At 39.7% G+C, this 72,089-nt stretch overlaps 1 long non-coding RNA gene across 1 annotated transcript; it reads right to left on the bottom strand.

Annotated features, from left to right (window-relative positions):
- Positions 1-22,696: 22,696 nt before the first annotated feature.
- Positions 22,697-54,151, bottom strand: LOC132659441 (uncharacterized). Its single transcript, XR_009599918.1, has 2 exons — positions 26,714-54,151; positions 22,697-25,665 (listed from the first exon to the last, which is right to left on the bottom strand). It is a non-coding gene; the product is annotated as an uncharacterized LOC132659441 (long non-coding RNA).
- Positions 54,152-72,089: the final 17,938 nt, after the last annotated feature.

Here is a 72,089-nt window from a genome sequence, read left to right as displayed (position 1 = left end):
ATCTGGTGATGTCCATGTGTAGAGTCTTCTCTTGTGTTGTTGGAATAGGGTGTTTAGCATTATAGAATAAGATTATAGATATATATATTAATATTAAAGTTAACCCACTTAAAACCACTCCCAAACAAAAATTAAGCCATTTTAGAATAAAGGATACTAAAACATATTTATACATCATCTCCTTGAAAACAGTCTTCAAATAAAATGGAAATATAATTAAATAAAAATCAGTTGAAAGAAAAAAATCAGTGTAGGAAAACAAGATAAAATCCTCAATGAGATTAGGACACAAATGTATGCCATTACATTCTATAACCTTTCAGAGGTTGCATATAAATTTTCCCTTAAAGAGAGTTTGGCAATTTCCTACCAACTTGCATGTTCTACATAAGCATAAACACACTTACTAAGCTCTCTGTTTAATAAATGCATCTTAAGACACAGCTTATTCACAGCAATGGAATAGGATGTAAATAAAAGATAAATAAATTATAAATAATCACATATCATCCTAAAATTTTCTTCTTACAAAATGTTAAAGGATTTGTAGTGAGGGGGCCAAATTTAAAGACAAGCTGTACTGTAAGCAGAACTTCTATCTTAGAGGCCCAGTTGTTGTTTTCCAGTCGGTAAGTAATGTCTTACTCTTTGAGACCACATGGACACAGCACTCCAGGTTTCCCCATCCTCCACTGTCTCCCAGAGTTTGCTCAGACTCAGTGATGCTATCTAACCATCTTATCTTCTGCCACTCCCTTCTCCTTTTGCCTTCAGTCTTTCCCAGATCGGGGTCTTTTCCGATGAGGCGGCTCTTCACATCAGATGGCCAAAGTGTGGAAGCTTCAGCTTCAGCATCAGTCCTTCCAATAACTGATTTGATCTTCTTGAAGTCCAGGGGACCCTCAAGAGTCTTCTCCAGCACCACCAATCAAAATCAATTATTCAGTGCTCAGTCTTCCTTATGGACCAGCTCTCACATCCATACACAACTCCTGGATAAACCATAGCTTTACTTATATGGACATTCATCTGCAAAGTGATGTCTTCCTTTTAATATGCTGTGCCTTTTAATTTCATAGCAGCAGGTATTATAATCTAGATATTATAATTATTTAAATAAAAATACCCAGAGAGGATTTCTGAATGATTGATAAATATCTTTCAAAGAGGAGTTCTGATCACAGTTCTGGAGGCTGGCAAGTTCAAGATCAAGTCATCAGATCCAAATGTCAGGTGAGTTCAAACCAACTACCCCAAATCAGCCCTCCCTGTCAGAAGAGAGAGCTTTTTGATAATCAGACCTATACAACAGTAATAAGACCCATAAAATACCAGGCTGTCTACCTACATTAACCAACACAGTCCTTTATCCTTAAACAGACAACCAAACATTTGAGGAAAACTTGATACACAAAAGAAAAAGATCAATAAGCAACAAATAACTGATCAAGAATAAAGAGAGATGATGCAGGGAACGGCAGAGCTTTCATATATTAAAAATTGATCTTGAAAATAAAGTTGCAGAAATGGTAGATATTACTAAAGAAGAAAGCAGAAATAAAACAAGGAAGAAGAAATAATATTAATAAAAGAAAATGGTACTGGGAAAAAAATCTAGAATCAGAATAAAAAATCAGAAAGAAGATTCCATTGTACAAATTGGAGGATTGAAACCTATAAGTTCTTAAAATTTCCTTTTAAGAAAAAAAAGAAAGGCAATTGGAAATTCAATTTGGGACCATATTTTTTGAGTGAAATAAAAGAGAATGCTTAGAATATTCTCATTCCAAAACATATTTAATCACACAAATACTTCTGTAAACGTGACATCAATCACTTCTACTTGTTTTTCCAAAGTATGTTAACATGCTCAGTATTGTAAATATATCTTATTGGTTTTCCATTTTAGAAGTAATTATAGGAAAAGAATGGAAAATGTATTTTATATAAAATAGAAAGTAAATAATAGAAGCTTTACTAATATACAAGTGACAGATTAGTTAAGATAAAAAGAAGAGGCATAGAAGAGGTGTATGCCAGGGAAGTACAGCTGTCTTTATTACCTCACTTCATAGAGCAGAGAGTTAAGCACAAATATAAACCATTACAAACGTATAAAGGTAAATACTAAAATAGGTAAAAAATATACCTAGCCAAAACTTAGAAGTAGAGAGGGAAAGCAGAGCAGAGATGAATGTAAGTGAACTAAATTCAGATAATTCCCTGGTGGTCCAGTGGTCAGGATTCCAGGCTTTCACTACCAGGGTCCCAGTTCAATTTCTGGTTGGGGACCTACCTTGGTCAGGGAAACTAAAATCCCCACAAGCTACAGGGCACAGTAAAAAAAAAAAAAAAAGCACGCTAGATTCTTCACCTTTCATAGCATAATGCCAATATGTACTGCTCAGATTTTAAAAGCAGGAAACACGAATAATTAGAATGCATGTACTGGAATGAAATAAAAAATAGCTTAAAGAAGAAACATTTGAAGAGTTTATTTTCTTACTATTTTTTGTTTGTTTTTACCATATGGTCCATCCTAAAGGAGATCAGTCCTGGGTGTTCATTGGAAGGACTGATGCTGAAGCTGACAGTCCAATACCTTGGACACATGATGCAAAGAGCTGACTCATTGGCAAAGACTCTGATGCTGGGAAAGATTGAGGGCAGGAGGAGAAGGGGATGACAGAGGATGAGATGGTTGGATGACATCACCACTCAATGGATATGCATTTGGGGAGACTCCAGCAATTGGTGATGGACAGGGAGGCCTGGCATGCTGCGGTTCACGGGGTTGCAAAGAGTCAGACATGACTGAGCAACTGAACTGAACTGAACCATATGTATGTATTAGTTTTAAAAACAGAATTGGGTCAATGAGTGGCTGGCTAGCTGGATGGGTGGATGGATGAATGGAAGTAAAAAGATGCACTACTTTCTGGAAGAAGTTATAGTCAAGCAGAAACCTGGAAAAAGAGAAGGAGGTATCAGTTCCTTGGCAGTCTGCTTAGAATTCTGGACTTTCACTGCAATCATTCAGATTCAGCCTGAAAGCCTCACAGCCAAAAAAAAAAAAACCCAAAAAACAAAAAACAAAACCACAATAAAGGAGGAGTTTTCTAAATGAGGAGAAAAAGAAATGCAGAAAAGCAAAAAGGCCTCTGAGGAGGCCTTACAAATAGCTGTGGAAAAAAAAAAAAGAAGCCAAAAGCAAAGGAGAAAAAGAAAGATATACCCATTTGAATGCACAGTTCCAAACAATAGCAAGGAGAGATAAGAAAGCCTTCCTCAGTGATCAGTGCAAAGAAATAGAGGAAAACAATAGGACAGGAAAGACCAGAGATCTCTTCAGGAAATTAGAGATACAAGGGAACATTTCATGGAAAGGTGGGCTCAATAAAGGACAGAAATGGTGTGGACATAACAGAAGCAGAAGATATTAAGAAGAGGTGGCAAGAATACATAGAAGAACTGTACAAAATAGATCTTCACAACCCAGATAAATCACGACGGTGTGATCACTCACACTCACCTAGAGCCAGACATCTTGGAATGTGACATAAGTGGGTTTCAGGAAGCACCACTACGAACAAAGCTAGTGGAGGTGATGGAATTCCAGTTGAGCTGTTTCAAATCCTAAAAGATGATGCTGTGAAAGAGCTGCACTCAATATGCCAGCAAATTTGGAAAACTCAGCAGTGGCCACAGAACTGGAAAAGGTCAATTTTCATCCAATCCCAAAGAAAGGCAATGCCAAAGAATGCTCAAACTACCGCACAATTGCACTCATTCCACACGCTAGTAAAGTAATGCTCAAAATTCTCCAAGCCAGGCTTCAGCAATACGTGAACCATGAACTTCTAGATGTTCAAGCTGGTTTTAGAAAAGGCAGAGGAACCAGACATCAAATTGCCAACATCCGCTGGATCATTGAAAAGCAAGAGAGTTCCAGAAAAACATCTACTTCTGCTTGATTGACTATGCCAAAGCTTTTGAATGTGTGGATCACAATAAACTGTGGAAAATTCTGAAAGAGATGGGAATACCAGACCACCTGACCTGCCTCTTGAGAAACGTATATGCAAGTCAGGAAACAACAGTTAGAACTGGACATGGAACAACAGACTGGTTCCAAATAGGAAAAGGAGTATGTCAAGGCTGTATATTGTCACCCTGCTTATTTAACTTATATGCAGAGTACATCATGAGAAACGCTGGGCTGGAGGAAGCATAAGCTAGAATCAAGATTGCCAGGAGAAATATCAATAAGCTCAGATATGCGAATGACACCACCCTTATGGCAGAAAGGGTAAAAGAACTAAAGAGCCTCTTGATGATAGTAAAAGAGGAGAGTGAAAAAGTTGGCTTAAAGCTCAACATTCAGAAAACGAAGATCATGGTATCTGGTCCCATCACTTCATGGCGAATAGATGGGGAAACAGTGGAAACAGTGTCAGACTTTATTTTTGGGGGCTCCAAAATCACTGCAGCTGGTGATTGCAGCCATGAAATTAAAAGATGCTTACTCCTTGAAAGGAAAGATATGACCAACCTAGATAGCATATTAAAAAGCAAACATTACTTTGTCAACAGAGGTCAGTCTAGTCAAGGCTATGGTTTTCCAGTAGTCATGTATGGATGTGAGAGTTGGACTGTGAAGAAAGCTGAGTGCCGAAGAATTGATGCTTTTGAACTGTGGTGTTGAAGAAGACTCTTGTGAGTTCCTTGGACTGCAAGGAGATCCAACCAGTCCATCCTAAAGGAGATCAGTCCTGGGTGTTCATTGGAAGGACTGATGTTGAAGCTGAAACTCCAATACTTTGGACACATGATGTGAAGAGCTGATGCATTAGAAAAGACCCTGATGCTGTGAAAGATTGAGGGCAGGAGCAGAAGGGGACGACAGAGGATGAGATGGTTGGATGGCATCACCAACTCAATGGACATGGGTTTTGGTAGTCTCCTGGAGTTGGTGATGAACAGGGAGGCCTGCCATGCTGCTGTTCATGGGGTCACAAAGAGTCGGACACGACTGAGCGACTGAACTGAACTAAACTGAGACAGCATATTAAAAAGTAGAGACATTACTTTGCCAACATAGGTCCATCTAGGTAAGGCTATGGTTTTTCCAGTAGTCATGTATGGATGTGGAGAGTTGGAGTATAAAGAAAGCTGAGCACCAAAGAATTGATGCTTTTGAACTGTGGTTTTGGAGAAGACTCTTGAGAGTCCCTTGGACTGCAAGGAAATCCAACCAGCCCATCCTAAAGGAGATCAGTCCTGGGTATTCATTGGAAGGACAGATGCTAAAGGTGAAACTCCAATACTCTGGCCACCTGATGCGAAGAGGCCTGGCGTGCTGCAGTCTATGGGGTGACAAAGAGTTGAACACAACTGAATGACTCAACTGAACTGACTGAAATGAGGAGAAAGAGGAATGACTATTTCATGCAGAGAGTCCAGGCTTGAAAGAAGTCCATTGACTGACAAATAGAGTAGAAAGGAGAAATGGAAATGAGGTTGGAGAGATAGATACGCGGTAGGGCCTGTATGCCATGTTATGGAGTTCAGGGGAGAAGCTACTCAAGTGTTTCCTAAAAAGAGAGCATGGTAATCATAAGCAGGGCTTTACACGTGTGCAACCATGGCATTAAGTAGTCATAATCTCTAACCATTATCCATACCTGCTGATCTGCAGTCTCCTGTCTCAACTTGATAGAAGCCAGGCTTTAAGAAACCATTCCCCCAGAGTCCTATAAATTTACATGATTCCATGAAGTGATGAATGGAAGATAGCCTTCAGAACATGCTTAATCCATGTGAGTATATCATAATGGTGCTTGGTCTATAAAATGACACACACTACCTTCCTCTTAGTTTAAGAGATAATATCTGGACTTAACATTTTATCAACTTATTATGTGAGACCTGGTTGAATCCATCTCATTTTTTGTAGACTCTTCTCCAGCCATCTAAGACAACACATTGGACAAAGGTGAGAACTGGGAATATTTCTGATAAAAGGACGTGGTAAGCTTCAAAATCTAGTATTCAATCCACTGAAGGGGCTTCCCTGATAGCTCAGTTGGTAAAAAACATCTTCCTGCAGTGCAGGAGACCTGGGTTTTATCCCTGGGTTGGGAAGATCCCCTGGAGAAGGAAATGGCAAACTATTCCAGTGTTCTTTCCTGGAAAATCCCATGGACAGAGGAGCCTTGCGGGCTACAGTAAGGGGGATTACTAGAGGGATTGCTAGAGTCAGACACGACTTAGCAACTAAACCACCACCACAGTCCCCTGAAAGATGCTCCCAGAAAAGTAAGCATGGAAGCTTGTATCTCCTTCAGAATATCTCCAAGTAAGTCAAATTATTTTCAAGTAAGGAGTTCAGAATGCTTAGTAGCCCTCTCACTGCCCCAAGACCTTGTATCTTGGAATCCATTCATCAGGAAACTTTTTAAGATTATTAATAAGATGGCAATCCACTCCAGTACTCTTGTCTAGAAAATCCCATGGACGGAGGAGCCTGGTGCAGGCTAGTGTCCATGGGGTCGCGAAGAGTCAGACACGACTGAGCGATTTCACTTCACATCAATGATGTAGTCCAAATCATTGGATATAAATCTAAACATTTTTTAAAAAGTTAATATACAGACCTCCATAACAACACTACTATTAAAGTATACACACACATAATATACTCCCCTGCAATAACAGATAGTATATGTACATCTATATTATCTTAACAGTCTCATCTCAGGAATGCAGAATTATAGACATTTTTACTTTCTTCTTTGTACTTTGTATGTGTTGCAAATTTTATTAATGGGCAAATTTTCACTCAAAAAGTTTAATTTTTAACCCTAAGAAACTAAATACAAAATAAAATCAGTATTAAAAACTATAAAAACTCTGAAAGTCAAGAAATTTAAAGTGGTTACCAAAGGTAAGCAGTGATGAGAGGGTGAATTGGATGAAGGCAGTCAAAAGATACAAATTTACAGTTAGATTAACAAGTACTTAGGAATATAATGTACAATATAATACATATAATTAACATTGCTGTGTGTTACATGTCAAAGTTAGAGTAAATCCTGAGAGTTCTCATCACAAGAAAAAAAACATTATTTTTACTTTTTTAATGTTGTGTCTATAAGAGATGATGGATGTTCAGTAAAACTATTGTGATGATCATTCAGGATGTAAGTCAAATCATTTTGTGTTATACACATTAAACTTAAACTTTCAATTATGTGTCCTCAGTTACTTAGCTGTGTCTACTCCTTGTGGCCCCATGGACTGTAGCCCACCAGGCTCCTTTTTCCATGGAATTTTCTAGTTAAGAATACACCAGGGAAGCCATATATCAATTAGATATCAATAATAAAAAATCAAATAGCAAGCATTATGGCAGCATGAAATTGTTATATAAAGCCAGGATGCTGAGCCAGTCAACAGAGTACATCTTTCATAAGATGCATAAAGAAAAAAGAGTGAGAAGAGAGCAATAAAGAAATCCAACTGTAGAGCAGCAAGTGGCCTCAATCCATAGTAAAGTTGTCTGGTTGAAGAAACTTCCCTGGGAAAATCTCCTCTGGTTCTACCATGCTCTTTAGTGACTCAAACCTCAGGCAAGGGAACCACAAGACACCCTCCTTCTCTCTTCTTTTGGCCATAGCTGAATTTTCACCAGTTCCATGGAGGATGGTCACAGGGCTGACAGTAAGCAGTCCCCACCTATTAAAAGCTTCAAAATCTGTGACCATTCAGTCCTGGAATCTGCTGGGCTCTTGCATGCCAAAGCAAAGGACTATGTACCCCAGAGCAAATATTTACAACTTGATTTCATTCATGTATTTACTAAACACTTATAGCCGACTGTTTACTAACTTACCACTTCTTCAGAAGTGTCTTCCCTCACAACTCAACCTAAAGAAGTTTCCCTATATCACTTTCTCTTTCATAAATTTCTGTTTTTGTCCTTCATAGACTTTTCCTAGTTTGCCATAATTTATTCATGTACTTACTCTCTTAGTAGATGATAAGCTTCACAAAAACAGAGATCAACACTGGTTTTTTTAACCATTAGAGAACTCAGTATTGGCACTTAGTAGGAGAATCCCAGGGACAGGGGAGCCTCGTGAGCTGCCATCTACGGGATCGCACAGAGTTGGACATGACTGAAGCGACTTAGCAGCAGGCCATCAATAAATATTTATTGGATGACGGGATGGATGGAATGAAGGAAGGATCATTGTGAAGATATACAGACAGACGTGAGAATATAATAGAGCCCCATGCTAAAGAAAGGCAAACAAGCAAAATGGCCATCTGGGGAGGCCTTACGAATAGCTGTGAAAAGCAGAGGAGCGAAAAGCAAAGGAGAAAAGGAAAGATACAAGCATCTGAAAGCAGAGTTCCAAACAATAGCAAGGAGAGATAAGAAAGCCTTCCTCAGTGGTCAGTGCAAAGAAACAGAGGAAAACAACAGAATGGGAAAGACTAGATCTCTTCAAGAAAATTAGAGATACCAAAGGAACATTTCATGCAAAGATGGGTTCGATAAAGGACAGAAATGGTATGGACCTAACAGAAGCAGAAGATATTAAGAAGAAGTGGCAAGAATACACAGAAGAACTGTACAAAAAAGATCTTCACGACCCAGATAATCACGACGATGTGATCACTCAGCTAGAGCCAGACATCCTGGAATGTGAAGTCAAGTGGGCCTTAGAAAGCATCACTATGAACAAAGCTAGTGGAGGTGATGGAATTCCAGTTGAGTTATTTCAAATCTTGAAGGATGATGCTCTGAAAGTGCTGCACTCAATATGCCAGCAAATCTGAAAACCCCAGCAGTGGTCACAGGACTGGAAAAGGTCCGTTTTCATTCCAATCTCAAAGAAAGACAATGCCAAAGAATGCTTAAACTACCGCACAATTGCACTCATCTCACAGGCTAGTAAAGTAATGCTCAAAATTCTCCAAGCCAGGCTTCAACAACAGGTGAACCATGAACTTCTAGATGTTCAAGCTGGTTTTAGAAAAGGCAGAGGAACCAGACATCAAATTGCCAACATCCGCTGGATCATCGAAAAAAGCAAGAGAGTTCCAGAAAAACATCTACTTCTTCTTTATTGACTATGCCAAAGCCTTTGACTATGTGGATCACAACAAACTGTGGAAAATTCTGAAAGAGATGGGAATATCAGACCACCTGACCTGCCTCTTGAGAAACCTATATGCAGGTCAGGTAGCAAGAGTTAGAACTGGACATGGAACAACAGACTGGTTCCAAATAGGAAAAGGAGTACGTCAAGGCTGTATATTGTCACCTTGCTTATTTAACTTCTATGCAGAGTACATCATGAGAAACGCTGGGCTGGAAGAAGCACAAGCTGGAATCAAGATTACCGGGAGAAATATCAATAACCTCAGATGTGCAAATGACACCACCGTTATTGCAGACAGGGAAGAAGAACTAAAGAGCCTCTTGATGACAGTGAAAGAGGAGAGTGAAAAAGTTGGCTTAAAGCTCAACATTCAGAAAATGAAGATCATGGCATCCGGTCCCATCACTTCATGGCAAATAGATGGGGAAACAGTGGAAACAGTGCCAGACTTTATTTTGGGGGGCTCCAAAATCACTGCAGATGTTAATTGCAGCCATGAAATTAAAAGACGCTTACTCCTTGGAAGGAAAGTCATGACCAAACTAGACAGCATATTAAAAAGCAGAGACATCACTTTGTCAACAAAGGTCTATCTAGTCAAGGCTTGGTTTTTCCAGTGGCCATGTATGGATGTGAGAGTTGGAGTATAAAGAAAGCTGAGCACCAAAAAATTGATGCTTTTGAACTGTGGTGCTGGAGAAGACTCTTGAGAGTTCCTTGGACTGCAAGGAGATCCAACAAGTCCATCCTAAAGGAGATCAGTCCTGGGTGTTCATTGGAAGGACTGATGGATGTTGAAGCTGAAACTTCAATACTTTGGCCACCTGATGTGAAGAGCTGACTCATTGGGAAAGACCCTGATGCTGGGAGGGATCAGGGGCAGGAAGAGAAGAGGACAACAGAAGATGAGTTGGCTGAATGGCATCACCGACTCAATGGTCATGTGTTTGTGTAGACTCCGGGAGTTGGTGATGGACAGGGAGGCCTGACGTGCTGCGGTCCATGGGGTGACAAAGAGTTGGACACAACTGAGAGACTGAACTGAACTGAACTATACTATTTGTATTATCTTTGTAGCCCTACATCTCCAATAGTGCTTGATTATAGTATATGCTTATAACTATAGGTGACAACTAGATTTATCATGGTGATGAATTTGAAATGTACAGAAATATGGACTCACTATGTTCTGTGGAAGGAATTAGCATAGTGCTATAGGTCAATTACATTTCAAATGCAGACAAGCAAACTCATAGAAAAAATGATTCAACTTGTAGTTACCAGAGGCAGGTGACTATGAGCTGGTGAACTGGATGAAGGTAGTCAAAAGATACAACTTCCCAGTTTTAATATAAACAAGTACTAAGGTTGTAATATACAACATGATAAATATAATTAACATGATAAAATTAAATAATATGATAACACACTACTCTGTGTTATATATGAATGGTGTTAAGAGAGTAAATCCTGAGAGTTCTCATCACAAGGAGAACAGATTTTTTTTCCTATATCTTCAGTTCAGTTCAGTTCAGCCACTCAGTCGAGTCCAACTCTTTGCGACCCCATGAATCGCAGCATGCCAGGCCTCCCTGTCCATCACCAACTCCCGGAGTTCACTCAGGCTCACGTCCATCGAGTCAGTGATGCCATCCAGCCATCTCATCCTCTGTCGTCCCCTTCTCCTCCTGCCCCCAATCCCTCCCAGCATTAGAGTCTTTTCCAATGAGTCAACTCTTCACAGGAGGTGGCCAAAGTACTGGAGCTTCAGCTTTAGCATCATTCCTTCCAAAGAAATCCCAGGGCTGATCTCTTTCAGAATGGATTGGTTGGATCTCCTTGCGGTCCAAGGGACTCTCAAGAGTCTTCTCCAACACTACAGTTCAAAAGCATCAATTCTTCGGCACTCAGCCTTCTTCACAGTCCAACTCTCACATCCATACGTGACCACAGGAAAAACCATAGCCTTGACTAGACAGACCTTAGTCGGCAAAGTAATGTCTCTGCTTTTGAATATGCTATCTAGGTTGCTCATAACTTTTCTTCCAAGGAGTAAGCGTCTTTTAATTTCATGGCTGCAATCACCATCTGCAGTGATTTTGGAGCCCCAAAAAATAAAGTCTGACACTGTTTCCACTGTTTCCCCATCTATTTCCCGTGGAGTGATGGGACCAGATGCCATGATCTTCATTTTCTGAATGTTGAGCTTTAAGCCTACTTTTTCACCCTCCTCTTTCACTTTCATCAAGAGGCTTTTAGTTCCTCTTCACTTTCTGCCATAAGGGTGGTATCATCTACATATCTGAGGTTATTGATATTTCTCCTGGCAATCTTGATTCCAGCTTGTGCTTCCTCCAGCCCAGCGTTTCTCATGATATATTCTGCATAGAAGTTAAATAAGCAGGGTGACAATATACAGTCTTGATGGACTCCTTTTCCTATTTGGAACAAGTCTATTGTTCCATGTCCAGTTCTAACTGTTGCTTCCTGACCTGCATACAGATTTCTCAAGAGGCAGGTCAGGTGGTCTGGTATTCCCATCTCTCTCAGAATTTTCCAGTTTGTTGTGATCCACACAGTCAAAGACTTTGGCATAGTCAATAAAGCAGAAATAGATGTTTTTCTGGAACTCTCTTGCTTTTCCATGATCCAGTGGATGGTGGCAATTTGATGTCTGGTTACTCTGCCTTTTCTAAAACCAGCTTGAACATCAGGAAGTTCACAGTTCACGTATTGCTGAAGCCTGGCTTGGAGAATTTTGAGCATTACTTTACTAGCATGTGAGATGAGTACGATTGTGTGCAAGTTTGAGCATTCTTTGGCATTGCCTTTCTTTGGGATTGGAATGAGAATTGACCTTTTCCAGTCCTGTGGCCACTGCTGAGTTTTCCTATATCTTTAGTTGTATCTATATGAGATGATGGATGTTCACAAAACCTATAGGTAGCTATACACCTTAGTCACTGGGGATGAAAAAATCAGTAGAACACTGTTCTACTTTCAGAAGTCAAATTTTAGAGAGCAAAACATATAAATGAATAATTGCAGCAATGTGAGATATATGGTAGGTTAGAAATACAAACTGGAGAAGGCAATGGCACCCGACTCCAGTACTCTTGCCTGGAAAATCCCATGGATGGAGGAGCCTGGTAAGCTGCAGTCCATGGGGTTGCTAAGAGTCGGACACGACTGAGCGACTTCAGTTTCACGTTTCACTTTTCACTTTCATGCATTGGAGAAGGAAATGGCAACCCAATCCAGTGTTCTTGCCTGGAAAATCCCAGGGACGGGGGAGCCTAGTGGGCTGCCGTCTACGGGGTCGCACAGAGTCGGACACGACTGAAGCGACTTAGCAGCAGCAGCAGTAGCAGCAGAAATACAAACAGGGCAGTGTGGCAGCACAAAGAGGAATGTACTTAACTGCCTGCTTAGTTGAAAGAAACCTCCTGAGGGAGGCTGTTCTTGAGCTAGCCTTAAAGTATGCCAAGAAACTTGCTGAATAAAGAACAGAGGAAAAGCACGGCAGAAGATGGAATGTAAAGATAGTGAGGATCATTGGAGGAATTCAACATGGCTGCCGAACACTAGGGGCAACAGAGTCTCCACAGATGAGCCTGAAACACGGACAAAGGCCAGATGGTGCGGAAAAGCTTCAGCTCTGTCTTGCAAATGATGACAAGACATGGGATGACAAGTGTGAGAATGACATGATCACACTTGCATCTAAGAATGGTCACTCTGGCCAGGCCATAGTGTAGCTCACATATTAGAAGGGCATGGCGATGTGGGCACTAGTGAGAATTCACGTAAGAAATTATGTGGGCTTGAATATGGCAGTGACACTGAAAAGAGACAAGAGATGAATTCAGGCAATACTTGAAAGGTAGAAGAGGCAGAACCAGATAGTTAGCAGAGGAATATACTGATAGAGAGGGGGCTCTTTCAGATGATTGCTAGGTTTCTAGCTCGAGCTCCAGGAGGAACTGTGGTGCCATTAGCCAAAAGTTGGAAAGGGAAAGAAGAGAACATTTGCAAATATGTTGCTTTTGAGGCTCTCCAATCTAAAACAGGGTCTTCCCAGATGGCTCTGGAGGTAAGAACCCACCTGCCAGTGCAGGAGATATAAGAGACGTGGGTTCAATCCCTGTGTCAGAAAGGAGAGAGGAGTTTCCTCCTGGAGGAGGAATCGGCAACCCACTCCACTATTCCTGCCTGGAAAATTAAATGGATGGAGGAGCCTGGTGGGCGACTGTCCATGGGGTTGCAAAGAGTTGGAAGCAACTGAACACAATCTAGAATGAGACAGTAATTGAAAAGTTAAGTTTGTAACACATGACAGCAGTCAGCGGTGAGGATGAGATTTGGCAGAGAGCAGTTCCTGGATGAGAGTTACAGAAATGGGTGGAGAATTGCCCAGGGGAACCAAGAAGGGAGAAGGGACCTGCATGTGGAATCCTGTGAAATATGTGCAATTCATTTGATATCACTTTATGGTTTATTTGGTACAATTTTCTTCCCGAAGGTTTAATAACTTATTCACTATGGTTAGAGATTCCCACAACTTAATCTTATTAATAGTTATGTAGTGTTACCACTGTTGCTGCTGACAACTCAAGGCTAATATTTTAATCTTTTTTTAATGTTTTAATTATTTGTTTGTATAACTAAAGCTTTTACTGCATAAATCATGGTCTTTTTATGTCTTTGGTTTAATTACAAAATAAACATACAGATACAGATGAACTTTGAAACGGCCTCTTCCTTGCCTCTTCTTTCCTCTGCTTGTCTATTGTTGTTTGTATTATTCAAATATTATCACAACTGTGCCCTGCTTTTGAGAGGGAGAAAGTTATCTGGCAAATTGCCATTTAAAGGTTCTTAAAGAGTTGGTGAGGAGGGAGGGGGGAAAAAGAGCTGCTGAAACAAAAATCCACAAAACAGAGCGAGGGAATGGTTATTAGTGTATCCATAAACTTAGATATAAGGTCAAACTCAGTATTTTCTTTCCAAAGACACCTACTTATGTCATTGATGATGCCTTTTGCTCTACAGTCAGTAGATTAATGCCTATGTAACTTGAGTAAATTCCCAGAGGCATTTATGTTTTAAAAATATGAACATACAGAAGAAAGTTTTTTTCAGTAGTTAAAGGTACTCGTTAAAATACTGCAATGATTTAGGCAGCTCTGTAGATTTCAGAACAATCTGTTGTCTTTTAAGAGCCTCGTAATCTCATGATGAACAGTTCCTTCCATTCACTTATATATAAGGGTAATAAAAAATGTGACAAAACATTAAAATATTCATATTATCATTGTCTTTTCTCAACTGTTTATTTTTTTAACTTTTTATTTTCAAATTATTGTTGTTTTTTATACTGAGACTTTTCAAAGAAGTATAGGGACAGCAAGAATTTCTTTAGCAGGATTTTCATCAGGAAACACAAAGTATCTCTATGTTAGTTTGGAGAAAAATTGTGAGAAAATTCATGAAGCATTTAAAAATTCTCTTGGACACTAAAATCAGTATGATGTACACAAAAATCAAACAGCAGGGATATTTTGTATATAACACGTGGCGCCTTCAGTTGCCCAAAATTTAGGCAAAGAGGTAGCCACTTAAAGATTTGAGAGTCACAATTGTATCTACCTGATAGGGAAAAGGGCTGATGAGAATGAGACAGTGCTTTTTCTCCTGTTTCATTTCTTGAGTCCTGGATTACCCTGAGATAAGTCACCAGGCGTGGGTGGAAGTCTTTTTCCTCTCCCCTACTCTGATAATGCCGAAACCCTAAAAAGATCTTTTGTGCCTTCATAAACTCTTGCTCCTCTGTTTTTTTATGCTATAATTTTTAGTAAAACAGGATTTTCCCCTTAGAAAAATGTCAAGGCATAATCATTTTTTAAAATGGCTTTGACTCCCAGACATATTTCCCAAATATCCCAAGTATATTTCTGTTTCTACACTTTGCATGTGTTCCCTTAGACATCTCTCTGTTACCACCTTCCAGCATTCAGTAGCTCCCCGCTGCCAACACTCATCCGCATCACTTAGGGCCAACTTGAACGTTGTCACCTCTGTGCAGCCCTCTCTGCTTTCCCTTGCCAACCAGCCTCAAGTCAACTGCTTTCTCGGAGGTGACTGCTTTACTAAAATGGGATTATTGTTACTATTAAATGAATTAACCTACTAATAAAGTGCTTGGAATACTTCCTGGGATGTAGTATGTGTTCAATTGGTGTTGGTTGCATCTCCAGCATCATGTCTGTTTCTGAAGTAACTTCTACAGACCTCCACTATAACGTGACTTTTGTCCTATGGCTTAACCTTTCTTCTTACTTCTTACTCAAGAATTGCCTTCTCAGTGATGCTCTCCCAGCCCACCAATCTAAAATTCTCAAACAAACTCCTTTTTTTGTGTGTGATTGTTATAATTTTTGGAATGGTTCATAAATTTTCCAAATTCTTTTAAATTTGTACCTTTTATATTTTTTCTTTTCCAATTGTGAACCATTCCATGTTGCATCTTTATTGCAAAAGTCAACATGCTTCTTAGAAATTCAGATTGTAATTGATAAAGCAAACATAACATATATAAATTCAAATGTATAAACAGCTAGAAATGCAACAATATATCCTATTATACAAGTTCACAATTTTGTAAAAACTGCAGGCATACTATACATCAAGAGGACCACTGTTCCTTTTCACATGATTTTTCTCTTTTTTTTAAAATAATGATCCATATCATGGAGCTTTTTTCTTCCACCATAACCAGACATTTCCCAATTTATCACCTTAGCTAGTGACAATGTTTTCTCAATGTTACAACATGAAGAAATTGAGGGAAATTCTGCATTCCCTGGGGTTAACTTTTTAAGCCTAGGCAGCAAACCAAACTAACCAAGCCAGGTTGATGGCTGTTATTGCTCAACAGGTAGTTAGAAAGATGTCATACATGTTAAAAGGAACAGAATTTGCCTCATATGGTATTTGTTATTTCTGTAAGTGAAGATGCCAAGAAAACAAATGATATTTACTTGCATTTAAGAGAAATTCTAATGTTTGGGGATCTCAGTCCTAAAGGAAAAAACTGTATGTTCAATTAGTTTATGTTAACCTTAACTTGAATTTTCAAATATTTAACACATATTTTGAACTCACTTTTGAGAGTCAAACATGGTTTAGAATTCTTAGAAAGGCTATTTTAAAAGTATTTTAGTCCTTTAAGATGTATCAAAAACTAAGTTTTAAAGGGCCTAAAAACTTCCTGGAAAAAGTGTCTATTTATTCTTCACTTTAACATCCTTCTCTTTTACCCCCACTCCCCTAAGAACTAAAAAGTCAAATATATCCTTGATTTGCTCTGTACTGAGAGTGTAATAAGAGGTCAATTTTAAAAATCGTATGAAAAGGAATCCCATTCTGCTGAACTGTGAGTCTCCTGAAAATTTTCTTACAGCTCCAATAATTTACTGTAATTTTCAGTTTCCAAATACAAGAATTCTTATTTAAATCTATACAAAAATACAATAATTCTTATTGAAACCTATTCAGTACTTTTAATATACAAAAAAAAACTGTTTACAAAATTATACACTTTAAGAAAAAAAATTGTACAAAAATATGTAAATCCTTTATTCCCTCTCTCATGTTTAAACTGTCAGGACTCAAAATATTCATCATAAAGAATCTTTTAAAATATATACTGACTGAGCCACAGACACCAAGAAAATTTCATTAAAGATGATAAAGGAAGATGGAGCAAGATTACTTATTCTAGGTATCCCACTGTGATGCTTTCCTTCTCTTATAAGCTTTGTGTTATCAAAAATATAGTAACAACCTAGAAGAGGAAATCCTTATTACTATGAAGGAAAAATTACATGAAAACTTAAAAATGATCCTGGTTTGACAGATCATTCCAGGAAAACATGCAGAAGAGGAAAGGTATTCACAATGTGAAATTTAAGTGTTTAAAGAGATGGGAATACCAGACCACCTGACCTGCCTCCTGAGAAACCTGTATGAAGGTCAGGAAGCAACAGTTAGAATTGGACATGGAACAACAGACTGGTTCCAAATCGGGAAATGAATACGTCAAGGGTATTTATTGTCACCCTGCTTATTTAACTTATATGCAGAGTATATCATGAGAAATGCTGGGCTGGAGGAAGCACAAGCTGGAATCAAGATTGCTGGGAGAAATATCTATAACCTCAGATATGCAGATGCACCACCCTTATGGCTAAAGAACTAAAGAGCCTCTTGATAAAAGTGAAAGAGGAGAGTGAAAAAGTTGGCTGAAAGCTCAACATTCAGAAAACGAAGATCATGGCATCTGGTCCCATCACTTCATGGCAAATAGATGGGGAAACAGTGGAAACAGTGGCAGACTTTATATTTTGGGGGCTCCAAAATCGCTGCAGATGGTGACTGCAGCCATGAAATTAAAAGATGCTTGCTCCTTGGAAGAAAAGTTATGACCAATCTAGACAGCATATTAAAAGCAGAGACATTACTTTGCCAACAAAGGTCAGTCTAGTCAAAACTATGGTTTTTCCAGTAGTTATGTATGGATATGAGAGTTGGACTATAAAGAAAGTTGAGCAACAAAGAAGAATTGATGCTTTTGAACTGTGGTGTTGCAGAAGACTCTTGAGAGTCCCTTGGACTGCAAGGAGATCCAATAACCAGTCCATCCTAAAGGAGATCAGTCCTGAATGTTCATTGGAAGGACTGATGTTGAAGCTAAAACTCCAATACTTTGGCCACCTGATGCCAAGAACTGACTTATTGGAAAAGACCCTGATACTGGGTAAGATTGAAGGCAGGAGGAGAAGGGGAAAACAGGATGAGATGGTTGGATGACATCAATGGCTCAGTCAACATGAGTTTGGGTAATCCTCAGGAGTTGGTGCTGGACAGGGAGGCCTGGCGTGCTGCAGTACATGGGGTCGCAAAAAGTCAGACACGACTGAGCAACTGAACTGAACTGAACTGAATTATAAATACTGCCAGGTCCTTTTCCCAGGAGAAGCAAACCAGCACTTGCAGCTCCACTACCAAAAATTGAAAAAAAAAAAAAAAGGCAACGAAAGCTAACTGGACATTCAACACTAAAGAAAGACAAATAGTGCCAAGATGTTTCAGGACAGTTGACGACCACTGGGCTGCTTGTCCTGCCCGGATAGGGTGCAGTGATTCAAAGAAGAAACTGCGCTTTCCTTGTACACATCACCAGGCTTGGGTACCTCAAGTCACTCCTGAAGATTCTGGCTGCTTACCTCATGTGAAGAACTGACTCATTGGAAAAGACACTGATGCTGTGAATGATTGAAGGTGGGAGGAGAAGGGGACAACAGAGGATGAGACAGTTGGATGGCATCACCAACTCAATGGACATAAGCTTGAGTAAGCTCCGGGAGTTGGTGATGGACAGGGAGGCCTGGCGTGCTGCAATCCATGGGGTCGCAAAGAGTCAGACACGACTGAGTAACTGAACTGAACTGAACTGAACTTCTTGCTGCCAAGTAAATCTAGAGTCTTGGTGGTTTGAAGTTTCTTAAAACTTAATAGTTTTACGTTTTGAGTGAATAGTTAATATAGTGAGAAACAGTCTTAAACTCAGAAAACAAAATCCTTGACATGGTGATCACCAAGAAACTTCTGAAGTCAACAGGAGGTTTCAAATTTTCACACCACATGTATTTATAAAAACATAAATGATTGTATCCTTGAAAAAGTGACATCCTATGTACATTAATCATTTTATTTCCCCAGATGCCAATACAGTGTAGTACTGCTCTTCTGCTTTTCCATCTAATATTCAGAACACAAGGACACAAATTTACAGATATATTTTACCTAACAGATAAAATGTATAGTGTACAGTAAAGATATATTCTATACAGTGTGCAGTAAAAATGCACACAGTGAAGGAACTGTCTACGGAAGGATGCATATGTTCATGAATAGCAACAAGCTACAAAATGATGAAAATGTAAGGTCATCTGATCAAAGTCAAGCCATTATTGCCCTATCCCACCCCCAACCTAACCCTGTCACCTCACCATCATGGTTTAAATTTAGAAAAAGAATTTCAGACACTTTTAAACACTTCTGCATAACTATTAACTGAAGTGAAGCTTAAAAAAAAAAAGCTGGCGACTCTCTCTCCCCACTAATCCTTGCATCATTCTCATCCAAATATGACTTATTTATCAAGGTGCTGGTTTAAACTTTTTGTTGGGGACTGACTTTTGGTGGCCCCAAAGAATCACTTGTCTCAATAATGGCTAAGTCAGGCTATTAATAAAAAGGTAGGAGAAAGAAAATGGGAATGAAAAGGGGCAACAAGTGAAAGCCTTTTACAGCCTGAGGAAGTTAAAAAAAGAAAAAAGAACCAACTGAACTAAAGCTCAATAATTTCAAAGCAAACTAAAACCCAATAGCAGAAGTCCAGGAGAATTAATATGATGACAGAATGGAAATATCACAGAGCCTAACTTATAGCATTGAAGAACAGTTATGATTTACACTAAAATAGTACTTACTGCCAGAGAAGGCACTGGCGACCCACTCCAGTACTCTTGCCTGGAAAATCCCATGGATGGAGGAGCCTGGTGGGCTGCAGTTCATGCGGTCGCTAAGAGTCAGACAGGACTGAGCGACTTCACTTTCACTTTCATGCATTGGAGAAGGAAATGGCAACCCACTCCAGTGTTCTTGCCTGGAGAATCCCAGGGACGGGGGAACCTGGTGGGCTGCTGTCTATGGGGTCGCACGGAGTCGGACATGACTGATGCGAGTTAGCAGCAGCAGCAGTACTTACTGCTGCATATTAAATCCCTCCAAAATTTAGACTGGATACAAGTCGGGCTACTCCTCAATAAAAAAAATTAAATTTACTTTTCTTCAAGACAACTATTGAAAGCAAAAGTGTATTTTAATTACAAGTAACTCTACTGTCTAATGACCCATCCATGATAGCTGTGAGTTAAGAGATTCCAGTCAGTTTTCACATTTAATGAAATTTTATAATCCAAAATAAAATTTCTGAACACCCTGTCATTAACCTCATAATCCAACACCAATAGCAACAAAAATAGGTGGTGTGGAAAATAAGGTTCTAGAGATTATCCATGTCATTCCTGTGGATCTTCACAACTGTGTAAAAGTCTCTAGGCATTTGTGCTTTAATATCATGAACAGTTATGAGATGTATTTAAATAGTAAACTTGCTGTGCTTAAACCTACTGTGTTCAAAAGAAAATTAAAAAAAAAATTTTGGCTCATGGACTTCTTTAAATAACTTTTAAAAGTTGCTCTTCTAAACAATATTCTTAAAAATTATACAGCTCATATCAGATTTCATCTTCACCATGAACAAGACTCATCTTCATCTTTATCATCATGTAAAAACAAATTGAGATTTCTGTTTCCTCCCCCTTGACTTCTTCCCCAGACTCAGTAGATACAGAAGGCACCTTGGCTTTGTGCCGTGATACTTGTAGCCAAAGATCTTTGAACTTTGACCGTAGGTTGGCAGGTGGAAAATGCTAAAATAAGTCATCTTTCTCCTCCTCAATGAAGCAATCAGCTGTGAGTGCTTTGGGGCAGTGGTCCACACCATGTGACTTAGTGAACCCCTTCCTCTTCCTCCGTGGCCTTGGCCTCTTGCTTGACCTTGAGAGGACATGGTCTTTCCTTGACCCACAGGTAAAATACCTCCCTTTAAAAATCCTTTTCCTGATTTTTAAAAATCTTTAGCACTTCCCACTATATACATTTTACCTCAATAGCTTGTTATCTTTTTTGTTGACTGTCTCTCTCTTCAGAATATAAGCTCCAAGAGGACAGTAAATAGCTGTTCAGTAAATGAAAAAAAAAAAAAAAGTTTGTATCTGGTTTCACCATATCTACAGAGGACCTAATAGCAACAGGCACTCAGGGCATCAGGTGAGTAACGGAAAGATCTAGGATTCTGAAGCCATTCCTGAGGATGGCGGGTCTGAACGGAAGGTCCCAGTGTGAAACAGTCAATTATATCAGGAAGGCACGGAATGTGAAGGGGAAAGGAAGCTTTCTCAATGTGGACACAGCAACATCATACCTTTTTCTCAATAATGGTTACTAGGGAAGGCTCTGGGTCCCAAGTACATTGTTTATATTTGATTCAAATGGATCATTTATGAAGATTACTGATTCACATTTGGCAAAGGCAGATAAAACTGACATTTCTACAAATTGTTTCAAAACAAATTTAAAGTTAGAGTAAGATCTTTGTATTAAACACTGTATGATGGGCACAGTTTTTTAAAAGCATAATCCAGGGCCACTTTTTTCATTATACCATATAGCGTTTCTGTATTGAAATTATCTCCATGATCATACTGTAAAATATTATGAAAATATCACATGTGGGTAGTGCAGGGTCATTTTTAAATAGGGAATCATTTTGAATGCCCATGTAACTTAACATTTTCTTAATAATTGTAATCAAAAGATTTTAGGGAATTTGGGAGAGTGTCACAAATAGTTGCTGAGCAGGAATAGTATGGAATAAAAATCAGGGTTTCTTAACTAAATTAAAATAAACTGACTTGGAATTTGGAGGTCAAAATCCCAGCTCAGTTGCATGGTATCTGCCATGCCCTGTTCAGGTAGAATATATTCCTAGCCAGGAACGTCAAGACCTAAATAAGTCTATCCAGAATGACATGGAAACTGATCAAAATAACCTAACAGCTATGGCAGATCGAATGTCCTATCACAAAGATCAGAAAGTTTTGAATCTCATCCCACTTAGTGGCTGTGTGACCTCAAATAAGAAACTTAACCTCTCTGGGCTTTTATGAGAGAGATTAAGAAGCTTAACCTCTCTCAAAGCGATAACACATTAGTGCTGTCTTCCCTAGTTGTTTGAGGATCTAAGGTATATGTGCAAAAACATTTGGTAAACTCTGAAGAGATGAGTGTTTGTGTGCAAACAGTGATTGCTGTGCAAATGTAACACTTGTGAATGTTACAGGTCTTTGACACTCAATTCTTGTTTCAATAAATGACCTCTTTGTTCTCAAGTTCATTTTGTTTGATCTTATATTACCTCAAGATTTAATTTCTTATGCATTGAAATTATTTCTTTAGACTCTGCCTCTGCCCAGTTCTTTCTTGCACTACTAGGACTTCATGACTTTTCAGGCTTCTTTTTGATTCAGCATTTAATTTTAGGCCTACACTGAACCTGCCACAAAAAGAACTGTGTGTAAACTAAGGATACAGTCTCCTGTCTACTGTAATCCATCTAAGTAATCTGTAGTGTCTGGGGATACAGACAAGGTAGCAAGGAATTTCACTTCTCTTTCAGAGACTTAAACCAACTCCTTACCGTGAAGGAGACTCATTTGAAAAGACTTCCAATTCCTCCTCATGAAATAATGTAGAAACCATTATTCCTTCTGTTTGTCTCTCCCTGCGGTATTGAGCTGAATGTACTTATAAACTAAAACCAGGAGGCATTACAGTCTGCAAAAGACTTTAATAGGAAACCAGAATTGACGGCTAATGCTAACAGTGAAAGTCTATGTCCTCATTTTTTCTTCATAAAAATAATAATATCCAACAGATATAGCACTTACTGCATGCCAGGGTCTTTACATGTATTGGGTTGGCCAAAAAGTTAGTTCAGTTTTCTCCATAAGCTGGCTCTAGTAGCACTTTCTTGCCTGTTAAATCGCTTCAGTCGTGTCTAACTTTTTGCAACCCTATGGACTGTAGCCCACCAGGCTCCTCTGTCCATGGGATTCTGCAGGCTAGAATACTGGAGTGGGTTGCCGTGCCCTCCTCCAGGGCATCTTCCCAACCCAGGGATCAAACACTCATCTCTTGCATTGGCAATCAGGTTCTTTACCACTAGTGCCACCTGGGAAGCTCCCTAGTAGCACTTAGTTGTCTTTAATTTCATTTAAAACAAATTGTTAGGTTGTATTGTGACAGCTGTCATATCAGCATGCATTGAAAACAAAACTTATCAAAATTGGTGAATTCTTGTGTAAGCATTTTAATATTAAAGATGGAAAGAAAAGACAATGTTTTTGACAAATTGTGCTTTATTATTTCAAAAAAAGGTAAAAATGCAACTGAAATGCAAAAAAAAAAATGCTATGTTCAGTGTATGGAGAAGGTTCTATGACTGATTGAATACGTCAAAAGTGGTTTGCAAGGTTTCATGCTGGAGATTTATCGCTGGACGACAAATCTAAATAACCAATCGCTCCCCGGTTGGGTAGACCAGTTGAAGTTGATATTGATCAAATCAAGACATTAATTGAGAATAATTAATGCTATACCCAGGGAAATGGCTGACATACTCAAAATATCCAAATCAAGCATTGAAAATCATTTGCACCAGCTTGATTATGTTCATTTCCTTGACATTTGGGTTTATGTAAGGTAAGCAAAACAAACCCTTCTTGACCACATTTCCCCATGTGAGTTTGTGCCCTGTGGACTGTAGCCTGCCAGGCTCCTCTGTCCATGGGATTCTTTACACAAGAATACTGAGCAACTGAGCATGCACGCATATAACAAATTACCCCAGAATTTATGGGCTTAAGACATCCCAGTGTATATGTATTAGGAATCTGGGTACAATTTCACTAGATCTTGTTTCAGTGTCATTTCCAAAGTGAAGTCAAAGTGTCATCTGGGGCTGTAGTCATTTCAAGGCTCAAGCAGGGAAGGACCCACATCCAAGCTCACTCACATAGTTGTTGACAGGATTCAGATTCTTGCAAGGTGTTGGATGAAAGTTATCCTAATTCTGTGTCAACATGGCAGTTTGCAAAGTATACAAGCTTGGAAGACAACAGTGATCCAGCAAAGAGGAAGTCACCATATAGCAGAATGTCATCACAGAAGCGACATCCTATCACTTTTGCCAGATTCTATGGGACGAGAATGGATACATGTATGTGTTTGGCTGAGTCTGTTCACTGTTCACCTGAAACCATCTCAACACTGTTAATTGGCTCTGAGTGTGTGTGTGTCTCAGTTGTGTCTGACCCTTTGTGGACCCCATTAGTTCAGTTCAGTTGCTCGGTTGTGTCCCACTCTTTGCGACCCCATGTACTGGAGCATGCCAGGCTTCCCCGTCCATCACCAGTTCCCAGAGCTTGCTCAAACTCATGTCCATCAAGTTGGTGATGTTATCCAACCATCTCATCCTCTGTTGTCCCCTTCTTCTCCTGCCTTCAATCTTGCCCAGCATCAGGGTCTTTTCCTTTTTTTTTTTCTTTTTTTTTCTGAAAACATTTTTTTTTTTGGTTCCCAAACATGAACCCCCCTCCCACCTCCCTCCCCATAACATCTCTCTGGGTCATCCCCATGCACCAGCCCCAAGCATGCTGTATCCTGCGTCAGACACAGACTGGCGATTCGATTCTTACATTATAGTATACATGTTTCAATGCCATTCTCCCAAATCATCCCACCCTCTCCCTCTCCCTCTGAGTCCAAAAGTCCGTTATACACATCTGTGTCTTTTTTGCTGTCTTGCATACAGGGTCGTCATTGCCATCTTTCTAAATTCTATATATATGTGTTAGTATACTGTATTGGTGTTTTTCTTTCTGACTTACTTCACTCTGTATAATCGGCTCCAGTTTCATCCATCTCATCAGAACTGATTCAAATGAATTCTTTTTAACGGCTGAGTAATACTCCATTGTGTATATGTACCACAGCTTTCTTATCCATTCATCTGCTGATGGACATCTAGGTTGTTTCCATGTCCTGGCTATTATAAACAGTGCTGCGATGAACATTGGGGTACATGTGTCTCTTTCAATTCTGGTTTCCCCGGTGTGTATGCCCAGCAGTGGGATTGCTGGGTCATAAGGTAGTTCTATTTGCAATTTTTTAAGGAATCTCCACACTGTTCACCATAGTGGCTGTACTCTCCCTGCCGAGTCTGTGGCGAGCCTTGGAAACACAGAGGGCAACATAACAGGAAGGGAAAAATAAATAAATAATTAAAACCAACAGATTACGAGCCCAACAATAACTCCCCCAGCAGAAAAGCAGCACAGACGCCTGCATCTGCCATAAGCTAGTGGGGGCAGGGCAGGGAAGCGCAGGAGGCGCGGGCTGCAGTGCTTTGTAAGAATCAGGCAGGAACGCCCAACACGCAACCAGAACGATCTAACTTGGGCTAGCAAACCAGGGTCTTTTCCAATGAGTCAGTTCTTTTCGTTAGGTGGCCAAAGTGTTGGAGTTTCAGTTTCAGCATCAGTCCTTCCAGTGAATTTTCAGGACTGATTTCCTTTAGGATGAACAGTTGGATCTCCTTGCAGTCCAAGGGACTCTCAAGAGTCTTCTCCAACACCACAGTTCAAAAGGATCAATTCTTTGGTGCTCAGCTTTCTTTATAGTCCAACTCTCATATCCATACATGACCATTGGACCCCATAGTCCAGTGCAAAATGAAAAGCTAAAAATAAACAAAGAAAAAGAAGCAAGTCACTAAGCCCACTCATAGTCAAGTGGAGAGGGTTACATAGAGCATGAAAACCAGGAGGTGAAGACAAATGGAAGTCATGTTAGAAGATGCCTACCCCCATAATAATTCATAGTAGCTAAAGTTTACTGAAGGCTGAGTATTGGCCAGGTAATAATCCAGAGCTTTTACATATGTTAACTCATTAATCCTCAAAGCAAACACCATTCAACAGATGGGTTAGTAACAGGGAGTGTCATGATCACACTTAAGAGGGGAAAACAGTGAAGGAAAAAATGAAGAATACTAATTTCTTGTATTCCAACAGAAAACAATTTAGAATGCCTCAAAACTATAATGACAAGTTGACTTTACCACAACCATATAATGGGCCATCTGTAGCTAAGGGCAACCAGTACTTTCTCAAAGCACTTCTCTAGCTCTACTAGGCCTGGGGGTGGGGAAGAAGATTATCCTTAAAAAATAAATAAAAACCACTATTTCTCAGTCACATTGTTTTTAAAATGAATATATCTTTACATTGATTCAGTTTTCAAAAGTGAATCATCATAAGTCTTCTATTTGAAAATCTACCAAGGACTCAAGACAGCAAAATGAATTACAGTTTTAGTTCTAAATTTTTCCAGATCCTGCTTCTCTTCAAAAAGTTGAGATGGCTGGCTCCCAGCTGGCCAACCTTAAAGAAAGATAAGACAGAACAAGTATTTCCTCTGAAAGAGTCCAGGCAATGTGGAATTGTGTGGAGGGAGCCCCGAAGCATTGAGCCTCTCTCTCTGCAAGTGCTGGTCGCTCAGTCATGTCCAGCTCTTTGCAACCCCGTGGATGATGCCTGTCAGGCTCCTCTGTTCATGGGATTCTCCAGGCAAGAATACTGGAGTGGGTCGCCATTCCCTTCTCCAGGAAATCTTCATTCCCCTCTCCAGGGAATCTTCCCAACCCAGGGATTTGAACTCAGGTCTCCTGCATTGCACATTCTTTGCCATCTGAACCATCTGGGAAGCCCCTTTCTCCATAAACTTACCCTCAAAATCAGAGTCCTGCGGAAGAGGCAGGTCACAGGATGGGAGGTGCTGGCAGTCCTCCCCCCTGTTTCAACAGGACTATAGCAGTTGCTCATTATGAGAGCTGTGTGGAAGGCATCCCAGGTTCTTAGGCCACTGGCTGTATGTCTATTTTCAAGTCTCTGATATTTGCAATGACGCATCCTTTAAGCATCTAGAAGCCAGTTTCTGGTCAAGTTAAAAATATCGGCAAGTGAATATAGATTCCAAATCCTACATGTGAGCAAATGAAATTTAACTGTGTCTTGTTAAAAGAGAAACATTTACCAAGGAGTGTTAGTTCAGTAATATAGGAAGGATTATTAATATGCTAACGATTCACCACATTCATAAGTCAAAGAAGTAATAAATCTCAATAAAAGCCAAAAGGATCTTTTGGCTAAAATGTGACAGCTATTCATAATTAAAGAAAAAATATCTCATTAAACTAAGGTTGTTGTTGTTCAGCAGTTAAGTCATGTCTGACTCTTGGCGACCCCATGGACTGCAGCACACCAGGCTTCCCTGTCCTTCACTGTCTCCTGGAGTTTCCTCAAACCCATGTCCATTGAGTTGGTGATGCCATCTAACCATCTCATCGTCTGCTGTGTCCTTCTCCTTTTGCCTTCAATCTTTCCCAGCACCAGGGTCTTTTCCAATGAGTAGACTCTTCCCATCAGGTTGCCAAAGTATTGGAGTTTCAGCTTCAGCATCAGTCCTTCCAAAGAATATTCAGGTTTGATTTCCAAATCCTACATGTGAGCAGATGAAATTTAACTGATGTTTCTTAACATTAATTAATGTTTCTTATTGAAAAAGTAACATTTACTGAGAAGGGTTAATTCAATAACATAGAAAGAATTACTAATATGTTAATGATTCATCACTTTTATAAATCAAGGGAGAAATACAATCTCAATAAAGCCAAAAAGGTATTTGCTAGAATGTGACAGCTATTCATAATTAAAGAAAGACTAGCTCATTAAGCTTAGGTAGAGGAAGCTTATTTTACCATGACAAAGAATTTTTATCTAAACTGGTATCATGTTTAACAATGAAACACTAAGAGAATTCGCAAAGTCAGAGTTAAGGCAAAGATGTTCTCTATTACTTTTTAAAGTACAAAAATGAAAATCTAAATGCTCAGCAATTGTGTAAAAAAATAATTTCTGATATGCATATAATATAGAATCATGCAGGTGGTATAGTCATGCTGTACATTATGTGTACATGTATGCATGAGATTCAGAGGCACATAATACAGTTGACCCTTGAACAATAAGAGCACTAGGGGTCTAACCTTACAGAGCTGAAAATCTGCATATAACTTTACCATCAGCCTTCCCATCCAAGGTTCTACATCTGCAGATTCAACCAACTGCAGATCATATAGTACTGTAGTATTTAACAAAAAACCCACATGTAAGTTGACCCACACAGTTCACCTCTGTGTTAAGGGTCAACTACATGCATAAATCTATACATACATAGGAATTGTATGTTTGTAAATACAAAATATATTTATTTATATAATGCTTTTGGTACACAATTAAATTCACACAAACTGTTAACAGTGATTCTTTTAGAAGAGTGGAATAGGTAGAATTGAAGAATTAGAATGGAAAGATGCTACATAAAGAGAGTCCTGTTTAAAGAGCAATTCTGTACATTATGAAATTTCCATTTAAAAACAAGAGTAGGTATCAGTTCAGTTCAGTTGTTCAGTTGTGTCGGACTCTTTGCGACCCCATGAATTGCAGCACGCCAGGCCTCCCTGTCCATCACCAACTCCCAGAGTTCACCCAAACTCACGTCCATCGAGTCAGTGATGCCATCCAGCCATCTCATCCTCTGTCGTCCCCTTCTCCTCCTGCCCCCAATCCCTCCCAGCCTCAGAGTCTTTTCCAGTGAGGCAACTCTTCGCATGAGGTGGCCAAAGTACTGGAGTTTCAGCTTTAGCATCATTCCTTCCAAAGAACACCCAGGACTGATCTCCTTTAGTATGGACTGGTTGGATCTCCTTGCAGTCCAAAGGACTCTCAAGAGTCTTCTCCAACACCACAGTTCAAAAGCATCAATTCTTTGGCTCTCAGCTTTCTTTATAGTCCAACTCTCACATGCATACATGACTACTGGAAAAACCATAGCCTTGACTAGATGGACCTTTGTTGACAAAGTAATATCTCTGCTTTTGAATATACTATCTAGATTGGTCATAACTTTCCTTCCAAGGAGTAAGCATCTTTTAATTTCATGGCTGCAGTCACCATCTGCAGTGATTTTGGAACCCCAAAAAATAAAGTCTGACACTGTTTCCACTGTTTCTGCATCTATTTCCCATGGAGTAATGGGACCAGATGCCATGATCTTCGTTTTCTGAATGTTGAGGTTTCAGCCAACTTTTTCACTCTCCTCTTTCACTTCCATCAAGAGGCCTTTTAGTTCCTCTTCACTTTCTGCCATAAGGGTATAAGACATATTAATACATCAAAAAGTAATCTAAATGATATACCCCTAAATTTTGATTTTCATTGTTATTTTTTATGAATAATTTTCCCCTTTGTTCTTTGGTCATGTTTTCCAAGTTCTATTAATCACACATTCATTTTGTAATTAAGGAAAAGACTAAAGAAAACAATGTTTTCTTTACATTGTTTACATTTCTTTACATTGTTACAATGTTTCTTTCTAAACAACGGCAATGTTTACTTTGTAGATCACACCAAACTATTGCAGAGTTCATAGGGGAAGCTGCTTATCATAATCTAGTTTCTAGAAGGGTCATGATGCCTCCTAACTCTATCACAGTCTTATAAAACAATTGGGAAGGCTAAATGCTTCCATTTTATTACAGGGCCAGCTCTCTTTTGGTCTTTTCTCTGAGGTTCAAAACCTTGGAATCAATCTTTATTCCTTTCCCTCTTTTCCATCTGGAGTTATTCATGAAATTCTCTCAATAATCCCTCCTTCATTTCACACATCTCCTTTCCATTCTGATCCCATATCCTCTACTGGTCTAGGGCTTAATTACCTCACATCTGGACCACTGAGACATCTCAGGGGGTCTCCTTGCCTGCCAATATTGTCCCTCTATAGTTCACATCTCCTGTCTTGCCCTCATGTCATTCACTGCCTTTGTGCACCCTTTACAGTATCCGAGTACTCTAGTCCTTGTTTCTCTAACCTTCCCACCTCCCACATTCCTCCTTCCATGTCTATGCTCTTGACATTTCTCCTTGCAATAAATAGTGCCTAAGTTTCATGCTTTCTTCCTAATTAATCCCGCCCCCATCATGGTCTCTGCTTCCTCCTCGTCCCTGTGTATTTCCAGTCCTTCATTTGTACACATTTCTTAAGCATGGACTATATACCAGACAGTGAACTAGACAGGGAGTGCTGACTAGTTTTCTACATTAGTGACTAGACCTCAAAGGTTATGAATCTCAAGTTCATAACATTTTGTGCTTCAATATTTTACCATATTCTCCAATAGCAACAGAGTTCTCTAGGTGCCCTACACCACTCTGCTTCCCTCTGACTCAAATCTCAAGATACCTTTATTGCACTCAACAATTAATGGCAACCCACTCCAGTGCTCTTGCCTAGAAAATTCCATGGATGGAGGAGCCTGGTGGGCTACAGTCCATGGGGTTGCAAAGAGTCGGACATGACTGAGCGAATTCACTATTCACTTCATATATTCTAGGCTTTATACTATATTCTAGGAATTTAAAGGTGAATAAGACCTGTTTTGTACTCACCAAGAGCTTCAGTTTAATGGGGAAGGTGGACAGGAAATTGAATATAGCAATGAGTAAAAGGTACGCTAACAGAAATGTACAGAAGAACAAAAGAGAGTGTTTAATTCTACCTGGGAGGAGCAAGGAAAGCTCTCATATGAAATAATACTTGGGCTGAAAGCAGATAGAAAAGATGAGAAGAGTATTCCAAACATTAAGAATAGTATTGTGAAGTATTTAACGCAAAGTATTAAATAGCACAGCTTGTCGGGAAACCATAAGTATTTCCGTATGACTGGAGCGCATGAGACTAGGGAGCTGGGTTGGGGCCAGATCTTATTTTGACTTGTTTTGCACTTGAGAGAGTGAGTAAACAGTAAAGAATTTTAAGCTACGAAGTAACATGATTAGGTTCGTGTTTTGAAAAGTACCTCTGGTGGCTATATGGAAAATAGTTGAGGAGGGGTGAGTGACGGGCTAAACAAAAAGTCACAGGAGGTTGTTATAGTCCAGGAAATTAATGAAAACCAAGCAAGAAATGAAGAAGAAGAGTGGGGATGAAGATGGTGAAGAGGAAATGGTTTGGAGAAATATCAAAGAGGTGACATCAACGGGACTTACCAAATTTTGGTTTTTAAAGGATAAATAAGAGAGAAGGTTAAACAATGACTTCTGAGTTTCTCATTTAGGTTATATAGATCTCAAGCAGAAAATATGGTAGGCATTGATGTTTTATAGGAGGAAGGTATATATGAGTAGCTTGGTAGGCCTTGAGGTTGAAGGTCTTGGGAGCTGTTGGATATATGTCTTAAATGCAAGATTTTGTTTGGGTTAGAAGTACACATTTAGAAGTGAGAGTATCAATATTGGTCATAAGCATGCACGTGTGTGTACATGCTCAGTCACTCAGCTGTGTCTGACTCTTTGTGGCCCCAAGGACTGGGGCCCGCCAGGCTCCCCTGTCCATAGAATTTTCCAGGCAAGAATACTGGAGTGGGTTGCCATTTCTTCCTCCAGGGGATCTTCCTGACCCAGATACCAAAACTTCATCCTCTGCATCTCCTAGATTATCAAGCAGAATCTTACCAGTGAGCTACCTGGGAAGCCCTCCATAATCATGACAATCCAGAGAAATGCATGTGATGCAAGAGGTGCTAAAGGCAGAGCTCCCAGGAAAACAAACCGTCAAGGGCCCAGAGTACAGGGAGCCAGGAATGGATCCGGGAAGAAACGGTCAGAGAAATAGGAGGACAAACCAGATAAGCTATTGTATGAGTTTCCTATTGCTGCTGTAACAGATAATTACAACTTTAGTAGCTTAAAGCAATGCAGATTTATTACCTTACAGTTCTATAGGTTTAGAAGTCCAAGACACACCTCACTGGTCCAAAGTCCAGGTGTGTTCAGAGTAGCTTTCCTATTTGAAGACTCTGGGGTAGAATGAACTTCCTTGCCCTTTGCATCTTCTGGAGGCCACCTGGATTCCTGGGCATTTCTCTTGTCCTCAAAGCCACCAACAGTGGGTCTAGTAAGTCTCAGATCATATCACTCTGATCTTGCTTCTGCTGTCACACCTCTTTCTTTTGACTCTTTTATTCTGCCTCCTTCCACGTTTGTTTGTTTTTTGTTATTGTTGTTGTTCTTTTTTTGGCCACACCATGCAGCTTATTGAATCATAAGCTGGACAAATTAGTCAATCTTTTTTTCTCCCTGTGTCTATCTACAAAATGGAAATAACAAACCTATATCATAGGATAGATATGGGCTTAAATGGGCTAGTATTTATAAAGTACATAAAACTGTGCTGGCTTAAAATTTTTTAAAAAAGAAATTAGAGATATTAAATAAGTCAAGGACTTAAAACTGGCTATTGGATTTGTTAATTAGGCAATTAGTGGTCTTCACCATTACAGTGCAGGGATATGATGGTTGTAGTCTAATTATGGTAAGGTAAAGGCAAGATAAAGATAAAGGTGACTCTTGGAAAAGACCCAGATGCTGGCAAAGATTGAAGGTGAAAGGAGAATGGGGTGGGAGACGATGAGATGGTTAGATAACATTACCAATTCAGTGGACATCAATTTGAGCAAATTCTGGGAGTTATCAGAGGGCAGAGGAGCCTGGCATGCTGCAGTCCTTGGGGTTGAAAAGAGTTAGACACTACTTAGCAACCAAAAAACAACAGCAACAAATTTCAGTATCACTCATTCTGTGACTGAACAACTAACAAAGGTAAGAAACTGGAGAACTCAAGTAAATACAATGTTTTTGAAAAGCTGTTTAGGAACAGAAGGAGAAAGAGGGCAAGAGCAGGCTTAGCTAGAGGCAGGTGGGAAGTTACAGGAAATCTGATTACAATTTCATGCTACGGGGAAGCGAATGTGGATAGAAAGGCTGAATATATGAGAACAGGAATACAGGAATAGTTGATGTAATAAAATCCCAGAGGAGGTGAAATAGATGTGATCAACAGTTCAGATATAGGAGTTCACTTTGAACAGAAGAAACAATTAATTCTCTGAGTCTAGAGGGAAAGCTAGGAGGGTGAATCCCAGGAATTAAATGTAGTTCCTTTCCTTGTTGCTGCCTATCAGTAGGAATTACTCACAACCCTCCACCTGAGGCTATGACACCAGCATTCTCATTCAGCATTCAATATCAGTGGGGGTTACCTCCTTCCACAGGAAGTTTCTATTGAGTGTTCAAGTTTAGAATTAGCCAATGAAAACCTCCTCATTTTTTTTCCAGGGTTGTTAATTTTGTAAACAATACCTGGCCCTTTCAAAAGATGCAGCTGACCAAGGTATGTATGTTACACTGCCCCTCCCCACATTTTTCTGTTTTTCTGATTAAAAAATAAAGGCAGAGAAAATCAATCCAATTAGGTATAGGTTCATGTTAACAAAACAAGCCTTCTTTATTTACTTTTAACTTTCCATCACAGAAATTTTCAAATCAACACTAAAGAAAATAATAAACTCCCAATACCCATCATTTCAATAATTACAACCTATAGCCAGTTTTGTTTCATCTATAACCACTTCTCATCACACCTCCACTCCTAGTATTTTAGAGCAAATAATCTTCCTTAAAAAATAAAACCACTACAATATTGTAAAGTAATTAGCCTCCAATTAAATACATTTTTAAAATAAAATAAAAATTGCTATGTTACCAAAAAAATAAAAGAAAATAAAAGTTTTAAACTTAGTGATTATACACTTTACATATCTGTTTTTCTTTCATCACCTCACCAAGACACTAGATACAGTAGGGAACCACTTTATACAAAGATTTAGTAGCAAAATAAAAGTATTAACAAAGTCTCATTTTAGATGTTAATTTGAGAATTGTTTTTAAAATACCAAGACTTGTGCAATTATTAAAAATTGCATAATTTCAGAATTGGTAAGCAAGTAAATATTTTTCAAGTTTTTTGTCACCACAGCTGCTCAAACAGAAATGCCTATCTATCCTTTATGAACATCCCGTTTGTATAGTTTGGAATGGAATAATTGATGATTATTTTTCAGGTTAACACTTGCCATTATTCTAATGTAAAATTGTTTTTAATAGCCTGAAAACATGTGCCCAAAATGGTGCTTGAAAACTCTCTCCCATATTAATAACTTTGGAAGAAGTTAAATGTGATAAATTGCTCTGAAGAAGTCAAGTTCCACAACAGCCAGTATTGTTTGTTTAGAACAGGGCTCACTGCAAAATATTAGAAATAATGCTGAGACACTGTCATGCAGTGGCCCTTAAATGCAGCAATACATTTTTAACCTTTAAAACCATCTAGTATCTGGGCAAGGATAATGGAGAAAAAATACTGGTGACTCAGCTGCAAGATCAATATCACTGTAATAGATTTACAGGCTCTGAAATAGTATTCTAGCCCACAGCACCTCCACCACCATTCATTTTATATTTATTCCTATTGGGATATTATACCAGATCTTCAAGAATATAATACTTGCATAAAATGCAACTGTTCTGCTGTTGAAATTAATGTAGATTACTGAATGTACAGTGGACAACACTATTTTTACAGACCTTCGAGATAGAAGAAGAAAAGGAAAAGATTTAAGACTGTTTTTAATTTTGTTTTTCAAAATAGCTTTTACCAACTACATTTGCCAGTCCTTGAAGCTAAATGTAACGCTCTGACTTAGTTTTGGCCAGTGGGATGTACATGAAAGTGCTAAGCGGCAGTTTACAAGACTCTTTCTGCAGAGGGTGAAAGTGAAGTCGCTCAGTTGTGTCCGACTGTTCGCTACCCCGTGGACTGTAGCCCACCAGGCTTCTCCGTTCATGGGATTCTCCAGGCAAGAGTACAGGAGTGGGTTGCCATTTCCTTCTCCAGGGGATCTTCCAAACCCAGGGATCGAACCTGGGTCTCCCGCATTGTAGGCAGACGCTTTAACCTCTGAGCCACCGAGGTTTACCCGCTGTAGAGGATAGCTGGAGTCTTCTAAGCAAATGGTGTTGGGAAAACTAGATATCTATATGCAAAAGAATGAAATTGGACCCTACCTAACACATTTACAAAAGCTAATCCAATATGGATCAAAGACCTAAATATAACAGCAAAATTATAAAACTCTTCCAAGAAAACACAGAAGGAAAGCTTCATAACATTGGATTTGGTAATAATTCGCCACATAAAAGTGCAAGCAACAAAATAAGAAACAAATAAATCAGTTTATATCAAAATGTAATACTTTTATGCATCAAATGATACTATCAACAGAGGGAAAAAGCAACCTGTGGAATGGGAAAAAATATTTGCAAATTATGTATCTGAAAAGGGGTTCATGCCCAAAATATATCAAGAATTCTTGCAACTAGTAAACAACAAGAAGAAAACAATCCAATTGAAAAAATGGACAAAGGAGTTAAGTAGACATCTCCAAAGAAGAGATACAAATGACCAATAAGTATGTGAAAAGATACTCAACATCAGGAATCTTTAGAGAGATGATAGAGAAAAACCACATGAGATATCACTTCATGTGCATTACAGTGGATATTATCAAAACACCTGAAAATAACAAATGTTGGTGAGGATGCAGAGAAATTATAACCCTTGTGCTCTACTGGTAGGAATGCAAAATGGTAAGACTGCTATAGAAAACAGGATGACAATTTCTCAAAAAGTTAAAAACAGAGTTACCAATTCCACTTATGGACACATACTTAAAAGAATTAAAAGAAAGGACTCCAAGAGATATTTGGACATCTATGTTTCTTAGCAGCATTCTTGACAATAGCCAAAAAGTGGAAGCAACACAAGTTGGATAAATGGATATACAAAATGTAGTACTTTATTCAGCCTTAAAAAGGAAGGAAATTCTCACACATGCTACAACATGGATGAACCTAGAACACATTATGTTAAATGAAAAATTCCAATCACAAAAAGACAACTACTGTGCGATTCCACTCATACATGGGACACAGCATAGTCAAATTCATAGAGACAGAAAGTAGGATGGTGGTTTCCCGGCACTGGGGAGAGGAGAGACTGAGGAGTTATTCTTCAGTGGGTACAGAGCCAAGTGAACATGCTGGTAATAGCAAACACCCTTTTCCAACAGAAGAGATGACTCTACACATGTACATCACCAGATGGTTAATAGCAAAATCGGATTGATCATCTTCTTTGTAGCTGAGATGGAGAACTTCTATATGTACTCAGTGAAAACAGGACCTGGAGCTGTCTGTGGCTCAGATCATGAGCTTTATTGAAAAATTCAATAGGGGAGAAGAAAGTAGGTGAAACCACTAGGCAGTTCTGGTATGAGTTAAATCAAATCCCTTATGACGAGTATAGAATGGAGGTGATGGATAGATTTAAGGAAATAGATCTGGAACACAGAGTGTCTGAAGAACTATGGATGATACTTCACAATGTTGTACAGGAGGCAGTGAGAAAAATGATCTCGAAGAAAAAGAAATGCAAGAAGGCAAAGCGACTGTCTGAGGAGGCTTTACAAATAGCTGAGGAAAGAAGAAAAGCAAAAGGCAAGGGAAAAAGGGAAAGATATACCCAACTGAATGCAGAGTTCCAGAGAATAGCAAGGGGAGATAAGAAGGACGTTTTAAATGAACAGTGCAAAGAAATAGAGGAAAACAATAGAAATACTAGAGATCTGAAGAAAATTGGAGATATCAAGTGAACATTTCATGCAGGCATCGGCATGATAAAGGGCAAAAACAGTAAGGACCTAAGAGAAGCAGAAGAGATCAGCAGGAGAGGTGGCAAAAATACACAGAACAGTACAAAAAAGGTCTTAATGACCTGGATAACCATGATGGTGTGGTCACTTACCTAGAGCCAGACATGCTGGAGTGTGAAGTCAACTGGGCCTTAGGAAGCATAACTACAAACAAAGCTAGTGGAGGTGATGGAATTCCAGCTGTGCTATTTCAAATCCTGAAAGATGATGCTGTTAAAGTGCTATGTGTCAGCAAATTTGGGAAATTTAGCAGTGGCCACAGGACTGGAAAAGGTCAGCTTTCATTCCAGTCCAAAAGAAGGGCAATGCCAAAGAATGTTCAAATTACTGCACAGCTGTGCTCATTTCACACGCTAGCAAGTAGTAGCAGAGTGCTCAGTCATATCTGACTCTTTGCAACCCTATGGACTATAGCCCACCAGACTCCTCTCTTTGTGGAATTTTCCAGGCAAGCATATTGGAGTGGGTTGCCATTTTCTTCTCCAGGGGATCTTCTTGACCCAGGGATTGAACCCGTGTCTCCTGCATCTCCTGCATTGGCAGGTGAGTTCTTTACCACTGCCCCTCCTTAGAACAAGGTTATGCTCAAAATCCTTAAAGCTAGGCTTCAGCAGTATGTCAGCCAAGAACTTCCAGATGTATATACTGGGCTTAGAAAAGGCAGAGAAACCAGAGATCAAATTGCCAACATTTGTTGGGTCATGGAGAGAGCAAAGGAATTCCAGAGAAACATCTACTTCTTCATCATTGACTATGCAAAAGCCTTTGACTGTGTAGATCGCAACAAACTGTGGAAAATTTTTGAAGAGATGGGAATACCAGACCACCTTACCTGCCTGCTGAGAAACCTGTACACAGATCAAGATGCAACAGTTAGAGCCAGATATAGAACAGTTGACTCATTCAAAATTGGGAGAGGAGTAGTCAAGGCTATATATTGTCACCTTGCTTATTTACCTTATACGCAGAGTACACCAAGTGAAATGCTGGGCTGGATGAATTCCAAGCTGGAATCAAGATTGTCAGAAGAAATATAAACAATCTCCAACAGCAGATGATACCACGCGAATGGCAATGTGAAAAGGAACTAAAGAGCCTCTTGATGAGGGTAAAAGAGGGGAGTGAAAAAGCTGACTTGAAACTCAACATTAAAAAAACGAAGATCATGGCATCCAGTCTCATCACTTCGTGGCTAATAGAAGGGGGGAAAGTGGAAGCAGTCACAGATTTTCTTTTCTTGGGCTCCAAAATCACTGTGGATGGTGACTGCAGCCATGAAATTAGAAGACGCTTGCTCCTTGGAAGGAAGTGTTGTGTGTGTTAGTCTTTCAGGGGTGTCCAACTCTGTGACCCCATGGACTGTAGCTTGCCAGGCTCCTCTGTCCATGGAATTCTCCAGGCAAGAATACTGGAATGAGTAGCCCTTCCCTTCTGCAGGGGATCTTCCTGACCCAGGGATCAAACCTGTATCTTCTGCATTGTTGGCAAATTCTTTACCATCTGAGCCACCAGGGAGCTATGACAACCTATACAGCATTTTAAAAAGCAGAGACATCACTTTGCCAGTAAAGGTCCATATAGTCAAAGCTATGGGTTTTCCAGTAGTCATGTACGGATGTGAGAGTTGGACTATGGCCAAGAAGGCTGAGTGCCACAAAATTGATGCTTTCAAACTGTGGTTCTGGAAAAGACTCTTGAGAGTTCCTTGGACTGCAAGGAGATCAAACTAGTCAATCCTAAAGGAAATCAACCCTGAATATTTATTGGAAGGACTGATGATGAAGCTGAAGCTCCAATACTTTGGCCACCTGATGAAAAGAGCTAACTCAATGGAAAAGACTCTGATGGTGGGAAAGATTGAAGGCAAAAGGAGAAGGGGGTGGCAGAGGATGAGATTGTTAGACTGCATCACCTACTCAATGGACATGAATTTGAGCAAACTCTGGGAGATAGTGAAGGACAGAGGAGCCTGGCTTGCTACGATCCATGGGTTCACAAAGAGTTGGACATGACTTAGAGATTAAACAACAGCAAGTTTCTGTTTGGGAAGATGGAAAAGTTATCTGGATATAGACTGTAATGATAAGTCCACAACAATATGAATGTACTTAATGCCACTACCAAACTAACCATACACTTAAAAAGGTTAAGATGGTAAATTTTATGTGTATTTTACTACACACATTAATAAATGTAGTTGATGTCTCCCTTGCCCTCTTTCTTTGTTCCTGTCTCTTTCCTGCTTTCCTGGAATGCAGATGTGATGCCTGGAACTGGAGCAGTCTTCTTGGACTTCACATGTTGTGCTTTGCACCACTTAAAGGTACCATTTAGGCTTCCCCAGTGGCTCAGCAGGTAAAGAATCAACCTGCACTGCAGGAGTCACAGGAAATGCAGGTTTGATCCCTGGGTGGGAAAAATCCCCTGGAGGAGGGCATGGCATCCCACTCTAGTATTCTTGCCTGGAGAATCCCATGGACAGAGGAGCTTAGCGGGCTATAGTCCATAGGGTCAAAAAGAGTCCGATATGACTGAAGCGACTTAGCACCCACGCATGCGCAACAGTACTATTTATACACTTTTACACGAGAGAAATATTCTTATTTAACTTATTTGATTGCTATTACTTGTAAACAAACCTAATCCTAATTGATACAATGGATTATATGTCTATATATCTTATGACACCAGTATTCATAGGCAATAACTTTCAGAGTTCAGCGGAATATGGACTGTTACAATAAAGTGAATAAATTCCAAATGTATGTCTAATTCTGAACATCAGACCATCTGGCAGGATAAAAAGGCAATATGATAGTACAAAAATCCCATTTTTCAATTTATTTAGGAAATCACGTTATAGTGACAAACATTGTCAAACTATGAAATGGTTCATAATGGATAATGAAAACAATTTTTCTGCAAATATTATGCAATTGTTAAAAAGAACAAAGCAGGTATATGTAGAAGCAAAAGTTAGAATCAAAAAGTTATATTGCTTTCCATTTGTGTAGGAAAAAAACTGACCTGTGTGCTTACATATGTAGGAAAGAGACATAATTATAGCTAATATATGTAAACACACACACTACATGCTAGCCTTCATCCTAAAATCTGTGCCTAGATTATATCTACACATTGTCTAAACATGCCTGTGAGGTGTGGAACTTTATTTTTCCTGTTTTGCAATTGAGGAAATTGAGGCACAGACAAGCAACCTTCCTTGTCGAAGGTCACACAAATAGTAAATGTCAGAGCCAGAATATTAAGCATGTCTCTGCCTCTTCTGAAGGTTGATGGTAATGGGGAACTGTAGTGAAGGTAATGATTATACTCTTCTATTCAGTTTGACTTTTTTATTATGACTATATATTACATTTTTAATAAATACTTGGTGATGGGAAGAAAAATGCTAAAGAAATATAAGGTAATAAAACCATGGTTATCCCCCAGAGAGTTAAATTGAGCTGAATTCAGAAAACATATTTAGGATATCAACAGAGAAAAAAAGAAGTAATAAATAGAAACTTCTAAAGTATATTATATGTCAAAAGTCAGGATGATATCTCTTAATACATTTAGTCAAGCAGATAGTATTGTGTAATGCAACATCTGTTAAATAATACTTGGACACTGAACACAGCCAGCCACTATAAAAACAAACAATATTTAATAACTTGCCTAGAAGACACAAAATAATAAAAAGGAAAAATTAGATTAATGATGTGGAATTAAAATATCAGATTAAATAAATATATGCACAATGCACCATGGTACCACATGCTGTTGTAAGAACTGTGTCTACCCGACTGCAGGGGATTGCAGCAGACTCTAGTGCTCCGGCCTTTTGTTGTGTTCTAGCCAACTTTTACTCTCAGTGTCTGAAACTGCCTTTGGGGACTCCATTCCTCCACTCCCCACCTCACCTCAGAACCACAGAAAGCACCAGCCCTTGCTTCCAGCAGGCCAAGGTGCCAAGGAATCAACACTCCCACACCCATCCTAACAGCCCTCATCCAATAACTCATCTTAGCAGTTGGTATATAAATTCTACAGATTCCTTCCCCTGCAGCTGGGGCAATTCTGAGGAATGTTCTGAACTCTTTCCCGGAGTTTTTCCATGGAATTAAGCTTCAGCCACCCACTGGAGTAGCTGGCTACATAATGTACCCTTTATTAGCTATCTTCCTTTTTCCTGGTATCACTTCCCCACCTTCCTGCCCTATTGTTTTTTTCACTTTCCAAATAAACTCTCACTCTGAAATCCTTGTCTGAGGGTCTACTTTCAGGAGAACTCAAGTTATGACAGGAGGCTTCATTCATATTGCAGTCTCTATGAATAGCAGCCCCTGGAAATGTCCATGGCTCAACCTGTGAAACCATCCAAGGCAGCTCTGTAAATATATTAACATCTCATTTCCACAGCAACGGGAACAAGAAAGAAGATGAAAAGATGCCATGCTTTAGTTCTGAGGGCTTCCTTAGTGGCTCAGCTGGTAAAGAATCCGCCTGCAATATGGGAGGCCTGAGGCCTCAGGTTCGATTCCTGAATTGGGAAGATCCCCTGGAGAATGGAATGGCTACTCACTCCAGTATTCTGGCCTGGAAAATTCCATGGACTGTATAGTCCTTGGGGTCACAAAGAGTCAGACATAACTGAATGACTTTCACTTCATAAATGCAAGTCACTGTTTTGAACCGAAAGTTTTAAAAGAATAAGGAATTATAATAAATAAGGAAAAAGAATCCACTAGAAACTCAGGGGGAACACAGTATGATAGGTCACATTTAATAGAGTAAATCTTGCCCCACCCATTTTAACATTTTGTATCAAGTGCAGTATTTATTGAGAACCTATTTATATCTATGCACCTGGCACTATAACATGGATATTTAACTTGCCCAAATTCTTGAGTTCATCTATGGAATGAGGACAGAAAGAAACAAACAAAAAGCACTTAAACAGTTAAATCCTATGTGAATCTTAACTTTGCCAAAACCATTTTGTTCATCAGAGAGAAAGGTGAGTGATGGAGCATCACAGTGGCCTGCCCTATATATGTCACCATAAAAAATACAGAAATCTCTGAGACTCAGATGTCATAGTAAGGACTCTGATGTTTTAATTGTTTAAAAGAATTGCTCCAAATATAGTAAATAAAGTCAATCAATAATTAAGTTTAAAAGAAGCATATTGGAGACGTGTAAAGCAAGTAAAAAGGGAAAGACCTCTATCAGAGACCTGTTGATTTAGGTATTTAACAAATAAGTGAGTACCTACTCCACATGCAGTATTGGCAGGTATGGCTCACAATATGTGGAGAATATAAAACACAGTACCATATGTTCCCTATCTTAAAAATAACTCCAAATTCATGCTATTTTTCTTAGGAATAATACAATCGTAGAGCCTCTTTCTTAGAAATTATGCAAGCCAGATTAGCATGCCAAATTCTTACTTTTAAGAGAAATCAGTTGCTAACAGATACGCCTCATGTGCCTAGAAAATTTAATGTGCAAGTCAAATAAAATACTGTATTTATGTGTATTTTTAGGTCTTCATATATTAAAAAGAAAAAAAAGAATTGCATTTCATCAAATACATTTTGTATATTGGTGTGCATCTCCCCCTTTTAACCCACAGATCTAATGTGATGACCTACTTCATACTTACATCAGTGATGAGGATGAAAGTCGAAGTCAAGTTCATGTTATTAGTTTGTGATATTGGGCTATTAAATGGCCATTTTCAGTGACTTACCTCCACTTCTCCTGAGTCTGTGAAAAAGAAGGAGAGAACTTGCTACATGGCAGCAGATTTTGGGGCTGTGTAGTAGCGTATGCAAATGGTGATTGCAGCCATGAAATTAAAAGACGCTTACTCCTTGGAAGGAAAGTTATGACCAACCTAGATAGCATATTGAAAAGCAGAAACAGTACTTTGCCAACAAAGGTCAGTCTAGTCAAGGCTATGGTTTTCCAGTAGTCATGCATGGATGTGAGAGTTGGACGGTGAAGAAAGGTGAGCGCCGAAGAATTGATGCTTTTGAACTGTGGTGTTGGAGAAGACTCTTGAGAGTCCCTTGGACTGCAAGGAGATCCAACCAGTCCATCCTAAAGGAGATCAGTCCTGGGTGTTCATTGGAAGGACTGATGTTGAAGCTGAAACTCCAGTACTTTGGCCACCTGATGCGAAGAACTGACTCATTGGAAAAGACCCTGATGCTGGGAAAGATTGAGGGCAGGAGGAGAAGGGGACGACAGAGGATGAGATGGTTGGATGGTATCACCTACTCAATGCACATGGGTTTGGGTGGATTCCAGGAGTTGGTGATGGACAGGGAGGCCTGGCGTGCTGTGGTTCATGGGGTCACAAAGAGTCGGACACGACTGAGTGACTGAACTGAACTGAACTGAACTGAGGTAGCGTATGTGCTCTGGCAAGATAGCGAGTCATAGCTATGATGGAATAGTCATAACGGAATCCATCAATTGCCAAGCCAATGGTAAGAAAAGAGCCAGAAATGCAATTAAAAGATCATGATGAAGATGAATATGTAGAGTGTGTTATAACACGTTCTAAGTTTGTGTGTGTGTACATGTGTTAACTTCATACTTCTATGTTCATCTTTATTGCATTTTAAGTTAATTTTTATTAAAATGGTGTGTATCAGCTCTTTTTGAGTGTCTTGGGGTGGCCTTATTTTGGTGTGTTTTATACAAAATGCTACTTTTGTACAAAATGCTACTTTTAAACTATTCAACGAGGCAAGGCACATAATTCAGTTCAGTTCAGTTCAGTCACTCAGTCGTGTCCGACTCTTTGCGACCCCATGGATTGCAGCACGCTAGGCTTCCCTGTACATCACCAACTCTGGAGCTTTCTCAGACTCATGTCCATCCAGTCGGTGATGCCATCCAACCATCTCATCCTCTGTGATAATAATGTTATAAATAATGTATAAATAATGTTATAAGGCACATAATATAAACTCCAAAAATTAATGTTTATTGAACATTTACTTGAGTTTGTATGTAAAGCTCTATGCATTAAAATTCTGTTTAAACTAAAATTTGACACTACTGTGAATTTATACTGTAAGTAGACCTAAATAATATATGTATAAATTTAATATGCATATAAGAAAACATATTCAACAATTATATAAAGGCCTGGAAGGGAAAAATGGAAACTATACTATTGTGATCTTTTCAATTATTCTCAGAGGAATAATAAGAAATAATCCTACTGATATTACGCCAAATCTAAAAAATCCTAATTTTGGAAAACCTCTACTTGGCATTGACCTTTTAAAGTCAAGAAGGATATTTATGATAAAACCCAAAATATACCTGAAATGTATCCTATTAAGATGAAGAAAGCAAGGATTAAAATGGTCTTGTAGGACACACCAACCTAAAGTTCTGGCTCACATTTTATTAACAGCTACACAAACTAGGAATTAATCTTACACGTTAAGCACACACACACACACACACACACACACACACACACACACACACACACACAGGCTTTAGGAAAGTAAGATGTTTGTTCCCCAAAGTTCTTACTAGCCAAGTGAAAAAATATGACACTACCTTTGTCAACATAGAAGAGGAAGAAGATAGCTCCTTGCCACTATCATATCCTTAAATAAAAGAACCTGAATTGATCAACAGTGTTGGGTTTGAGTCCAGGCTGCCAGGATGGACATCTAGTTTCACGTGATGGGAATAAAATACTTACCCATCTCTTAGTTCAACTTTCTCATCTGTATAGCAGGGATAATTTCCGTACCTCCTTCATAGGGCTGTTGTGATGGTTAAATGAGATTACTGTAAAGTCCTCAATACAGTGCCCAGCACATAGTAAGTGTGCAATAAATATGAGCTTTAGTTACAATGTTTGTTTTACAGAAAGGCAGATTTGATGGAGCAATAAACCCATCACTTTGATGTAGAAAAAGAGTTTGTTAGAGAAATACCCATGTCCTAAACAGAGTCAGTGGTGACAGAGCTTTCAGTCACAGTTTTCAACTTTATTATTTTATGTCTTGCTAATCCCTTCAACCAAAACTTAAAGAGGAAGAGAAAAGTAAGGCAAAGCTAAGTCAGTAGTAAAACCAGTACTGTGCATACTTCATCCTCTCCTTACAACTACACCACGTAGGGAAAGGCAAAGAACTGTGTACAGTTTTTAGGCAATCCCTCTCTCATCAATTGTATTCTGATACAGCTTCCCTGGGGGCTCAGACAGTAAAGAATCTTGTCTGCAATACCTTGATAAGGAAGATCCCTGGAATAGGAAATGGCAACTCCTTCCAGTATTCTTGCCTGGAGAATTCCATGGACAGAGGACCCTGGGAGGCTACAGTCCATGGAGTTTTGAAGAGTCAGACATAGCTGAGTGACCTACACCACTACTACTACTTACTCTTAGTAGTCCATAAACTTTGAGGTGGAGTAAGTAGGGGTAGACTCTAATGTGAATCAAATCAAAAGGATCCAGAGGCTTCCCTGGTGGCTCAGTGGTAAAGCCACCTGACAATGCAGGATCCCTGATCTAGAAGATCCCATATGCCGAGCAGCAAATAAGCCTGTGTGCCACAACTATTGAGCCCGTGCTATAGAGCCCAGGAGCCGCAACTACTGAGCCCTCATACCCCAGAACCCATCTTCCACAACAAGAACAGCCACAGCAATGAGAAGCCCACACACTGCAGCTAGAGACTAGCTCCCGCTCGATGCAACTAGAGAAAAGCCAGCGCAGCGATGAAGAAAATAAATACACAAATAAGTAAAACCATTTCTAAAAGCCCATTATGGATTTTCTCTCCAGAAAAGTCCACATGAAGTATGTACCAAAATGTTCACATCAGTTCAGGTCAGTTCAGTCGCTCAGTCATGTCCAACCGTTTGCGACCCCATGAACCACAGCACACCAGGCCTCCCTGTCCATCACCAACTCCTGGAGTCCACCCAAACCCATGTGCATTGAGTAGGTGATGCCATCCAACCATCTCATTCTCTGTTGTCCCCTTCTCCTCCTGTCCTCAATCTTTCCCAGCATCAGGGTCTTTTCCAATGAGTCAGTTCTTCGCATCAGGTGGCCAAAGTATTGGAGTTTCAGCTTCAACATCAGTCCTTCCAATGAACACCCAGGACTGATCTCCTTTAGGATGGACTGGTTGGATCTCCTTGCAGTCCAAGGGACTCTCAAGAGTCTTCTCCAACACTACAGGTCAAAAGCATCAATTCTTCGGCACATACAGTTAATTTTATTGCACTGAATGTTGATTTTCCTTATATAACAAACATTTAAAAAATCTTTACTAAGATTTAGGTCTTCCTTGTTTTTCACACAAGAATTAGCAATTTAATCATGGAGAAAACAAAAAGCTAGCTTTAGTTCTGCTCAAAAGAAAATTTCATTGAGAAGGTTGTCTTTGTTTTGGCCATGAAGTTGACACTGAGGGGTGGTCTTTGCTGCAGCAACACACATGTTATCCAGAACGTCTGAAACAATTTTCAAGATTATCAGGGGAAGCAATCGTCAAAGAGTTTTATAGTGTCTCTTGGTTTTTGTGGATTATTACCTATGGAAAAAATGATAACACTTTATTATATCCCCTACCTGTCTACCCCCACTTCATTTGTGAAAGCACTTCCTCCATCACTGGACAGTTCACATGGTGATATCTCTTAAATATCCTCTCTCACAATCTTAAACTACATTAAAAACTTTACCTTAGTAATTTACTAAAGAATACATGAATGGGCTTTTCTCTCTTGTATTGTTCTTAGAATGGGCTTTGTCCCCCTATCCCCACACCCGAATAGTAGCAAAAGTAAAATGTTTGTTTGAAATGCAATGAAGCTCTTCAAGCCTGTTCTTAGGGAAAGTATACCAATTTTCTGCGTAGTTGAGAAGAGTGTCAAATACTCACACTTCTCGACAAGGTTCTTTTAAGGGGCTCCCTGGCTTTCCTAGCTATAGGCAAAACTTAGAGCAGGTTTTGATGACGAAGTACCATGAGGGAGACTTGTTGATACATGGAGCTTCTTTCTTCATCAAATTTCACAGACATTCTAGAGTGAAGCATTCTAGCCTTTGTACCTGAATGGGTTAGTGGTGTCCCAGCACATTACCCTTCTATCCATGAAACAACGGGATTGGGGCAGTCTCCTCCATGAGCAACCATCGGTTCCATTGTACCATACAGAGATTCTATTTTCTGCGTGTGCCAACGACATAATGGGAAAAGGTTGAGAAGTATGGTTAAAGTTTTGCTTGACAAAAAGGTTTTTGCCATTTCAAAGATATTGATTGCTTTTAAAGTGTCCAAAAGAGGTTCTTAAAATAGATGTGTTTTTGTTTTTTGAATGACATGGAAACCAGAAGTTGCTGCCCTCAGACCTGTCAGTACTAGTTTCGTTCAGTGGCATACTAAAGGAAACTGCAGTAGCTGAAAATTCCTCCATGACTTGCTTCAAAATAGCAGAAGAAATGCCATCTATTTCAGAATGGATGACATCATTTGACAGAGATTTTACTTCAATTTTCTTCCTCAGCCTCAAATCACAAACTAATGTTACCATTTCCAGGGCATTTGACTTCAAATTTTCTGCAATTGTGTGGCTTCCTTTGTTTCAAATTCTCTTGATCCCTCGGGGAAAGTCTCTTTTGTTCAGGATAGAATCCAACTTTGATAGAGTACAAGTCTTTCCCCACTCGCTTCAGCTTCTCTCTTTAAAAAACAGGCATACTTCTTCACTTTGTTCTGTTTTGTGTGGGCTTGATAAGAGCACTTTCAAACACTAACATGCTAAATTTTGATGCTTAGCTAATTAGGAAATAGTGGACATCGTCATTTTGATTTAAGAGGGGAAAGCAGAGTCATAAAAGTAATGATGAATTGTCCAAAGCTATGGTTAATGACAAATATACCTCAAGCACCTCTGTTCTTAATAATGTGTTTGATGTTACAGTGTTTTCTGCCTTCTTTGCCAGGCCTTAATTTAGAGACTAGCCTGCCTATATTTCAAATTAAGAATATCTTTATGAAATGAGATGGTATGTTGTTGTTGAGCTGTTCAGTCACCAAGATATGTCCCACTCTTTTGTGACCCCATGGACTGTGGTCCACCAGGCTCTCCTCTGTCTATCGGATTTCCCAGGCAAGAATACCGGCTTGGGTTGCCATTTCCTTCTCCAGGGGATCTTCCCGACCCTGGGATTAAACACGTCTCCTGCGCTGGCAGGCAGATTCATTACCACTGAGTTACCAGGAAAGCACATATTAGTTTCTATTTACTATCAAAATGGTTTTTAAAAAATGTTCCAACTACATTGAGATATAATTGACAAATGGGACTTCCTTGGTGGCTCAGAGGGTAAAGACTCTGCCTGCAATGCAGGAGACCAGGTTCGATCCCTGGGTTGGGAAGATCCCCTGGAGAAGTGGATAGCACCCACTCTGGTATTCTCGCCTGGGAAATCCAATAGACAGAAGAACCTAGCAGGCTGTGGTCCATGGGGGTACAAAAAGTCAGACTTGACTGAACAACTAACACTATATATTTAGACCTATAACGACATAAACACTGTGCAGTAATCATCACAATCAAACTTATTAATCAAACACAGTAACATCATTTCACAGTGTTATTTCTTTTTTTTAATTTTGCAGCAAGACACTTAAGATCTACCTATTTAGCAAATTTCAAGTATACAGTACAGTATGGATAACTATAGTCACATTGCTCTTCATTATATCTCCAAAATTTGTTCATCTTGTATAACATTTTAAAACCCTTGACCAACATCTCCCTATTTCCCCCTCCCAGGTTATGCTCCCAGGTAATTACCCTTCTACTCTCTGCCTCTAAGAGTTTGACTATTTTAGATTCCACACAGATGGCAGATCATGCAGTATTTGTATCTTTGCGTCTGGCTTACTTCAGTTAGCATCAGGTCCTGTAGAGTGATCCATGTAACAGCAAATGGCCGGATTTTCCTTTTGTTTTTTAAAGCTGAAAAATATTCCATTGTGCAGTATGTGTGTGTGTGTATGTATACACACATATACGTCACATTTTCTCTTTCCCTCCAGCCTTATTGAAATATAATTGACATACAGCACTGTACAACTTTAAGATACAGAGTATAATGACTTGGCATATATATAGTGTGAAATGACTGACACAATGAGTTTAGTCAACATCCATCACCTCATATAGTTCCCTCCACAACAAAAAAGTGGTTTTTTTCCCTTGTGATGAGAGCTTTCAGGATTTACTCTCTAGCAACTTTCAAACACACCATACATCATACATACCATAACATGCTATACATCAGTGTAAACTACAGTTATCATATTACGCATTACTCAGTACTTACGCATTTTATAACTGGCAGTTTGTACCTTTTGACCACCTTCATCCAATTCCCCATGCCCCACCTCCCTCAATACTGTTCAAGGTAAACATAATATTTGATTCCACAGATCCTGAATTTAGAGGGCTCAAAGGAATTGACTTTTGCTAGCATCTTGTCAAGGACCCCAAGTAATAGCCACAAAGTGGGCCAGGGTCTGGAATTTGAAAGAGTATCCACTTCATTTCTTGAACATTGCTGCTCTACACTTATGTTTTGTTTCTGTTTTCTATTTTTCAGTGTCTGCTTGATAAATTCCTGCGCCTCTTACTGTTGCTACTAGAGAATTGAAAGTTTAACCTAGAATCTTCATTGATAACTTTAGGGAAAACCTCGGTCCAATGATATAATATCAAATGCACTGTGCAGGCAACCTGTCACCATTAAAATATCTCCAAGCATCACATCCAAATTGAAGAGTAATGTTACCTAAGGGATACAAAGTTTTCTTTGTGTATTTCCTCCTGGCCACTAAGATGTGCACATAACTTCAACAGTAAAAACCAGAAGCACATTTTTGGATTCTTTCTCACATTTTACAATCCCTTGAAAAAAGGTATCCAGAAGAAAACTCTAGAAAGTGCCTACTTTAAGTTCCAGCTTAGTAAGCAAGATAGTTTCTGCTACTACAAAGAATTATCTAACCATATTCATAGATGTCTCTGGACTATGAGCCCAGCCAGAACAGAGCAGACAGTAGACGTTTAAAACAGGTTCAGTAATAGGCACCGTGCTATGCTGTCTTGACCACACTCCAGTCCAGCAGTGGGACCCAAGCCTGCTCAAGCTCCAGGGAGGGGATGGGATAGCAGCCCAAGTGAACGAATGTGATAGATTGGCAGTATCAGTTCAGTTCAGTTTAGTCACTCAGTCGTGTCCGACTCTTTGCGACCCCATGAATCGCCGCACACCAGGCCTCCCTGTCCATTACCAACACCCAGAGTCTACCCAAACTCATGTCCATCAAGTCAGGGGTGCCATCCAGCCATCTCATCCTCTGTCATCCCCTTCTCCTTCTGCCCCCAATCCTTCCCAGCATTAGGGTCTTTTCCAATGAGTTAACTCTTCGCATGAGGTGGCCAAAGTATTGGAGCTTCAGCTTCACCATCAGTTCTTCCAATGAACACCCAGGGCTGATCTCCTTTAGGATGGAATGGCTGGATCTTCTTGCAGTCCAATAGACTCTCAAGAGTCCTTCTCCAACACCACAGTTCAAAAGCATCTATTCTTCAGCACTCAGCTTTCTTCACAGTCCAACTCTCACATCCATACATGACCACAGGAAAACCATAGCCTTGACTAGACGGACCTTTGTTGCCAAAGTAATGTCTCTGCTTTTAAATATGCTATCTAGGTTGGTCATAACTTTCCTTCCAAGGAGTAAGTGTCTTTTAACTTCATGGCTGCAGTCACCATCCACAGTGATTTTGGAGCCCCCAAAAATAAAGTGTGCCACTGTTACCACTGTTTCCCCATCTATTTGCCATGAAGTGATGGGACCAGATGCCATGATCTTAGTTTTCTGAATGTTGAGCTTTAAGCCAACTTTTTCACTCTCTTCTTTCACTTTCATCAAGAGGCTTTTTAGTTCTTGTTTGCTTTCTGCCATAAGGGTGGTGTCATCTGTATATCTGAGGTTATTGAGATTTCTCCCGGCAATCTTGATTCCAGCTTGTGTTTCTTCCAGCCCAGCATTTCTCATGATGTACTCTACATATAAGTTAAATAAGCAGGGTGACAATATACAACCTTACTCCTTTTCCTATTTGGAACTGGTCTGTTGTTCCATGTCCAGTTCTAACTGTTGCTTCCTGACCTGTATACAGGTTTCTCAATAGACAGATCAGATGGTCTGGTATTCCCATCTCTTTATATTTGTGGTATAAGATGGTAGAATAGAAGGACATGTGCTCTATTCTGCAAGAATTCCAAAACTACAACTCGCTGCTGAACAACGGTCAACTGGAGAATGTTGCTGCTGCTGTTTCTAAGTTGCTTCAACTGTGTCCGACTCCATGCGACCCCACAGATGGCAGCCCACCAGGCTCCCCCGTCCCTGGGATTCTCCAGGCAAGAACGCTGGAGTGGGTTGCCATTTCCTTCTCCAGGAGAATGTTGGATCCCAACAAAAAAGATATCCCACATCCATGGAGAAAGGAGAAGCCCCAGCAAGATGGTAGGAGGGGCGATATCACATTTAGAATCAAACCCCTTACCCACCAGAGACACTCAGGTGGCTCAAACAAATCTTGTGCACACAAGGACCCAGATACCCCACAGAGACTGAGCCAGAACTGTGTTTGAGTGTCTCCTGCAAAGGTACAGGTTAGCAGTGGCCTGCAGCAGGGGCTCTGGGTGCAGCAGACCTGGGTATGGCATAAGCCCTCTTGGAGGAGGTCACCATTAACCCCACCATAGAGCTGTCACAGGACTGGAAAAGGTCAGTTTTCATTCCAATTCCAAAGAAAGGCAATGCCAAAGAATGCTCAAACTACCGCACAATTGCACTCATCTCACATGCTAGTAGGTAATGCTCAAAATTCTCCAAGCCAGGCTTCAGCAATACATGAACCGTGAACTTCCTGATGTTCAAGCTGGTTTTAGAAAAGGCAGAGGAACCAGAGATCAAATTGCCAACATCCGCTGGATCATCGAAAAAGCAAGAGAGTTCCAGAAAAACATCTACTTCTGCTTTATTGACTATGCCAAAGCCTTTGACTGTGTGGATCACAACAAACTGGGAAAATTCTGAAAGAGATGGGAATACCCGACCACCTGACCTGCCACTTGAGAAATCTGCATGCAGGTCAGGAAGCAACAGTTAGAACTGGACATGGAACAACAGACTGGTTCCAAATAGGAAAAGGAGTACGTCAAGGCTGTATATTGTCACCCTGCTTATTTAACTTCTATGCAGAGTACATCATGAGAAACACTGGACTGGAAGAAACACAAGCTGGAATGAAGATTGCTGGGAGAAATCTCAATAACCTCAGATATGCAGATGACACCACCCTTATGGCAGATAGTAAAGAGGAGCTAAAAAGCCTCTTGATGAAAGTGAAAGAGGAGAGCGAAAAAGTTGGCCTAAAGCTCAACATTCAGAAAATGAAGACCATGGTATCTGTTCCCATCACTTCATGGCAAATAGATGGGAAAACAGTGCAAACTTTCGGTGTCAGACTTTATTTTTATGGGCTTCAGAATCACTGCAGATGGTGACTGCAGCCATGAAATTAAAAGACGCTTACTCCTCGGAAGAAAAGTTATGACCAACCTGGATAGCATATTCAAAAGCAGAGACATTACTTTGCCGACTAAGGTCTGTCTAGTCAAGGCTATGGTTTTTCCTGTGGTCATGTATGGATGTGAGAGTTGGACTGTGAAGAAGGCTGAGCGCTGAAGAATTGATGCTTTTGAACTGTGGTGCTGGAGAAGACTCTTGAGAGTCCCTTGGACTGCATGGAGATCCAACCAGTCCATTCTGAAGGAGATAAGCCCTGGGATTTTGGAAGGAATGATGCTAAAGCTGAAACTCCAGTACTTTGGACACCTCCTGAGAAGAGTTGACTCATTGGAAAAAACTCTGATGCTGGGAGGGATTGGGGGCAGGAGGAAAAGGGGACGACAGAGGATGAGATGGCTGGATGGCATCACTGACTTGATGGACGTGAGTCTGAGAGAACTCCAGGAGATGGTGATGAACAGGGAGGCCTGGCGTGCTGCAGTTCATGGGGTTGCAAAGAGTTGGACATGACTGAGCCACGGAACTGAACTGAACTGAAAGCTCAACATTCAGAAAACAAAGATCATGGCATCCAGTCCCATCACTTCATGGGAAATAGATGGGGAAACAGTGGAAATAGTGTCAGACTTTAATTTTTTTGGGTCCCTAAATCACTGCAGATGGTAATTGCAGCCATGAAAATAACAGACACTTACTCCTTGGAAGAAAAGTTATGACCAACCTAGATAGTATATTCAAAAGCAGAGACATTACTTTGCCGACTAAGGTCCATCTAGTCAATGGCACCCCACTCCAGTACTCTTGCCTGGAAAATCCCTTGGAAGGGGAACCTTGGTAGGCTGCAGTCCATAGGGTTGTGAACAGTCAGACACGACTGAGTGACTTCACTTTCACTTTTCACTTTCATGCATTGGAGAAGGAAATGGCAATCCACTCCAGTGTTCTTGCCTGGAGAATCCCAGGGACGGGGGAGCCTGGTGGGCTGCCGTCTATGGGGTCACACAGAGTCGGACACGACTGAAGTGACTTAGCAGCAGCAGCAGCAGTCAAGGCTATGGTTTTTCCAGTTGTCATGCATGGATGTGAGAGTTGGACTGTGAAGAAGGCAAAGTGCCAAAGAGTTGATGCTTTTGAACTGTGGTGTTGGAGAAGACTCTTGAGAGTCCCTTGGACTGCAAGGAGATCCAACCAGTCCATTCTAAAGGAAATTAGCCCTGGGATTTCTTTGGAAGGAATGATGCTAAAGCTGAAACTCCAGTACTTTGACCACCTCATGCGAAGAGTTGACTCATTGGAAAAGACTCTGATGCTGGGATGGATTGGGGGCAGGAGGAGAAGGGGATGACAGAGGATGAGATGGCTGGATGGCATCACGGACTCAATGGACATGAGTCTGAGTGACCTCCAGGAGTTGGTGATGGACTGCTGCGATTCATGGGGTCAGAAAGAGTCAGACATGATTGAGTGACTGAACTGAACTGAACTGAGAGCTGCCAGAACTTATACAGGACTGGGGAAACAGACTCTTGGAGGGCACACAGAACCTTGTGTGCACCAGGACCCAGCAGAAAAGAGTAGTGACAAGAGACTGCCCCGTGAGTGTCCAGAAGTCTCCAGCAGAGGTGTGGTTTGATGGTGGCTTGTTGCAGAGTCAGGGGCACTGACTGCAGCAATTCATGCATGTGACGTTTTGAAGGAGGTCGCCATTATCTTCATTACCTCCCCCATAGTTTGGCCTCAGGTCAAGCAATAGGGAGGGAACACAAGCCCCACCCCCCCACCCCCCACCACCCAGCTCATCAACAGAAAATTGGATTAAAGATTTACGCTAGTAAAGTAATGCTCAAAATTCTCCAAGCCAGGCATCAACAACACGTGAACTGTGAACTTCCAGATGTTCAAGCTGGTTTTAGAAAAGGCAGAGGAACCAGAGATCAAATTGTCAACATCCACTGGATCATGGAAAAAGCAAGAGAGTTCCAGAAAAACAACTATTTCTGCTTTATTGATTATGCCTAAGCCTTTGACTGTGTAGATCACAATAAATTGTGGAAAATTCTGAAAGAGATGGGAATACCAGACCACCTGACCTGCCTCTTGAGAAATCTATATGCAGGTCAGAAGCGATGGTTACCCTGGTTCCAAATAGGGAAAGGAGTACATAAAGGCTGTATGGGCTTCCCTGGTGGCTCAGAGGTTAAAGCTTTTGCCTGCAGTGTGGGAGACCTTGGTTCGATCCCTGGGTCGGGAAGATCCCCTGGAGAAGGAAATGGCAACCCACTCCAGTCTTCTTGCCTGGAGAATCTCATGGACGGAGGAGCATGGTGGGCTGTATATTGTCATCCTGCTTATTTAACTTATATGCAAAGTGAAGTCGCTCTGTCTTGTCCGACTCTTTGTGACCCCATGGACTGTAGCCTACAAGGCTCCTCCATCCATGAGATTTTCCAGGCAATAGTCCTGGAGTGGGCTGCCATTTCCTTCTCCAGGGGATCTTCCCAACCCAGGGATTGAACCCGGGTCTCCGGCATTGTAGACAGACACTTTACCGTCTGAGCCACCAGGGAAGCTCAGAGTATGTCATGAGAAACACTAGGCTGGAGGAAGCACAAGCTGGAACCAAGATTTCAGGGAGAAATATCAATAACCTCAGATATGCAGATGACACCACCCTTATGGCAGAAAGCAAAGAAGAACTAAAGGGCCTCTTGATGAAAGTGAAAGAGGAGAATAAAAAGTTGGCTTAAAGCTCAACATTCAGAAAACTAAGATCACGGCATCTGATCTCATCAGGTCATGGCAAATATATGCAGAAACAGTGGCACACTTTATTTTGGGGGGCTCCAAAATCACTGCAGATGGTGACTGCAACCATGAAATTAAAAGATGCCTGCTCCTTGGAAGAAAAGCTATGATCAACCTAGACAACATATTACAAAGTAGATACAGTACTTTGCCAACAAAGGTCTGTCTAGTCAAAGCTATGGTTTTTCCAGTAGTCATGTATGGATGTGAGAGTTGACTTTGACCTATAAAGAAAGCTGAGCACTGAAGAATTGATGCTTTTGAACTGTGGTGTTGGAGAAGACTCTTGAGAGTCCCTTGAACTGCAAGGAGATCCAACCAGTCCATCCTAAAGGAAATCAGTCTTGAGTAATCATTGGAATGGCTGATGCTGAAGCTGAAACTCCAATACTTTGGACACCTGATGCGAAGAACCACCTCATTGGAAAAGATTCTGATGCCGGGAAAGATTGAAGGCGGGAGGAGAATGGAACGACAGAGGATGAGTTGGTCGGATGGCATCATCAGCCTGATGGACATGAGTTTGAGTAAACTCCAAGAGTGGGTGATGGACAGGGAGCCTGGCATGCTGCAGTCCTTGGGGTCACAAAGTGTAGGACATGACTGAGCAACTGAACTGAACTGATTCATAGATGAATAAACAGCTAAAAGCCTTGCTAATACCAAAACCATAGCTTATCTCAAATGAAGTATCTATCATGTTTTTCAGGTGAAATCTTGCATATACCTATCCTGTAAATCTACTAGGACATACCTTACATAATTTTACTGAGTTACTGTGGTGTGTATTACTCCTGATTGCTTATAGACCTGGCCTATAAATTTTACATAGTGTTCTACAAAATTAATGTTGTACACTTTTATTGATCTAATATACAAGCAGAAATATTTAAAAAGAGAGCATCATAGGTTCCAAAAAGAGACATGTGATAGAAAAATTATTATTGGGAACATTTATCCTGCACAGAAAAGTTTTCTTTTCTTTTCCATTTCACCATGGTTTTTAGAAGCTAAAAATAGTTCCTAACTTCTACCTGGTATTGTTACAACCTCAGTTTACTTCCTCAAAACAAGGACTCTCAGCTATTTAAAAAGAACAGCTTAATTTTTAATACTTTCTTTTCTTGGCCATATATAAATGGACATAGACAGAGATATATCTGCTTGTATTTCTGTATATTTTACGGTTAGAATATTTCAATTGTTGTGGCAAGCATGCAGTATGTAAATTTTTGCACATGCCAGCTACACAGTTCTAAGTTGAAAGTTATCTTCTATTAGTACTTTGAAGATATTGTTTCACTGTCTTCTGATTTCTATAGTTGCTGTCAATAAGCCTGCGGTTAATCTGTTGCCGTTTTGAAGGTGCTCTTCCTTTCTCTGGCTTGCTACCAATGTATCTATTTGTTGCAGTGGGTCAGTCAGTCAGTTCAGTAGCTCAGTGGGGTCTGACTCAGATCCCACGGACTGGAAGCACACCAGGCTTCCCTGTCCATCACCAACTTACAGAGCTTGCTCAAACTCATGTCCATTGAGTTGGTAATGCCATCCAACTGTCTCATCCTCCGTTGTCCCCTTCTCCTCCTGCCTTCACTCTTTCCCAACGTCAGAGTTTTTCCCAGTGAGTCAGTTCTTTGCATCAGGTGGCCAAAGTATTGAAGTTTCAGCTTCAACATCAGTACTTCCAATGAATATTCATGACTGATTTCCTTTAGGATTGACTGGTTTGATCTCCTTGCAGTCCAAGGGATTCTCAATTTCATTACAATGTATTTAAGTTGTGGATTTCTTCTTTTTTGGGGGCCATGCCAAAGTGGCATGCAGGATATCAGTTTCCCAGCTAGGGGTCAAACCCACAACCCCTGCAATGGAAGTGTGGAGTCTTAACCTCTGGACCACCAGAGAAGTCCCTGAATTTCTAATTATATTTATCCCATTTGGAAGTCACTGGGCTCCCCCGGAACCTGAGAAAAGACGTTTTCCTCATTTCTGGAAAACTTAATGTATTTCATTTCCCTGTTTTCTCTATTCTCTCTCTCACTCTATTCTTCATGTCCCTTTACTTTTCTTTCATGTTTTTTATCTGCTTAAAATTATGACTCATTCAGGGTAATATCTTTGGGCTTATCTTAAAATTCATTAACTCTCTCTTCTACTGTGCCTAATCCACTGTTTAACCTTCTTATTGCTTTTTAAGGGCTTCCCCGGTGGCTCAGTGGTAAAGAATCTGCCTGCAACAGAGGAACCGCAGGAGACACAGGTTCAGCCCCTGGGCTGGGAAGACCCTGGTAGCTCATCTCACTTTTAATGTGTTGGTATGTATCTTCCTAGTCTTTTAAAAGATAATTTTTTGAAATTGAGAGCCCTCATATGCTTCTTTCTTCCCTGATAGCTCAGTTGGTTAAGAATCTGCCTGCAATCCAGGTGACCCTGGTTTGAGTCCTGTGTTGGGATGATCCCCTGGAGAAGGGAACAGCTACCCACTCCAGTATTCTGGCCTGAATTCCATGGACTGTGTATGTCCATGGGGTCACAAAGAGTTGGACACAACTGAGCAACTTTCACTTTCACTTTTCACTAATGCTAAATGATATCCAAGACTCTAGGTTCCTATCTTGGCATATGCCCCTAAAGTAGTCACAATTTCTCATTTAATACTTCTTGTTTTCATGTTGCTGCTTTATTTATTTTTGTTGGGGATAGGTAGACATGATGAGGGTTTTCCTTACTTTCTTGAAAGCTCCACAATGCTTTTTTTCCCCCTTGACTGCACTGGGTCTTCAGTGCTGCGTGAGGGCTTTTTCTCTAGTGCAGCAAGTGGGGGCTTCTGTCTACTTGTGGTGTGCAGGGCTTCTCTTTGCAGGGGCTTCTCGTTGCAGACTGTCGGCTCTTGGGTGTGCGGGCTTCAGTAGTTGCAGCCCGAGGGTTCAGTTGCCCTGAGACATGGAATCTTCCTGGATCAGGGATCAAATCCATGTCCCCTGCATTGGCAGGCACATCTTAACCACTGGACCATCAGGGATGTCCTCCACCATGCATTTAAAAGTATATTTGTGTATTGTACTTTATCCAGTGTCTAGGTATTCAGCTGTGGGAGTCTTTTCAAAAATATCTAGCATGCTACAGTGTTAGAAGATAAGTCATAAATAGTTTAACTTTCAACTCCCCCCCCCTCCACCCCGCTTTTTTTTTGCCCCACTGTGCGACATTTGGGATCTTAGTTCTCTGACTAGGGATCAACATTCTGCCCTCTGCACTGGGAGCAAGGAGCCTTAACCACTTTATCACCAGAGAAGTCCTTCAAACACTTTTTTTTTTCCTTTCTTTTTTTTGCTAAAAAAGAAAAACATCAAGCATTCTCACTAAGTGCAAAATCATTGCTATTGCTATTGCTAAGTCATAGTGATTTATAAATCATAAAGATAACAACAACAATAGTAGGTAAAATTTACTATGCATTTAATTATTTGCAGAGGCAAGGTATATATGTTGCCTCAGTTACTCTAGGAATTAAGTTATAGTATCTCTAAGCCACAGGTGAAACACCTAGGATTTAGACAAGGAGAATAATAGGACTTGTCTGATGATAAATTTGTGGGTGCTTTTTTTTTTCTCATTAAGCTGGGTTGCCTCTCTACTCAAGCTTTGCAATGGACCCATTTGAAAAATGTTATCAGCTATATATTTTTAAAGTGGCAGACTGATCAGAGATCAACTTGGAAGTACAGTAGTTTCATCTCTTAACAGTGAATCAAACTAGATCAGAATCTGCCCATGTATTCAAAACATCCTGAATCAAAGAAATAGATAAAAAATGGAAAACATTAAACACTCATGGTAAAAAGAGCTGTTTTCAGTCATTGAAGAATATCAGATAAGTTCTAGAAGCAATCTGTTTGTTTGTTTTGTGCTTCTTTATTCACAGCCATGTCTCAAAAATAGTTGAAGATAGCTGCCAAGGATGCATAAAATTCAAGATATAAATTAGAAATAGGTGAGGAAAAAAATGAACAGGACAAAAACAGAAAGGAAAAGCAAAAGAATGAGATTAAAATTTAGAAATGCATACCATTGAGTTTGTGATGAGGCTGGTGGTAAATCTGACCCCAAACTTTCTAAGGTCAACTTTAAAAGGGCTACTTGAGTAGTTATGAGTCACCATGTGTAAATAATAAAAACAACCCAGTTGCTCAGAAGAAGCACTGATGTAACTGATCACCATGAACAGGATCAAAAGTTTCTCACAAAACCTCATAAAAAGAGCACTGTATAATGAAAAGAACATTGAGATCATATAACTGTGGCATTTTTTGAGTGGGAAAGGGGAACTAGTAGACAATATATTAGGACAACAGGTGTAAACTGAAACTGTCCCCTCAAAATCAAAACGTACACTCATCCCACTTAGAGTAATCAGAACTACATGTTTTATGAAGATATTTTATTATTGTATCCCTCAATACAAGCCAGTGATTGTACACAAGATAGCAATTCAGTAAAAGCAACTCTATTAAGGTTAACATAATATGATGGCTATAACTTTCAGCTGATCTTCCCTAGTCATCTAGTGGTTAAGACCCTGCACTTCTAATGCAGGGATTGTAGGTTCAATCCCTGGTCAGGGAACTAAGACCCTATATGCCAAGCATGTGGCCCAAAAAAAATTTTTTTAAATAACTTTCAGCTGATCTAGTTATTAATAACCCATAGATTGTAGAGCACGGTAGAGCTGGAGCAACAAACTCCAATGGGTTCAGAAGTGAGGGAATTAATGTAAGAGTGTCAAGTGGCCACGTGTATGATAATAGGGAATGGTTAGAGAATAAAACACTTTAAAATATTTTGGAAAACAAAATCTATCTATGGTGTAATCTACTGTAGTTTCACACTAAGTGATTGACAGTTGGGAATAATGGCATATCTGTATAGTATGCTTATTTGATGTCTATGACATTGCATTCAACATTACATAGATGTTTTTAAGCATTCACCAAACCAACTAATTTTTCAACTAATTCTTCCTCGTGTGTGTCACTATGCTGAAAACATCAATATTTAGAAGGGTTTTCCTTTAAACTTGAACAATTTCTGAATTAATTCTTGACTTATATAAGTAGTTCATTGTTTTGAACAGTAATCATTACTGACTCCGGCTTCGGGTGAAATGCTTTTTCTTGGTATTTCAGTAGGAAATAGCTGTTAAAAATAGCTCATCCAATCATGGGCTACATTAGTAAGAGTCTAAGGTTCCAAACAAAGAAACTGGACAGCTGAAGGCAAACAGGCGTCTCACCTTACACTGTGCCGGTCAGACCCCATCTAGTGCAGAGCACTGTGGGCGCCTCCGCCACTGAAGGGAGACACAGACAAAGCACAGGGACCCAAATGGCAGCGTTGCCGTTTGCACACTTTCTAGGTCTCTCCCGTCTTTGAGGGAACTTTTCGAGCTCCTGCACCTCAGTCTTGGCCCCATTCCCTGTATCAACTCTCAAAAGATGACATGGCCTCAGAGATCTCCTCAGACAATTCAAGTCCACTTTCTCTTTCCACAAGCACATCTTGGGGTGGAAGAGGTATTCTTTCCCTTGTTTAAGACACTTTCCTCCACGGTATGTCACCTCTTCTGCCTTCTCAGAAAACCCTTTTACTATTATTTATTTATACTGTATCTTCAGCTCTCCTTTTCTCCAGATTCTTTCCAATGGACATAAAAAGGAGGTCGAGTAGTTGTGATCTTTAAATAAACCAGATCCTGCCTTTCATCCTCTATCTTTTACATTCTCTCTCTTCCACTCTTAAAGCTTCTGGAAAGGGATCCTCCAGACATCGTCTTCCTTGCCTTTTCCCTATCCACTCCACAGCCCCCAGCATTCTTGATTCTGGCCTTGACCAGTGACTTTTCTTTTCCTTCAGATTTTTACTGATTGATAGGCTGCACTGGGTCTCTGTTGCTGAGCTCGGGCTTTCTCTAGTTGTGGCGAGTGGGAGGCTGCTCTCTAGTTGCTGTGTGCAGGCTTCCCGGTGTGATGGCTCCTCTTGTGGAGAATGGGGTCTAGGGCCTGCAGGCCTCAGTAGTTGTGGCACATGCACTTCATTGTCCCTTGGTATGTGGAATCTTCCCGGAGCAGGGATTGAACCTGTGTTCCCTGCATTGGTAGGTAGATTCTTAACTCCTGGACCACCAGGAAAGCCTTTGACCAGTGATTTCTTAGTTGCTTAATCCAAAGAACAATTTTCTCTTATCCTTTCAGCATTTGTGACTGTTGACTTTTTTTAAAAAAATTCTCCCGTCTCTTGGTTTCTGGGATAATGCTGTTGCTCAGTTTTCCCCTAACAGGCCTGGAAATTCATTCTCATTCAACATTAGGAGCTGTTTGATCATGCCTTAATGTTGGCCATCCTCTATACAACATATATATACGGTGGCTTCAACAAACGCCTGTCAACAAATTCCAAATCTGCAGCACTAGAGCAGTTCTAGGCCCTTGATCTGAAGACTCAAGTGCCCAGCCTTCCTGAGACTCAACATGTTTACAGTTGTACTTACCTGCCCTCATCCATTCTCCCTATAAACCAAGGTCATCACCTTCTGCTCAGTTACTCAACAGTCATTTAACCTTTGACACCTCCTGTCCCTCTTCTCCTACAGCCACATCTAATTGGTCATTACATCCTAATTCTCTCTTGAATTAGTCTTCTGGCCAGTCTAAACAACTGAAGTGAAGTGAAGTGAGGTCATTCAGTCGTGTCCGACTCTTTGTGACCCCATGGACTGTAACCTACCAGGCTCCTCTGTCCATGGGATTTTCCAGGCAAGAATACTGGAGTGGGTTGCTCTCACCTCTTTGCCTGTGTCCCTCCCATCCCCACTATTTAGTCCTGCAACATGGAGTTCAGATGTCCCCTCCTACAGGATGTTTCCCTAGCCTCTTTAGCCAACGTGAGGTATTCTTCTAGGGTATTCCCATAGCATCCTATGTCTGTTAAGACATTCACATCAACCCTGAAACTGCTAATTTGCTTATTGGGATCCCCCCCTTAAACATAGGAAAAATAATAGCTCACATTTGTTGAAAGCTAAGTACCAGTCCCTGTATTAAGTGCATTACATGCATTATTCATTCAGTCCTCTCAATGATCCTAAGAAGTAGGTTCCAACACTACCCTCAATTCCCAGAGGAGGAAACTGAACTTAGAAAGGTTAAGCAACTTCCTCAATGTTGCAGAATTATGTCCTAACCTTGAGGGCAAGAATCATATCCTATTTGCCTATGAAGAGAACTTGGCACATTATGGAACACTGCCAAGCTCCCCAAGAAATGTTTATGAGCCAAATAAATACATGGAGAGCTCAGAGGACAAAACTGGGATCAACTAATAGATACTAAAAGAGGCAGATTTTAATTTAGTCTAAAAATTACTTTATCTTAGATAGGATTCTCCAATGGAATTGATCACTCATAAAACAGTTAACCCGTGGCACTTATCACACTGAAGAATATTTATACATTTGCATTTTTCCCCTTGTGAACAGGGGTTATATCTTACTTTGCTTTCATTCTTCAGAATCCAGCCAAGGGCTAGAGATTCTCCTTGGTGGTGGTTTAGTGGCTGAGTCCTGTCTGACTCTTGAGATATTCCTTAGGTGTTTGTTAAATAAACTGAATTGAATTGAAAGGCTTTTTGAACTAAAAAGTGGGTATTTGTCTTAACACCATTCTTTGGAAGTTAGACCCCATTGTTTTTTTAAAATTTTCCCATTATTCTGCTTCTTTCCAAAGAGCTTTGAGAATACAGAGAAGAAGGAAAGAGTTTAGAAATGTCACTTGATGGTAAAATTCTACCAGACTGTAGGCCCTGTGAGGGTAGGGAACATGTTTTATCACATTGTATCTGTAGCCTAGCACATGATTGTTTATTTGTTGGATGAAACACAGACACAGATACACACACACACACACAAACACACACACACACTGACACACACAATAACAGCGTGCTCTTTCTTCTTAGAAGGATCCAATGGAACAATATGCCATATAAGGAACTTCTAGGAGGGAGATTGGACCATATCAGTGTTGTTGCACTGAAAAGCTAGGGAAATTATATTCTTTGGCCCCCAAACATGAGAGAAATGGTGAAGGGAAGAGAGGAGAAGTACTAAATCACAACTGTCATTTCCAACTTTGGGGTTAGACTCACAGTAGTCAAAAATCTTCCTCAAAGATCCATAAATGGATAGCAAAGAAACCGTGGACTGCATGACCTCTGAGGTCCCTGCTAAGTTTAATATGATTTGGTTTTCATTTATTAGTCCTAAATATCAAATCGAGAGGCTGTATTTTAGGACTCTGATGTTTATATCTAGAATTCGTTTTGTTTAATCACTAAGTCATGTTCAACTCTTTGTGACCCCATGGACAGAAGCCCACCAGACTCTTCTGTCCATGGGATTTCCCAAGCAAGAATACTGGAGCGAATTGCCATTTCCTTCTTCAGGGGAATCTTCCAGACCCAGGGATGGAACTCAGGTCTCCTGCATTGGCAAGTGGATTCTTTAATACTGAGCCACCAGAGAAGTCCAAGAATTCATTTATTAAACACTATTCTGGGCACTGAAAAGGCAGCTGTAAGACAAATTCTTAACCTCATGGAGTTTACATCATAATGAAGAGTAAGTGTGAGAGCCAAATGATAAGATCTTTTAGATAGTGTTCAAAAAAGGTAAGTGCTTGTATCTTCAAGTGTTGGCCTGGATCATAAGCACTACTCAATTGCCTGGGGGCAATTCTTGACAGTAATTCCTTAACACTTTAAAGATCAGTTCCTTTCTCAAGGTACTATTATCTAAATTCCCCGTCTAAGTTGTTACCAACTGCTACCACTTCCTCATGGGCTTTCCTCTTCTCTGTGCAAATAAGAAGCTGTTGACTAAAATTTCCTCAGATATAAAATTAATCATTTATTCTTTTTAAAAATGCTCAACAAATCTATGTTCTAAGGAGCCTGTGTCAGTTTTATCACTCTTCTAATTTTCTTTTCTACCTTTAGCTCTCTCAAGTCTATCGCAAGCTTTTCTTCATTAGTGTTGTTTCTCCTTTCCTTTAATAAACCAAAATAATCTCTTCCCATGTTTACCAAGCAGTCTCCATCCCCTGGTTTAAAACATCTATATGTTCTTCTCCTTTCATAAAACTTTCCCTAACATATATAATAATGTAAACACCACTTATAAGTAATTTTACAATTACAGTCCGGATTACGTAATAAAACAGCAAAATATGAAGAAAAGGATTATACCTGAAGTTTACACAGTTTACATTCAAATTGGGTTACCAATGTTTATTTTCTTCTTCAAGTATAAGACCTCAAGATTCACACTGTTTTTTGAACTGTGTTCTTTGCTTTCTAACACAGGAACACAAAGGCTCTAGAGATGATTTGTCTGCCATTGTGGAGTCAATACAGGAGACTCACACATAAACACTGGTGTTTTTATTCTTCTCAAAGAACTAGAAAGACCAATATTTGCTTTTAAAAGTACAGTTTTGAAATAAAGACTTATCACTTGTAGGAAAAGAATATGTTATTTAAGTCCTATAAGTTTGAATGTTCTTTATGACCCCATTATGTATATTTTGCCACCTAAAATATCTCCCTCTAGGTTATATTTTTAGCAATTATCACTTCAAACTTACACAGTACCTTATTATACCTAGTGTTCTCAAGCAATCAATCTAAATATCATAGCTGGAGAAGGTCATCAAGAAGACATGACCACAGATTGGCCCATGAGCTGGACCCAGGCAATTGGCGGCTCCTCACTTCCTCTTCATCCTTGGAAAGTACATTCTTCTTGCCTTCCCTTTCCCAGAAACTGCCCCAAGGATCCAACCATGAGATACTAATGTGATGATGGGTCTATCAGGACTGAGTATGTGACTGAACCCAGTTAAGGCCTCTATATAAACTTATAAGATACTGGTGGGCAGGTACAGAGATCTGCTTGTCCTGTGGCTGCCCAAGACAAGCCTTATGAGTAAGTTCTCTTGCTTATTAAACCAGTCTGGAGTGGGGGGGCCTCTTTCTTTGGCCTGTCCCTATCCTCTGTTCACAGGAGCTGGGGGGAGGGGCAATTTCAGATATCACCAGGGATCTTACTCCCCAGACCATGGATTGAACTCCTGTCCCCTGAAGTGGAAGCAGAGTCTTAACCACTGGGCCTCTGGGGAAGTTCTGCTCCTGGAGTTTTAAACTAACAATCATATTCAGTAAAAGATCTTTTCCTTTTCTAAAAGAGACACGAGGTTAGAAGTGTGGAAGTGTTCACTCAGTATTTCAAAGTAAAGTAGTGCTACAGCTAGTGGGATCTAGTACTCCTATTTTAGTTTTTGATTATTCTTGTTTGTTTAAACATCAGTGGCTCAGACAGTTTTCCAGCTCTGTGTTATCCTGCAATGCAGGAGAGCTGGGTTGGATTCCTGGGTTGGGAAGATCCCCTGGAGAAGGGAATGACTACCCACTACAGTATTCTTGGCTGGAGAATTCCATGGATAGAAGAGCCTGGCAGGCTACAGTCCATGGGGGTAGCAAAGAGTTGGACATGCTTCAGCGACTAACACTTTCACTTTTCATTGCTAGAATTATTATGAAAGTGAAGTCTCTCAGTCGTGTCCGACTCTTTGGGACCCCATGGACTGTAGCCTATCAGGCTCCTCTGTCCATGGGACTTTCCAGGCAATAGTGCTGGAGTGGATTGCCATTGCCTTCTCCAGGGGATCTTTCTGACCCAGGGATCGAACCCGGGTCTCCTGCAGACGCTTTACTGTCTGAGCCAGCAGGGAAGCCAAGCACTTAAGCTCTAGGGTTTGATCATATGGAAAGAAATATAAATTTGTTCACTTTGTCCAAGGAGCAAAATGTTTTATAACATTTTTTAAAACTGTAATAAATGACCATGCTGGAAAAAGAATTATTTTATAGTTCTGGGTATCAAGGAATATTAGTCTCATTTCAAGTAAAATTTTTACTTTATAGAGCTGAATCAATCATCTGTGAGGGACGGAATAAAATCTCTCACATGGACGTGCCTGGCTTGATAGGCATTTTGTGTACGTGGTTGGATCTGAATCTAGATTTTAGGAGAAGTCACATGATCCAGGATTTCCTCTGCTCAGATACTAAGACACCACGACTGAATCAAGACATAGTAGAGGTAGCAAATCAATAAATGTCCAAAAGAGTTTACTACTTCTCACCACTGCGTGTGTCTGATTGAACTCTCCAACAAATACATGCTTTCACTTATTTTTAAATTGTTGGTGATAGTCAGTTGCAGTTAGTTTCTGCAATACCTACATTTTACCTGGCTTTGAAGTTCATTTTAAGAAAATAGCTGTTGAGACTGACATTTTAACTTCAAGGTAAGCCTTAAGCTTACATAAATTCATAAATGACTGGGATCTCAGTTATAATGCTTTAATACTTCAGTTATGGTCAATTGAAATAGTCTTATCAAAATATTTTTAAGCTAAACAAACACTGAATTTAACAAATGACATCAAAAAGCTTCTGTAATGCATTTCAAATTAGTTTCCTATGCTATTCAGGCCTTCCAGGTAGTGAGACAGAAAACAGAAGGACACTTATGCATCTTCAATGGCCCTTGGTATTTGATATTAGTTATCTTCGTACATTTTTACTTTCATAAGTGTAATGTAAACTTCTTGACGGTAGTATGAATAAATGGACAGGGATCCCAATGAAGCTATCGGAGAAGACAGGTTAGTGACTTGCTTCTTTGTGCACAGTGTAAGGTACGCATTTGTGAAAGGTAGTCTAACTATGCTAACACAATGACTGGACACACTGAAAAATTCACTAGTGACTAAAGAAACATACCATTTATGTAACACATGCGGACGAGTGTGTGTGTGTGTGTGTACAGATTACAAAAAAAATGCAGGGAATAGTGCTAATGGAACATATATTAATATAGCAAAGTGATAACAGTGGCTACTGACAGCGGTAACCACTGGTTACAAGGGCAGAGAGGGCTTTAAACTATGATGTTTAACTCTTTAAAAGAGGAATACATCCATATTGTGCAACTCAAAATTAATAAGAGGAAAAGATAACATAAGACACTAGCATAGAATCAAAAGACTTTCCAAGTCTCACTTACTGTGCTATCAGAAAAATATTTAACTGCTTTTGATCTGTTTTTACATTTATAAAATGTGCAGGTAGGATTAGAGATTAGCTGATCTCTGGGCTCTGTATTTATGATGAACTGTGAACTATTATAAATCATTGCTTGAAACCACTAGATCAATGTGATATGAAAATCTAAATACCAGGTGAATTGTTTAGCATTCAGAATAAAAAACTAGAAAGCTTTATTCTATTCTTGTACCAAAGCACGGTATATCTTCACAAAGAATACAACAGGTAATTTCATGAGTTGCATTCTTGAAAGATAACAGAGAGCTGCAATAAGTCTATAAAGGGGATATTAGGAGAATCCAGATGAAAAAATGGGCTTTGGAATAAGAAAGAAAAAAATCAGTATGAATGTGTTTGGAAAAGAGAATGTAAATGAAGTACATGATACTCTAAAGTATTCATTTTGATTCAGGAGACATTGTGCTTTTTGTTTTAGCCAAGTATTCCAAGGATGTGTACAACAAATACTCATCCTCACTTCATTTTTTAGATTCAGAGATGGAGAGGAAGGTGAGACGATCAAGGATAAGGAATATGAGGGCCAGGGTATTTGTTGAATACTTGTTCATTAAAATAAAAAAGAAATGTATGTTTTTAAACAGCCATTTCAAAGAGACATGACCCCATTTAAAACAGCTACAGGAAAGTGGACTGTTTCAAGGGAGAATGGGGTGAAGTAATGATCATAGCAGTGTGGAGGCAAGTGTGGCACAATAGATAAGTGGTGTGTGTGTGTGCACACACACACTCGTGTAAGTGACAGAGAGCAGGTGCCCAAGCGCAACGGGAGTATGGAAGCAGTATTAATAGAGTTGATCCATGGAGTGTGCATCAGTCATGGAAATTAGTCTAGTCCTCACAATTTAGTTTTGCACTACTTCTTGAATCCGTTCTCTTATCCTATTAATGAAGCCTCACTTCCAGTTTCCTATTAGGTTGTGATAGTAGTTTATCTACATTCCTCCTGTTCCCAACCTATGTCAAGACAATTGTTTTCACCAACTGTGCACAGTAATAATTTTAAAAGTCAAACATATGTTTAAAAAGTCAAATCTGTATCTGTCTGTAATTATAATAATTTCCTTTTTTGTGTTCTCATATGCCTGAATGGGATGGAAATGAAGCAGAAAAAGCTAGAGTCTAGGATTTGTATATATCCTTGCATATATGTGCATCTATCATTTATGTGACAGAAGAAACATAAATGGCTGAGAATAACAGCTTTTAGGGAAAAAGTCCAAAATCTTTAACATCATAGATGCCTCTCCCAGACCGGCTTCAATATAGCTTTCTGGCTTTCTTTTTCATCCTTAACCCTGCAAAATGGGCTCATTCATAGTGGGCTAGTTACCATCCCCAAAACATGCCACGTGCTTGCATGCCTCAGCCTTCACTATCACCAACTATGAACAGTCTTATTTTAAGACACACTTACATATTTCTATTCCATAAAGTTTCCAGACTTCTCCAGGTACAGCCAACACCTCCATCAAACTCCTTGATCATACTGTAGTAGAGTTATTTGTCTGCTCTTTGCTCCCATCACTCATTAAAATGTTAAGCAGGGCCCTGTACTGTACTCAAACAGCTTCCTGTCTTAGCACATCTCCTTATCTGGATAATAGGCTTCTCCCAATGGTAGTTTGGATGGAGATAAAAGAAAACAACAGCAACACAACACCTGGTTCTAAAGGACATTAAAGAACTCTCCTGTTATTTACAAGATAAGACATTCATTTATGCTACTCTATGAATAGTTCCTAGTTTAAAGGGCTTTCAAGGCAAAAAAAAAATCTTATAATTTTCACTAGGAATACTTTTCTGTATCAGTCTCTAACACAGGAAATTCTTAACAAAATTCGGCAAAAGATGCCTAAACTGTCAAAATGTGAATTTCACACCATATTTTAAGGATCCTCTAAAAAGTGTTATAATCAAATGAAGAAAATGTATATTTTTTGCATGTGTCTATTTTAAAACTGATTTAATAAGTATTCTTTCCTGTTCTTTTTTTTTTTTTTTTTAACTCAGAGAATTTGTTCACATTTTCTTTTCTTTACCTATTTGCTCCTGATTATGACTATGGTCTTTAATATCAATTATACATCCAACTGAAATCTACAAAACCCTTTGAGGACCTTAAAAGCCCACCAAATCTCCAAGGAACTTCTAAGTTTCTCTTTCTCCTAATAAGAAAGGTGGCAAAGTTCACTAGATTCCTGTAAATATGCATCATTCTTTGTAACTGAGATCCTTCAAAATGTCCTTCCTTCAGAGGTCTGAAGATCTATTACTACTTGCACAGTAATGAAGTCCCTTCATTTTGCTATCTGTGTAATCAATACATTTTAGTACATACAGGAAATCCTCAAGAACTCCAAGGAACCTCTGGCAGATGAAGCAGGTAATCTACGGGAAAAGACTAGTAAGATTTATAACAGGAGGCAGTGGTAAATGGTTCCGGGGATCCCATGAATTCTGGGAAACTATATGGACTCCAAAAGAAAATGGGAACATAGACAAATTGTCTTCTTGGGAGGTAGGAGTGAAGACTGAAGAAGGAGGATACGAAAAAAGTTTTAGATTCCCAGAGGAATGTTAAGGTGAAATGAAATGAAGGCACTGGGGAGTTCTCATATTTCTATACCTAGAAGTTTTGAAGTGAAGCCTTATGGTTTGTGAACAGATCTATTATGTGGTTAGGTATACACCTCTTCAACAGAGACAAAAATAACTGACACCATTCTAAATATAAAACTGCAAAATAAACCATTTAAAAATATTCCAATTCTTCTGAGTATGGGGAAGAAAAAAATAACACACAATAAAATACAAGTTATTTTATGATAAATAAGCAAATTAGAAGCTTAATTAGGCTTGCAAAAACAAACTTCAAGTTATTAAATATATATTACCTTATTAATAATATATACTGAGCATTATATTTGTTATATGTAATATTGGATTACAATGACTAAATAGGGATCCTTTCCCTGAAAGAGTGCATATTCTAGTGAAGGACTGGGCACTCTTGTTTTAGACATATGTATTCAGCTTTTAACAATGTTTAAACCAGCACTTCCCCATATTTCCCATGGAACAACCATCCTATCAGAAGGCCAGGTACATCTGGAAAACAGAATGTACATAGAGGGTAACAGGAGGATGCTGAAGGCCCTATGAAGTCTTACAGAAAAAAGTTTGACTTAACTTGGCATTTCACAAAATTAGGTAACTTCATCCTTTTTCACCTAACACCTATACACTGATCATGGCACTTAGAAAATGCTGACTTGGGCACACAGTTTCAAAAATGTATTCCTATATATTTCCTAAGGCATTGAAAACACAAACTTTTAACACTTCACATTTTCAGAAAATATATGAAAGAGCAAGTTTGCAGATCCTTAAGAACTGTAAAAATAATTTGAAGGATGGGGTTAAGAGGTTGGAGAAAGAATAACAAATAGAAAAGCTTTCCCAGGCTAGGGAAAACTATCTGAAACTACAAACTAAGGTCAATAAAGACAAAATATCCATACAAGTGATTCAAGTGATTTAAAAACAAGTGATTTAAATATATAATCATTTTACCAAAATCTACTTCAGGTGAATATACTATTTAGACTGCTTCAACAAACATATCTTAATCTGCAATAAACTTGACTTATATTCTTAATTACATGTACAGGCAAGACATTACATGTTCCATATTCCATTTGTTAACATTCATTATCTTTCTGCCCTCTTCTGAATTTTAAGTTTGTACCCAATCTTCTCTCTGGATGCTAGCACCTAATGGAATTCTGGTATTTAGACACTGCTAATTGCTGGTTTAATAAAAGATATCTTAAGCAGATTAAAATGGGAAAATATATTCTCTTCCTTATTGCTGCAGAAAAATAGGTAGAATTCTATTCTATATTATAAAACTATCTTTGCAAATACTACTTTTTGAAAAAAAGCACCATTAGACGATAGAATGGGAAAGACTAGAGATCTTTCAAGAAAATGAGGTATCAAGGGAATGCTTCATGCAAGAGTGGGCACAATAAAGGACAGAAATGGTAAGGATCTAAGAGAAGCAGAAGAGATTAATGAGAGGTGGCAAGAATACACAGAAAAATGATACACAAAATATCTTAATGACCTGGATAACCATGATGGTATGATCACTCACCTAGAGCCAGACATCCTGAAGTGTGAAGTGATGTGGGCCTTAGGAGGCATTATATGAACAAAGCTAGTGGAGATGATGGTATTTCAGCTGAGCTATTTTAAATCCTAAAAAGACATTGCTGTTAAAGTGCTGCACTTAATATGTCAGCAAATTTAGAAAACTCAGCAGTATCACAGGACTGGAAAAGGTCAGTCTTCATTCCAATCCCAAAGAAGGGTAATGCCAAAGAATGTTCAAGCTACTGTACCATAGCACTCATTTCATATACTAGCAAGGCTATGCCCAAATCCTTCAAGCTAGGCGTCAGCAGTATGTGAACCAAGAACTTCCAGGTGTATAAGCTGGGTTTAGAAATGGCAAAGGAACCACAGATAAAATCGACAACATCTGTGGATCATGGAGACAGCAAGGGAATTCCAGAAAAACATGTTTCATTGACTATGCTAAAGCCTTTGACTGTGTAGATCACAATAAACTGTGGA

Source organism: Ovis aries, chromosome 3 (assembly GCF_016772045.2).
Source record: "Ovis aries strain OAR_USU_Benz2616 breed Rambouillet chromosome 3, ARS-UI_Ramb_v3.0, whole genome shotgun sequence".
In the NCBI taxonomy this organism is placed as follows: domain Eukaryota; kingdom Metazoa; phylum Chordata; class Mammalia; order Artiodactyla; family Bovidae; genus Ovis; species Ovis aries.
This window is presented reverse-complemented; position numbering and strand designations above follow the sequence as displayed.